Source organism: Giraffa tippelskirchi, chromosome 3 (assembly GCF_054371585.1).
Source record: "Giraffa tippelskirchi isolate mGirTip1 chromosome 3, T2T-mGirTip1v1.2.pri, whole genome shotgun sequence".
In the NCBI taxonomy this organism is placed as follows: Eukaryota; Metazoa; Chordata; class Mammalia; order Artiodactyla; family Giraffidae; genus Giraffa; species Giraffa tippelskirchi.
Window position 1 is genome coordinate 65,882,342 of NC_137277.1, and position 72,089 is coordinate 65,954,430.

The window sequence follows — 72,089 nt, forward strand, 5'->3', positions numbered from 1 at the left end:
GGTAGATGAAAAAGATTTATATATATTCAAGATTACCAGCAAGGGGGGAAAGAACAGTAGAAAAAGCAATCAAAGGAATAAATGTAGAAAAAATAATGATAGGTTTAAAAAATTAAAAGAGAGAGATAGAGAGAAAAAAGAAAAACTCCACAGACTGCAAAAGCCCAACACAGATGCAGAGGTTTATAACAACAATAAAAAATATGAAAAAAAAACCTCAAAAGCTTAATTAAATTTCATAGGACTAGTGAAATTGACAACTACAACTAGGGGGAGTGAGGGGAGGGGAAAAAAAAGAAAAAAGAATCTACAGAACAGGTCAAAACGTAAATATAATAAATGTTTTTATTGAATCCCTGTTGTCAGAGTCCTTTCCCTCACTGGGAGTCTCAGCCCACCTCACCTCGCTATGATGCTCTCCAACACTGTGCTGATTTCTGGACCTTCTGTGGGGGCAGCTTAGATTCTAATCTGATCCTAGTCCTGTGTGTTCTTGCCTCCCATGTCCACAGCTATCAGAACTAGTGTGATTTCTTTTGTGGGAGCTCTCAATGACCTTTTATATATTACAAAGACATAGAATCTGCTTAGTTGATCATGTGGGTTTAATCTACAGCTTGTACAGCTTGTAGAAAGATTTTGGTCTTCTTCCTTAGCCACACTGCCCCTGGGTTTCAATTGTGGTTTTATTTTCACCTCTGCATGTGGGTCATCCACTGGGGTTTGCTCCTGAGGCTGTCCTGGAGGACTTGGCCTGTCCCTGTGAGGGCCAGGTGTGGAGGTGGGGCAGCTGCTTGGGTCACAGGGGTTCTGGCAGCACCCGGCACTCAGGGGAGTTGGTGGCTAGGGCAGCAGGAAATACAGTGCTCTAGAAGGGTATGGTCATCTGAGTTAAATTCACCCATTCCAGTCCGTCTTAGGTCACTGGTTCCTAGAATGTTGACGTTCACTCTTGCCATTTTCTGTTTGACCACTTCCAATTTGCCTTGATTCATGGACGTAACATTCCAGGTTCCTATGCAATATTGCTCTTTACAGCATCAGACCTTGCTTCTATCACCAGTCCCATTCACAACTGGGTATTGTTTTTGCTATGGTTCCATCTCTTCATTCTTTCTGGAGTTATTTCTCCACTGATCTCCAGTAGCATATTGGGCACTTTACCTACCTGGGGAGTTCCTCTTTCAGTATCCTATCATTTTGCCTTTTCATACTGTTCATTAGGTTCTTAAGGCAAGAATACTGAAGTGGTTTGCCATTCCCTTCTCCAGCGGACCACATTCTGTCAGACCTCTCCACCATGACCCGTCTGTCTTGGGTGGCCCCATACGCCATGGCTTAGTTTCATTCAGTTAGACAAGATTGTGGTCCATGTGATCAGATTGGCTAGTTTTCTGTGATTATGTCTACCCTCTGATGCCCTCTCACAACACTTATTGTCTTACTTGGGTCTCTCTTACCTTGGACATGGGGTATCTCTTCATGGCTGCTCCAGCAAAGTGCAGCTGACACTCCTTACCTTGGACGAGGGGTAGGCTGCCCCTCCTGACCTTAAACGTGGAGTAGCTCCTCTCGGCCGCCACCCCTGACCTCGGACGTGCAAGAGAGTTCCAGAAAAACATCCATTTCTGCTTTATTGACTATGCCAAAGAGTTTGACTGTGTGGATCACAATAAACTGTGGAAAATTCTGAAAGAAATTGGAATACCAGACCACCTGACCTGTCTCTTGAGAAACCTGTATGCAGGTCAGGAAGCAACAGTTAGAACTGGACATGGAAAAACAGACTGGGTCCAAATAGGAAAAGGAGTATGTCAAAGCTGTATAACCGTCACCTCGCTTATTTAACTTATATGTAGAGTACATCATGAGAACAGCTGGGCTGGAAGAAGCACAAGCTGGAATCAAGATTGCTGGGAGAAATATCAATAACCTCAGGTATGCAGATGATACCACCCTTATGGCAGAAAGTGAAGAGGAACTAAAAAGCCTCTTGATGAAAGTGAAAGAGGAGATTAAAAAGTTTGCTTAAAGCTCAACATTCAGAAAACTAAGATCATGGGATCTGGTCCCATCACTCTTCATGGGAAACAGATGGAGAAACAGTAGAAATAGTGTCAGACTTTATTTTGGGGGGCTCCAAAATCACTGCAGATGGTGACTGCAGCCATGAAATTAAAAGACGCTTACTCCTTGGAAGGAAAGTTATGACCAAACTAGATAGCATATTTAAAAGCAGAGACATTACTTTGCCAACAAAAGTCCATCTAGTCAAGGCTATGGTTTTTCCAGTAGTCATGTAAGGATGTGAGAGTTGGACTGTGAAGAAATCTGAGAGCTGAAGAATTGATGCTTTTGAACTGTGGTGTTGGAGGAGACTCTTGAGAGTCCCTTGGACTGCAAGGAGATCCAACCAGTCCATCCTGAAGGAGATCAGTCCTGGATGTTCACTGGAAGGACTGATGCTGAAGCTGAAGCTCCAATACTTTGGCCACCTCATGCAAAGAGTTGACTCATTGGAAAAGACCCTGATGCTGGGAAGGATTGGGGGCAGGAGGAGAAGGGGACGACAGAGGATGAGACGGCTGTATGGCATCACTGACTCGATGGATATGAGTTTGTGTAAACTCCAGGAGTTGGTGGTGGACAGGGAGGCCTGGTGTGCTGCAATTCATGGGGTCGTAGAGTCGGGCACGACTGATTGACTGAACTGAACTGAGAAGGATATGGCAACTAGTATTGTCCAATGCACTCCAGTCTTCTTGCCTGGAGAACACCTCTGGCAGAGAAGCTTGGCAGGCCACATTCTACAGGGTCTCAAAGAGTCGGACATGACTGAAGCAACCCTGTGCACACAGATGCAAGACTTTTTTGCCTGTGGAAGCTCTGCCCCAGCGAGAGTTGAGCATGAAGGTGGCACAGATGCTTGGCTTGTGAGGACTCTGGCAGCACCAAGTGTGCAGGGACAGGGACTGCCTCTGCTGCAGGAATTATGGCCCCGTCAGGGTCTTTTTTTGAACCTCTTGTAGCTGACAATCAGAAGGCCTCTTTGGCCAGTCTTTCTCCACAGCTCTGCCTTTTCAGACACTTAGAGGGCTCTCTTGCCTGGGGTCTTTCTCTGTTGTTCAGTGCATCAGGAACATAGAGGGGTTCCTCTGGTTGAGTTTTTACTCTCTAGATTGGTGCATCAGGCACTTAAAGGGGCACTCTGGGTGGGGTCCTACTCTGTAGTTCAGTGTGTCTGGCTTTTAACGGGCCAGCCTCTTTATTGTTCAGCTGCCAATGGGATGCTGGCTGTAAGGGGAGAGAGAGGCTTTGGTGATGGCCCCACCCCCTATGTGTGACTATGTGTGACTCAGCTGTATCACCTTGCTTCCATGGCTGCCTGGCTTTCCTCCACAGGCCTTTCCCACCACAATCTCCTCCCTAACATCCCCTCGATCCCTCTCTCCTCAGTCAACAGCAGCCCTTGCCCTGGGATTGCTCCTCAATCCCTAAACTCTAGCTCCCAGCCACTGTGCCTTCCAGGGGACCTGTGTCCCTACCCGGGGTATGTATGGCTGCGGCAAGGACTGTCTGCTTTCTCATTCCATTCAGGCTGGCACAGATCAGCTCTATCACTGTCAGCCTTAAATGTTTCTCCTCTGACTCAGACAATTGCCCTGATGTGGGGATTGGACTCCTGTTTCTGTTCCCCCACCAGCCAAGGGCAGGTCCAGTCCTACTAACACTCCTGTTTTTCCCCTTAGTTCCTTCATCCTACCCAGTTTTGTGTGGTTCTATATATTCTTTTCCGCTGGTTGGATACTCCTGTCTGCTCTCAGCTGGTGTTCCGCCTGCACTTCTGTGTCTGGATGTGTATTCCTGATGTATCCATGGAGAGAGATGTTCTCCATGTTCACCTACTCCTTTGCTATCTTGTTCTTTCAAGAACCGTAGTACTTTTTAAAAAAGTCTTTCTATAGAAGCTGATGTGACACTTCAGATAAGAGCCTTTTGTTTCCCTCATGACAGCTCTTAACATTCTCTGGGTGACAGAAAGCCAGTAGTCCCTGCCCCAGAGCACACAAACTTGAATAGACAGGGCAAAGTGGGGACAAGAGTTGGTTTGTTTAACAAGTCTAAATGAGCCTGCAGAAAGGTGCATCAGGGTGTAGGGCCTGAAAATGTTAAAAACTGGTCCTCTTTAGACAGAACTACTGAGGCCCAGAGTGGGGCAGGGTTTGGGCTTCAGTGGCACAGCTGCTTATTCAGTGTCTCTGCATGGCTCTTTCCATGAGGACTGAGAAGTGGACCCAGTGTTTTTCTAAGGTGATCGCAGAGTGATTCTACAAAATTCAGTATTTGCTGTTCACTTACATCATATTGGAATACCCTTTACCTTGTCTTAGAAATAAACCAATGTATAAATGGCAGGAAAAAAAGTTGGCTGTGTAGGGTGTAGTGCTCTTAATGACCCAGACAACCTTGATGGTGTCCTCACTCGCCTAGAGCCAGACATCCTAGAATGTGAAGTCAAGTGGACCTTAGGAAGTATTATTATGAACAAAGCTAGTGGAGCTGATGGAATTGCAGCTGAGCTATTTTAAATCCTAAAGAAAGTTAGAAAGTTTAATCGCTCAGTCGTGTCTGACTCTTTGCGACCCCATGGATTGTAGACTACCAGGCTCCTCAGTCCATGGGATTTTCCAGGCAAGAGTACTGGAGTGGGTTGCCATTTCCTTCCGCAGAGGATCTTCCCCACCCAGGGATCAAACCCGGGTCTCCCATATTGTAGGCAGACAATTTACCATCTGAGCCACCAGGGAAGTCTAAAAGATGATGCTATTAAACTGCTGCACTCAATATGCCAGAAAATTTGGAAAACTCAGCAGTGGCCACAGGACTAGAAAAGATCAGTTTTCATTCCAATCCCAAAGAAGGGCAATGCCAAAGAATGTTGAAACTATCACACAATCAGACTCAATTCACATGCTAAGAAGATAATGCTCAAAATCCTTCAAGCTAGGCTTCAACAGTACATGAACTGAGACCTTTCAGATTACAAGCTGGATTTAGAAAAGGCAGAAGAACCAGAGATCAAGTTGCCAACATTCATTGGATCATAGAAAAAGCAAGAGGATTCAAAAAAAAAAAACTTCTGCTTCATTGACTATGCCTTTGACTGTGTAGATCACAACAAACTGTGAAAATTCTTAAAGAGATGAAATTACCAGACTAGCTTACCTGCCTCCTGAGAAACCTGTATGCAGGTCAGGAAGCAACAGTTAGAACCAGACATGGAACAGTGAACTGGTTCCAAATTGGGAAAGGAGTATATGTCAAGGTTATATATTGTAACCCTGCTTATCCAACTTATATTCAGAGTTCATCATGTGAAATGCCAGGCTGGATGAATCCAGCTGGAATCAAGATTTCTGGGAGAAATATCAATAACCTCAAATATGCAGATGACACTGAGAGTGTTAACGGCCTTTGTAGGGAGGACTGATATCCCCAAGTGGCAGGAGGAAATAAACTGTAAGTGACAGACTTTTTCCCTTTTCTGTTGGTGACACCTGGTTCTGCATTAACTCAACTTTTCTCAAACTTTGAACTAACCAATGCGTTTTTCTTATGGAAATGCTTTTCTTAAGATATGTTAATGAAACTATTTATTTGCTTTGGAATCTGCCTTTCTTCAAGTTGGTTCCAGTTCTGCCTAAGACTAATTTTTTTTTCTTTTCTCAAACCTTGAGCTGATAATGGCTCAACAAACCAGAATTCATGTCCATTGTTTTATGACCTGGGATGACACACCTTTTGTCATTCTATCTCAGAAATGCATATTGTGGGAGAAAGGACTGGTGAAACTCCCTCAGACTAGAGGTTTCTCTCTTATCTGATTAGCAGCTTGCTAACAGACATAAAGGGGCTTCCCTGATAGCTCAGTTAAAACGCTTTGCTAAAAACTAGTAAGCAGGCACTTTTTCTGCCCCCTTCTGATGTCTATGTCAGAAGCTTTCCCTATCTCTATTATACTTTAATAAAACTTTGCTACACAGAAAGCTCCAAGTAGTCTAACCAGTCTGGCCCCAGATAGAAAGCCTCTCCTCTGGAGGTCACAAATCCCAGCATAGCACATACCTCACAACCACAACATTTCAACACCATCCTTATGGAAGAAAGCAAAAAAGCATTAAAGAGCCTCTTGAAGAAAGTGAAAGAGGAGAGTGAAAACGCTGGTTTAAAACTCAACATTCAAAAAAAAACTAAGATCATGGCATATGGTCCCATCAGTTCATGACAAATATATGGGGAAACAATGGAAACAGTGACAGACTTCATTTTCTTGGGCTCCAATGTCACTCTGGATGGTGACTGCAACCATGAAACTAGGAGAGGCTTGCTCCTAGGAAGAAAAGCTATGACAAATCTAAACAGTGTATTAAAAAGCAGAGACATCATTTTGCTAACAAAGGTCCATATAGTCAAAGATATGGTTTTTCCAGTAGTCATGTATGGATGTGAGAGTTGGACCATAAAGAACTGATGTTTTTGAACTGTGGTCCTGGAGAAGACTCTTGAGTCCTTTGGACTGCAAGGAGATCAAACCAGTCAATTCTTAAAGAAATCAACCCTGAATATTCAGTGGAAGGACTGATGCTGAAGCTAAAGCTCCAATATTTTGACCACCTAATATGAAGACCAGACTCATTGGAAAAGATCCTGATGCTGGGAAAGATTGAGGGCATGAGAAGGAATAAACAGAGGATGAGATGGTTGTATGATGTCATCAGCTCAATGGACATGAGTTTGAGCAAACTCCGGTAGATAGGAAAGGATAGGGATACCTGGTGTGCTACAGTCCATAGGGTTGCAGAGTCAGACACGACTGAGTGACTGAACAACAACATGTGTGCTTTTGTAAATTCTATCTTAGAGATTTCAGCTGAAGAACAATACAAAGAAAAACTCACTGAAATATCCCAAGATGTGGCAATGAGTAAACAGAAAGAATACATTTACTATATTTAATAAAAAACATTTTAGTACTTTAATTCAAGGCAATAAAGTAAAATTAGACATTCAAAATAAGCTGATAATTTAAATAATTCACAAGAGCTTACCAAGTTCTAAATTTTGTATAATAATGGAATTTTAGAAGCCTTTTGATATATACTTTATCAGACAAGAATGAGAGTTCTTAGAATGACTTTCCTGCTAACAAAAAAAAAAACAAGAATACTTTACATTGCAAACTAGGGATATAAGACTTACATGTCTTGATTTAAAAATCAAATCTACAAATACCTATAGCTGATTCATACTTAATGATGAGAAGCTGTATGATTTTCACCTAAAATTGAGAATAATGTAAGACTGCTTCTTCTCACCTTACCCATTCAGCATTGTACTGAAAGTGCTAGTGGATGCAAAACAAACAAAACTAGAAAGAAAGAAAAGGTATACAGACTGAGGAGAAACAAAACTGTACTTGTTCTCAGATTATTATTCATATAAATAATCCCAAAGAATCAACAAAAAAACTTCTGGAATTAATAAGTTATTATCCTAGGTTACAGCATATAAGCCTAACATAGTAGTGTGAGTTGCTCAGTTTTGTCTGACTCTCTGCAACCCCATGAACTGTAGCTACCAGGCTTCTCTGTCCATTGGATTCTCCAGGCAAGAATACTGGAGTGGGTTGTCATTCCCTTCTCCACGGGATCTTCCTAACCCAGGGATCGAATCCAGGACTCCTGCATTTCAGGCAGATTCTTTACTGTCTGAGCCACCAGAGAAGCCCACAAGCATAACATACATTAAGTCAATTGCTTTCTTATATACCAGCAATGAATAATACAAATTTGAAATTACTATTTAATTTCATTTACATTATACTTAGGTATAACTAACAATTTGTGTGCAAAATCTATATGAAGAAAACTACCAAGTCTGATGAAAGTAAACAAATATTTGAATAAATGGAGATACGCTCCATGTCCAGGATAAAAAGGCTCAATATTGTCAAGATGTCCTTTTTTTTTCCCACCATGATGTAAAGATCAATGTGATTCTAATAAAAAGTCCAAAAAGTTATTTTCTAGATATTGGCAAGCTTTTTCTGAACTTCATATGAAAAGGCAAAACACCCAGTATAGCCAACAAAATATTGAATAAAAAGGATTAAGTCAGAGGACTGACACTACTCAACAACAATTCAGACAGTGTGATACTGGCCAAAGAGTAAACAAAAGATAAATGAACCAGAATGAGAGCCCTGAAATAGAGCCATATGAAAATAGTCAACTAACCTGTGATAAAGGAATAAAGGTAATTCACTAGAGAAAGGCTTGTCTTCAAAAAATGATGCTAGAGCAACTGGATATCCCCATGCTAAAGAAAAAAAAAAAATCCAGACACAGACTTCATACTTTTTACAAAAATGAACTCAGAATGGATCATAGACAAATGTAAAACATACATCTATGAAACTCATAGCATACAAGATAAAACCTATGTGACTTTGGGTAGGTGATGGCTTTTTAGATACAACACCAAAGGCAGAAACCTTGAATGAAAAAATTGATAGCTTGGACTCAATTAAATTTAAAAACTCCTGAACTGTGAAAGAGATAAGGAAGTGAAAAGACAAACCATTGACAGAGAGAATAAGTTTGTAAAACATACATAAGACAAAGGACTGTTACCTAGCATATGCAAAGAAGTTTTGAAACTCAATAAGAAAGCAAATCACCCAATTACAAAATGGGCAAATGATGTGGACAGATATTTCACTAAAGAAGATATCCATATGACAGATAAGCACATGGAAAGATGCTCCACAACATATGTTATCAGAGAATCAAAAATGAAAATAATAATGTCACACAACTACATATCTAATTTTAGAATGCCTAACATCCAAAATACTGACAACCACAAATGCTTTTATTCATTACTGATAAGAATTCAAAATAGCACAGCCACCATCGAAGACAGTTTGCTAGGTTCTAACAAAACTAAGCATATTCTCACCCTATGATCCAGAAATTGTCCTTCTTTGTATTTACACAAATAAGTTAAAAAAGAAAAACTTGTGTCAATACTGCAAAGTTACCATGACCAAAACACTATGTATTGGCACAAAAACAGACATATGTATCAATGGAAGAGAATAGAGAGTCCAGAAATAAAGCCATACATCTATGGTCTATTAATCTTCAACAAAAGAGTCAAGAATATACAAAGCCAGTCTCTTTAGCAAGTGCTGTTGGGAAAGCTGGAGAGCTGCATGTAAATCAATGAAGTTAGAACACAACCTTACACCATATACAAAAATAAACTTAAAATAGCTTAAAGACTTAAGTATAAGACATAGCACCATAAAACTCTTGGAAGATAACATAAGCAAAGCATTTTCTGACATAAATTCCAACTGTGTTTTCATAGGTCAGTCTCCCAAGGGAAAATAAATAAAAGCAAAAGTAAACAAATGGAACCTAATTAAACATAAGCTTTTGCATAACAAAGGAAACCATAAACAAAATAAAGAGATACTCTATGGACTGGGAGAAGATATTTGCAAACAATGTGAACAAAAAGGGTTTAATATCCAAAACACAAACATCTCATACAGCTCAGGATAAAAAGTTTTTAAAAATCCATTCAAAAAATGGCAGAAGACATACAGACATTCCTCCAGAGGACATCCAAATGACCAAGAGGCACATAAAATGATGTTCAACATTGTGAATTATTAGAGAAATGCAAATCAAACCTTACAATGAGCTATCACCTCACACTAGTCAGAATGGCCATCATCAAAATGTCAATGAATAATAAATACCGGAGAGGGTCTGGAGAAAAGGGAACCCTCCTATGCTTTTGGTGGGAACATAAATTGGTATAGCCACTGTGTAGACCAGTATGGAAGTTCCCTAAAATATTAAAAATAGAGTTACAATATGATTCATCAATCCTGCTCCTGTGCTTATATCCAGGAAAGATACAAACTCTAATTTGAAAAGATACATACATCCCAATATTAATATCATGCCTATTTACAATAGCCAAGACATAGAAGCAATTTAAGTTTTCATGAACAGATGAATGACTAAAGAAGATGTGATACATATATACAATGGAGTAACACTCAACCATAAAAGAGTATGAAATAATGCCGTTTGCAGAAACATGGATGGAACTGAAAATTATTTTACTAAGTGAAGTAAGTGAGACAAAGACAAATATTATATGATATCACTTACATGAAATCTAAAAAACAACAATACAAATAACTTATTTACAACACAGAAAAAAACTCACAGATAGAAAACAAACTTATGTTTGCAAAACTGGAAAGGATGAAGGGATAAATCAGGAGTTTGGGATTAACAAATACATACTACTATATATAAAATAGATTAATAAGGTCCTATTATATATTACAGGGAAATATATTAAGTATCTTGTAATAATCTATAATGGAAAAATGGAAAAAGAATATATAAAAATCAAATTTATATATTATATATCCACATATACATGTATATCCACATATTTTATACAAGTTTGCCTTTGTATAAAATATATACACAAATATAAAAATATATGTATAAATATATATTTTATACGCAGTTAAATTCCATCAGTCGTGTCCAACTCTTTGTAACCCCATGGACTATACAGTCCGTGAAATTCTCCAGGCCAGAATACTGGATTGGGTAGCTGTTTCCTTCTCCAGGGAATCTTCCCAACCCAGAGATCAAACCCAGGTCTCCCCATTACAGGCAGATTCTTTACCAGCTGAGCTACCAGGGATGCCTGCATATATAAAATATATATTTATATATGTGCTGTGTGCTCTAATAGGTTGCTGAAGTCATGTCTGACTCTTTGTGACCCTATGGACTATAGCCCATCAGGATCTCTCATTCATAGGATTCTCCAGGCAAGAATACTGGAGTGGGTTACCAAGCCCTCCTACAGGGGATCTTCCTGACAGGGATCAAACCTGTGTCTCTTAAATCTCTTGCATTGATCGGCAGTTGGGTTCGTTATCACTAGCACCACTTGGGAACCCTATCGATCTACCTATCTATCTATCTATCTATCTATCTATTAGATAGATATACACATCACCAGATGGTCAATACTGAAATCAGATTGATTGTGTTCTTTAGGCCAAAGATGGAGAAGATCTATACAGGTAGCGAAAACAAGACCGGGAGCTGACTGTGGCTCAGATCATGAATTCTTTATTGCCAAATTCAGACTTAAATTGAAGAAAGTAGGGAAAACCACTAGACCATTCAGGTATGACCTAAATTAAATCCCTTACAATTATACAATGGAAATGAGAAATAGATTCAGGGGATTAGATCTGATAGATACAGTGCCTAAAGAACTATGGACGAAGGTTCATGACATAATACAGGAGGTAGGGATCAAGACCATCCCAAAGAAAAAGAAATGCAAAAAGCAAATTGGTTGTCTGAGGAGGCCTTACAAATAGCTGGGGAAAGAAGAGAAACAAAAGGCAAAGGAGAAAATGAAAGAGATACCCATTTGAATGGAGATTTCCAAAGAATAGCAAGGAGAAATAAGAAAGCCTTCCTCAGCGATCAATGAAAATAAATAGAGGAAAACAATAGAATGGAAAAAACTAGAGATCTCTTCAAGAAAATTAGAGATACCAAGGAAACATTTCATGCAAAGATGGGCACAATAAAGGACAGAAAAGTATGGACCTAACAGAAGCAGAAGATGTTAAGAAGAGATGGCAAGAATACACAGAAGAACTGTACAAGAAAGAGCTTCATGACCCAGATAATCATGATGATGTGACCAACCACTCACCTAGAGCCAGACATCCTGGAATGTGAAGTCAAGTGGGCCTTAGGAAGTATCTCTACAAACAAAGCTCGTGGAAGTAATGGAATTCCAGTTGAGCTATTTCAAATCCTAAAAGATAATGTTGTGAAAATGTTGCACTCAATATGCCAGCAAATTTGAAAATCTCAGCAGTGGTCACAGAACTGGAAGTCAGTTTTCATTCCAATTCCAAAGAAAAGCAATGCCAAAGATTGCTCAAACTACTGCACAATTGCACAATTTCAAATGCTAGTAAAGAAATGCTCAAAATTCTCCATGACAGGCTTCAACAGTACATGAACTGTGAACTTCCGAATGTTCAAGCTGGATTTAGAAGAGTCAGAGGAACCAGAGATCAAATTACCAACATCCACTGGATCAGCAAAAAAGCAAGAGAGTTCCAGAGACACATCTATTTCTGATTTATTGACTATGCCAAAGCCTTTGACTGTGTGGATCACAATAAACTATGGAAAATTCTGAAAGAGATGGGATTACCAGACCACCAGACCTGCCTCCTGAGAAACCTGTATGCAGATCAGGAAGTAACAATTAGAAGTGGACATGGAACAACAGACTGTATCCAAATAGGTAAAAGAGTACGTCAAGGCTGTATATCGTCACCCTGCTTATTTAACTTATATGCAGAGTGCATTAGGAGAAACACTAGGCTGGATGAAGCACGAGCGTGAATCAAGATTGCTGGGAGAAATATCAATAACCTCAGATATGTAGATGACATCACCTCTATGACAGATAGCAAAGAACTAAGGCACTTCCTGATGAAAGTGAAAGAGAGTGAAAAAGCTGGCTTAAACTTCAACATTCAAAAACAAAGATCATGGCATTCAGTCCCATCACTTTATGGCAAATAGATGGGGAAACAATGGAAATAGTGACAGCCTTTAATTTGGGGGGCTCCAAAATCACTGCAGATGGTGACTGCAGCCATGAATTTAAAAGACACATTCTCCTTGGAAGAAAAGTTATGGCCAACCTAGACAGCATATTTCTCCCAGCAGTCTTGATTCCAGCTTGTACTTCTTCCAGCCCAGTGTTTCTCATGATGTACTCTGTATATAAGTTAAATAAGCAGGGTGACAATATGCAGCCTTGACGTACTCCTTTTCCTATTTGGAACCAGTCTGTTGTTCCATGTCCAGTTCTAACTGTTGCTTCCTGACCTGCATACAGGTTTCTCAAGAGACAGGTCAGATGGTCTGGTATTCCCATCTCCTTCAGAATTTTCCACAGTTTATTGTGATCCACACAGTCAAAGGATTTGGCATGGTCAATAAAGCAGAAATGGATGTTTTTCTGGAACTCTCTTGCTTTTTCGATGATCCAGCGGATGTTGGCAATTTGATTTCTGGTTCCTCTGCCTTTTCTAAAACCAGCTTGAACATCTGGAAGTTCACGGTTCACGAATTGCTGAAGCCTGGTTTGGAGAATTTTGAGCATTACTTTACTAGCGTGTGAGATGAGTGCAATTGTGTGGTAGTTTGAGCATTCTTTGGCATTGCCTTTCTTTGGGATTGGAATGAAAACTGACCTTTTCCAGTCCTGTGGCCACTGCTGAGTTTTCCAGATTTGCTGGCATATCAAGTGCGGCACTTTCACAGCATCATCTTTGAGGATTTGAAATAGCTCAACTGGAATTCCTTCAAAGTGAGGAAGAACTAAAGAGCCTCTTGATGAAAGTGAAAGAGGAGAGTGAAAAAGTTGGCTTAAAGCTCAATGTTCAGAAAACTAAGATCATGGCATCTGGTCCCATCACTTCATGGGAAATAGATGGGGAAACAGTGGAAACAGTGTCAGACTTTATTTTGGGGGGCTCAAAAATCACTGCTGATGGTGATTGCAGCCATGAAATTAAAAGACGCTTACTCCTTGGTAGGAAGGTTATGACCAACCTAGACAGCATATTGAAAAGCAGTGACATTACTTTGCCAACAAAAGTCCGTCTAGTCAAGGCTATGGTTTTTGCAGTGGTCATGTATTGATGTGAGAGTTGGACAGTGAAGAAAGCTGAGTGCTGAAGAACTGATGCTTTTGAACTGTGGTGTTGGAGAAGACTCTTGAGAGTCCCTTGGACTGCAAGGAGATCCAACCAGTCCATCCTAAAGGAGATCAGTCCTGAGTGTTCATTAGAAAGACTGATGTTGAAGCTGAAACTCCAATACTTTGGCCTCCTGATGCGAAGAACTGATTCATTTGAAAAGACCCCGATGCTGTGAAGGATTGGGGGCAGGAGGAGAAAGGGACGACAGAGGATGAGATGGTTGGATGGCATCACTGACTTGATGGGCATGGGTTTGGGTAAACTCTGGGAGTTGGTGATGGACAGGGAGGCCGGGCATGCTTCGATTCATGGGGTCGCAAAGAGTTGGACACGACTGAGTGACTGAACTGAACTGAACTGAACTGAGACAGCGTATTAAAAAGCAAAGACACTACTTTGCCAGCAAAGGTCCTTCTAGTCAAAGCTATGGCTTTTCCGCTAGTTATGTAAGGATGTGAGAGTTGGACTATAAAGAGAGCTGAGTGCCGAAGAATTCATGGTTTTGAACTGTGGTGTTGGAGGATACTCTTGAGAGTCCCTTGGACTGCAAGGAGATCCGACCAGTCCATTCTAAAGGAAATCAGTCCTTAATATTCATTGGAAGGACATATGCTGAAGCTGAAACTCCAATACTTTGGCCACCTGATGTGAAGAATTGACTCATTTGAAAAGACTCTGATGCTTGGAGAGATTGAAGGCAGGAGGTGAAGGGGAGTACTGAGGATTAGATGGTTGGATGGCATAACAGACTCAATAGACATGAGTTTGGGTGGACTCTGGGAGTTGGTGATGGACAGGGAGGTCTGATGTGCTGCAGTCCATGGGGTGGCAATGAGTTGGACACGACTGAGTGACTGAACTGAACTGATACACATATGTATATGTACATATATATAAATACACATATGTAAATATATACATATAAAGATACATGTAAATTTATAGCTACTGAACTGAACTGATACCAATGTATATATATGTAACTGAATCATCTTGCTTTACACTAGAAACAGACACAACATTGTAAATCAAGTATACTTCAATAAAATCAGCAAAAATCTTGTATCTACAGAAAAACTTGCACACAAATGTTAATAGAGGCTCTGCTTAAAATTGCCCCAAATTTGGAAGTAACCAGGATATCCTTCAAAAAGTAAGGTGATAAATTATAGTGTATCCCGAAATGGAGTATTATTCAGTAATTAAACAGAAATACTATCAAGCCACACACACACATACAAAACATGGAGGAAACTTAAATGCATCAAGTGACTGAAATCAATATGAAAATGTTACATACTGCATAATTCCAAATATATGACATTCTGAAAAAGGCAAAATGTCTTTTTTGAGCTAATGACTGTTAGTTCTTTAAGATGTGCTTTACTAGGTTGAGAAAATTTTCTTTTATTAAATCTATTGCTTTGTTTTTATCATGAAAAGATTTTGGATGTTGTCGTTATTTTTCTGCATCTAGTGTGATAATCATGTTGTTTTCTATTTTGCTCAGTTTATGTGAGGTATTACATTAATTGACGTTGGGGTGATAAATCAACCTTGCTTTCCTGGGAAAAATTCCACTTGAACATGTCATATAAAAATGTTTATATGTTGCTGGTTTTCTAAACTTTTAAAATGGGAGTATTGCATTGGTATTCATAAGAAATATTGGTCTATAAGAGCTCTTTTTGTTAAAACTTAAAAATTTGATTTAAACTGAATTGTCATATAAAAATAGGAGGTGAAAAGTTTCAAACATTACCAGTAACACTGTGAAAAAAATCAGCTGGTTCACAAGGGCTCTGTTTGTATAAATTAAGATAATTGTAGATTCACATACAGTGTTAAGGCATAATACAGAGAGATTCCTTATAAACTGTGTCCTGTTTGTCCCAAAGGCAAAATCATTGCAATGTTATAATACAATATGACAACCAGGCTATTTACCTTCATGTAATCCACTGATCTTATTCAGATTTCCCAGTGTGTGTGTGCATGTGTGTGTGTGCATGTGTGTTAAATTCTATATTTTTATCATCTGTGTATGTTTGCATAGCCATTACCACAATCAAGATATTGAAGAGTTCCAACACCATAATGATTCCTCTTCTTGCCTTCTATAACCATACCTACTTCTATCTCCATGATTAAGCCAAGTCAAATATCTTCCCTTCTAAGATTTTTATATTTCAAAAGAATGTCATTTTGTTACATAACTTTTGTTTTTTTCACTTAACATAATTTATTGGCTCTTCATCCATGTTATCAATATATAGTTATTTTTTAATTGATGAGTACTAGTCCATGCAGTGTATATATCACAATTTATTTGACTATTCAGACATCTGAGTTAATTCTAGTTTTTGGTTAATAAAAGTAAAGTCAGTATGAACATTTATGTACAGTTTTTTAGGTTTTTTTGTGGAAACATAAATTTTAATTTCTCTGGGATAAATGTCCAGCTGTATAATTTTTGTGAGACCCAATTTATCTTTTTACAAATCTGTTTTATGAAGCATACTTTTGTTGTCATATCTGAGAACTCTTTGTCAGGGCCAAATTTCAAAGATTTTCTGCTTTTGTTTTCCTAAATGTTTTATGTTTACATTTATATTTTTGTTCTTTTTGAGGTATTTTTGTATAAGAAAAGAGGTTTATTTTGAGGGTTTTTGTTGGTGGTGTTTTTTGTTGTTTTTCATCCCCTGTGGATGTCCAAATATTCCTCTATCTGTTGGAAAAGCTATATCTCCTTCATTGAATCAGTTCTACATATTTGTCAAAGATAAGCTGAACTCATATTTATGTGAATTTTTTCTAGGTTTTTAATTCTATTGATCAGTGTCAATATTGTGATACCAATATTGCAAGTCTTAATATTGGGTAGAATAATTTCTATCACTTTATTGTTCATAAAGATTGTTTAACTATTCTAAATGTCTCTTCATTTAATATTTAGAATAAACTTGAGTATACCTGCAAATATTTTGAGATATTCATATGAATTGAACTCTTCAATCAGTTTAGGAAGAGCTGACATATTTACTATTTTGAGTCTACCAATCCATGAACACCATATTTGCATTTATTTAGATATTTTATTTCATTCACCAATATTTTGCTATTTTAGCAAGCAGATGTAGGGTTTTTTTATTAGTTTATTTTCTATTTTTTAACTTTACAATATTGTATTTGTTTTGCCATACATTGACATGAATCCACCATGGGTGTACATGTTTTCCCCTTCCAGATCCCCCCTTCCACCTCCCTCCCCATCCCATCCCTCTGGGTCATCCCGGTGCAACAGCCCCGAGCACCCTGTATCATGCATTGAACCTGGACTGGCGATTCGTTTCACATATGATAATTTACATGTTTCCATGCCATTCTCCCATATCATGCTGCCCTCGCCCTCTCGCATAGAGTCCATAATACTGTTCTATTTATCTGTGTCTCTTCCGATGTCTCGCATACAGGGTTATCTTCACCGATTGACTAAATACCATATATATGTGTTAGTATACTGTATAGGTGTTTTTCTTTCTGGCTTACTTCACTCTGTATAATAGGCTCCAGTTTCATCCACCTCATTAGAACTGATTTGAATGTATTCTTTTTAATGGCTGAGTAATATTCCATTGTGTATATGTACCACAGCTTCCTTATCCAGTCATCTGCTGATGGGCATCTAGGTTGCTTCCATGTCCTGGCTATTATAAACAGTGCTGCGATGAACATTAGGGTACACGTGTCTCTTTCAAGTCTGGTTTCCTCAGTGTGTATGCCCAGCAGTGTGATTGCTGGGTCATATGGCAGTTCTATTTCCAGTTTTTTGAGGAGTCTCCACACTGTTCTCCATACACTTTCTAACACCATACACAAAAATAAACTCAAAATGGATTAAAGATCTAAACCTAACACCAGAAACTATAAAACTCCTAGAGGAAAACATAGGCAAAACACTCTCCAACATAAACCGCAGCAGGATCCTCTATGACCCACCTCCCAGAATATTGGAAATAAAAGCAAAAATAAACAAATGGGACCTAACTAAACTTAAAAGCTTTTGCACAACGAAGGAAACTATAAGCAAGATGAAAAGACAGCCCTCGGAATGGGAGAAAATAATAGCAAATGAACCTACAGACAAACCATTAATCTCAAAAATACACAAGCAACTCCTGCAGCTCAATTCCAGAAAAATAAACGACCCAATCAAAAAGTGGGCCAAAGAACTAAACAGACACTTCTCCAAAGAAGACATACAGATGGCTAACTAACACATGAAAAGTTGCTCAACATCACTCATTAAGAGAGAAATGCAAATCAAAACCACAATGAGGTACCATTTCATGCCTGTCAGAATGGCTGCTATCCAAAAGACTACAAGCAATAAATGCTGGAGAGGGTGTGGAGAAAAGGGAACCCTCTTACACTGTTGGTGGGAATGCAAGTTAGTACAGATGTATGATTTGTTAAGTGTATACATAAGTATCTCATTTTATTTGGATCAATTTTAAAATGTATCATTTCACACCAGTCAGAATGGCTGCTATCCAAAAGTCTACAAGCAATAAATGCTGGAGAGGGTGTGGAGAAAAGGGAACCCTCTTACACTGTTGGTGGGAATGCAAACTAGTACAGCCACTATGGAGAACAGTGTGGAGATTCCTTAAAAAACTGGGAATAGAACTGCCATATGACCCAGCAATCCCACTGCTGGGCATATACACCGAGGAAACCAGAATTGAAAGAGACGCGTGTACCCCAATGTTCATCGCAGCACTGTTTACAATAGCCAGGACATGGAAGCAACCTAGATGTCCATCAGCAGACGAATGGATAAGGAAGCTGTGGTACATATACACAATGGAATATTACTCAGCCATTAAAAAAAATACATTTGAACCGGTTCTACTGAGATGGATGAAACTGGAGCCCATTATACAGAGTGAAGTAAGCCAGAAAGAAAAACAACAATACAGTATACTAATGCATATATATGGAATCTGAAAGATGGTAACGATAACCCTATATGCGAGACAGAATAAGAGACACAGATGCATGGAACAATTTTATGGACTCTGAGGGAGAAGGTGAGGGTGGGACGTTCTGGGAGAATGGCATTGAGACATGTGTATTGTCATATGTGAAACAGAGCACCATTCCATGTTCGATGCATGTGACAAGGGCTCAGGGCCGGGGCAATGGGATGATCCAGAAGGAAGAGAGGGGGAGGGAGGTGGGTGGGGGGTTCGGGAAGGGGAACACATGTAAACCCATGGCTGATTCTTGTCAATGTATGGCAAAAACTATTACAATATTGTAAAGTAATTAGCCCCCAACTAAAATAAATAAATTTATTAAAAAAAAAAATAAAAAAAAAAAATGTATTATGCTTTAAATTTCTATTTGCAAATGTTCACTGTTATAATATAGAAATGTGATTGGGGTATGTGTGTGTGTGTGTGTGTGTATTTTATATCCTGTCAATCTTGCTGGACTCACTTATTAGTTCTAGGAGACTTTTGCTGATTTATTGAAATTTCTATGTAGACAATGATGCCATTTTCAAATAGAGATAATTTTATACTTGTGTTCCATTTGCTGTTATTATTATTGGATTTATGTCTGCCATTTTGTTGTTTATTTTCTACATGACTCATGCCTCTTTTAGATTTCTCTCCCTCTTTTTTGGCCTTCTTTCCTTTAAGTGAATATTTTCTTGTGTAATATTTGAATCTAATGAATTTTTACTTTATAATTTTAAGTACTTTTTTAGTGGCTGTCCTAAGACTTACAAGATATATATTATCAGGATCTATCACTTATTTTCATTATTTTAATTTCAGTGATTTTGAAAAAAACTAACAGTTTATTACTCTCTAGCTGTATTCACTTTTCCTTTTTTTCTGTGCCTCTTCTTGCTTAACCACTTTGTTTAATGTATGTTACAGATTATTTAATATGTAGCTATAATTATTGTTGTATTTACATGTGTGTTTGTTATAGCAATACAAAGAAAGAATATATATGTATAAAGGTATATAGATAGATAGATAGATAATAGAAAATATGTAATATTCTCTTCATTTCTTAACTAAGACTTGTGTTACCTTTGGTTATCTTTTCTTCACTACAGTATAACTTTGGCTCCATTTTTTCTCCTTTTGTGCTGTTATTGTCTCATATGTTGCATTTCTACATGACATAGGTGCACAATGCAATGATATATACATTATTTTATGAAATTAAATCTGTTAAGAAAAGAGAAGAAATATGAAATTATACTATCTTTTATGATTTTCTATTAATATATAATTACCTTAATAGCACTTTTTTATTTTTTGTGTGGATGCAAATTCCTCTTTTGTGTCACTTGTTTCAGTTTGAAGAATTTCCTCTATATTTCCTTTAAGGCAAGAAATCTCTTGAATTTTGTTTATGTCATATATTAGTTAACTCAGGCTGCCCTAACAAAATACCATAGGCTGGGAGGCTAAAGCAACAGAAATTTTCTCATAGTTCTGGAGCTTAGAAGTCTTAGATCGAGATCTAACTGGGTTGGCTTCTAGAGAGAGCTTCCTCTCTACTTTGCATTTGGTCATCTTGCTGTATCCTCATATGGCACATTTCAGGTGACTTTGATCTTTGGAAAGCCTGTAATTGGTCTACATGGTACAATCAACTCACTGAATCATTATTTTAGGTGACAAACTTTATTCATTTTTTTCTCTCTCTTTAATTTAATTATCATAAAGCTTTTGACAGAAAATGCATTAATATTTTGGGGATAATAATGCAGAAATTCCCTAGTTACTGGAGAAGGTTTAAAAAAAAAAAAGAAATGCAGAATGGAAGTATGGCAGGCATTGTTAGGATGGCAGCATGGTTGGATGACATTTGTCAGCTGAGAATGAAGAATTTGCCTTCTCTCCAGTCTGGTCCATCATACTCTGAGACCTGGAAATGCCATTCTGATCCCTGTGCTGACTATATACCCTCAGTGTATCCAAGCAAAATCTTGTACAATAATGGGATTACGTGAGATTCAGAGTTAAGACAGTTGGAATTCTCCAAGAAGTAGACATAAGGATGATAAAATATATGGTTAGAATCACAAGGTCTGAAAAACAGAAGCAAGAATGGCCACTTATCACATTAGATTTCTAAATTTTTCATCCAAATTAACATTTTTAAAGAAAAGACTTAAATGGAGCCCCAATATAGAAATATAAATGCTCTGGTAGAAGTGGAGTTGAAGAAAGTCCTGCTACTCTGACCTGTCAGTACCTCCCACAGTGGTCACCAAGACGACATTGCCAATCCTTGATCTGTTGTGAACCCAGTGTGAAAATCTGATCTGATTCAGCATTTTGCTGTGTAAGTAAAACTCAGGGGGTGGCCCCAATGAGGAACATGTGGTAGAAGATACTCTCTCCTTTATTGAGTTTTCCTGACTAAGGGATCAGCTACTGGACAAAACCGTATATGTAATATATCAGATCCACCATTGTCAACTACAAGAGTTTTATGTAGGTCATTTCATCTGCATGTATAGAAAGTAGAAACTGAACATTTTATTTGCCATAACATAGGTTGCATTCATACCTCCTCTCCTGATCCAGCAAGCCAATTAGTGGCTGGAGAGAATGAGATACATTAGAAAGTAGGAATAACACTGAGGGTAGAAAAGGGTCTTTGGCTGCATCCTCAACCTCTAGACCCTGAAGAAATTCCTTTTTGGCTGCTCTTTGTAGTGCCGGTATTCAGTCACAGAAAGAGAGTGCCGTTGTCTTCCCACTTCTCTCTGGGATTTGATGTAACCCTCTCTTTGAGATGCAATCTATGGCCTGCCATGGGATCCACTGAGGCTTGGGAATTGACATTACAGCAAAGATGAGAAAGTAGTTTACTGGGCCAGTGGCTTCGCTGGAGGAACTGGTGAGAAGTTTGTGTCTATAGCTAGTGAACTCCCAGATGAGGCCAAGTCAGCTGAAGTGAGCCTCTAAGAATGCCATCTTGGCAGATAAATGGCCCACAAGCCCAACCAGCTATACCTGGCATCATCAAAGTTCATCAGGTCATACCAGATACAGGAGGACAAGGCATATCACCTGGAGACCAGAAGATATCAAGGAAAGCTCATCAGAATTCCTTTCCTCTCCATCCATCCTCACATCACCATGATGGTGTGGAAGGTCCTCTGCCTCATAAAACTAGACACTTTCTTAGGAAAGCATTCAGGAAGAAGAGATGAGACCTGGGACACTGAACATTTGTGTTTCAAGAAAAATTGAACAGAGGGATTGTACACTATATTTCACTAAACTTTAAATTGTGAAAAACTAAAAGTAAATATTTGCCATTTTATTAACCATCAGGTGGAGGTTTGTACTTTGGCTAGAAGGAAAACAGTCCCTTTTCAGATTAGCTACACCTGGTCTGACAGAACAGTAATGTCAAAGGCCCTCTGAAGCCCGATGATCACTGGAGAGATATAGACCAGGTAGAAAGGGCATCTTCACAAGAGTATTGCTGCCATCTTCATGAATAAGCCTACCAGATGGAGGAAACAGTCAAGTTTCATACCTATTCTTCTCAATCCCACCCCACTTCGGTTCAGAAGCTTTCATGGTGGAAATGCTGTGAAATGAATCTAAAGGGGCTCGATGGCTGACACTCAATGAAACAGTTATATCTGTAGCCTCTTCCTTCTTGTTCAGTGGTTAGTCTCTAGTTTATAGAAGAGTTCTCCGGAGTTAAAAGACAGAGACCAACATGTATAAAGAATGCTGCAGTTTCTGACACAGTAATCTAATAAGTCATGTTTGTTCTTTCCTTTCTGTCCTTTTTGTAGGCTCTTGTTCAATTATGTATTTGATACACTTTGGTCCCATTCAGTTTTATTTGTTTGTGCAGCTGTCACCAGTGGGCTAGGTATCATGCCTCTTTCTCATCACCATAGGATGTGGCATTAACTACGCTTCTGCAAATACCTCACCCAGTCAGAAATTGTCATGTCATTATTTCACGCTTCTATAGGGAACATCAGCTGAGGTTTCACAATCACCCCAAATACTTCAAGTGTTGGCAGTAAAAAAAAAAAAAAAAAAAGGCAAATATGTAGTCCTTCCCATCATGACAAGCTCAGCCCAGGAGGAGATGCAGACGTATTAAGAGATCACCATGAACAAAATGTGGAAGCTCCTGCAGTAGAGGTGCCTCCACTGGGACTGGTCTCCCCTCCATGGAGAATTCCATGGACTGTATAGTCCATGGGGTCACAAAGAGTCAAACACAATTGAGCGACTTTCACTTCACCACTTCACCATGAGCATGAGGGATAGTGGGAGATGTTTTGACAAATATTTTCCACCTCAGGAACCCAGAGCCAAACCTAAATACAAATGTTTGCTGAAAGGATGTGTGGGTGGCTCTTCAGACTGCTAGATGAACTAGGAAAGATGGGAGTTCAAAAGGAATCTTCAGCAACCTAAATGTTTATTAACAGAGCAAAGGATAAAGAAGATGTAGTACATATACACAACGGAATATTACTCAGCCATAAAAATGAATGAAATTGGAAAATTTGTACAGACATACATGGACCTAGAGACTGTCATACAGAGTGAAGTAAATCAGAAAGAGAAAATAAAATATTATATATTAATGCATATATGTGGACTCTAGAAAAATGGTACCAATGAAACCTATTTGCAGTACAGGAATAGAAACATAGATGTAGAGATAAAACATGAACACCAAGTGGGAAGAGAGGAGTGTGGGATGAATTGGGAGACTGGGATTGACATATGTACACTATTGATACTATGTATAAAATAGATAACTAATGATAACTTACTGTATAGCACAGGAAACTCTACTCAATACTCTGTGGTGACCTATATGGGAAGATAATCGAAAAAAGAGAGCATATATGTATATGTGTAGCTGACTCATTTTACTGTACAGTAAAAACTAATGTAACATTGTAAAGCAACTATACTTCAATAAAAATTAATTTTAAAAAAGAGGAAATTTCAGGAATATTTCTTTAAGCCAGATCATGACCAATCTGAAAAAGGAAACAATGGTGCTGCCATCAAGCATTAGAAGCTTCGTTAATTCATTTCCTCACTGATTCATACATTCAAGAAGACATACTTGGACACCCACTGTGGGCAGGCAATATTTCAGGCTCTGAAGATTAAGCAGGGTGTGCAACCGCAGTTTGACCACTAATTGTCATAAGCCAACAGTCCTGTTTGACTGTGATTGCTACCACTGCCAGTTCTCTGTACATTCTCTTTGGACTCACAGTCTTATGAAGCTATGGATGTGGCTGCCAAAGTCTTCAAGGGAAACTTAGAGACCAAATAGCTAGCGTTTTTCTTCTTCTTTAAAGAGAGGTATGTCTGCAATTCACTTGGACTCAACAACTGGACGATCACCCAACTACAAAGTAAGGTTTGGCTCCTGTTTCTACAAAATGAAAGGCAAACAACCACTAGAAAATGTGTCATAACGTGATAGATAAAGGGACTAAGTCTTGCAGGATGAGTGGTGGTGTCAGGTAGTGAAGGAGGCAGTAGTGCAAGTTTCTGTGCTGAGGAAAATACCTGAGTCAGGGAGAGACAGCGCTGGACCTTCAGATGGTTCAACTTATCTGCAACGTCATCAACATCATCATTTTAAAACAATTACAAGTAAAACAAAGGATTTAATTGTGCCTTTATTTACTGCTTTTCTGTCATTCTTTCTGCATGCATGTCCAGAATTTCTGACCCTTATAATTATCTTTCTGCTTGAAGAACTTCTTTCAGCATTTCTTGTGATGATATCCCTTAGTGTTTAATTATCTGTTAAAACCTCTATTTTTACTCCACATTTAGTTGCCATTTTTTTTCTTTCATCAGTAAATATTTTATTCTGTTCTTCTTGCTTGTCTGTTTTCTTATAAAAAGTCCACTGCAATTTTTGTCTTTGTTTCTCTATAGGTGAAACTTTATTCTCTGGCTTCTTTTAAGATTTTTCTCTTTGTCTTTGGTTTTCTACAGTTCAAATATAATTTATGCCTAAGTATGATTTTATTTTTTAAATTTATCTTGCTCAGTGTTCTCTGAGCTTAAGCATCTGATTAAACCTCAGTCTTTTGATATCTATCATTAACTTCTGAAAGTTCTCAGCCATTAATATGTCAAATGTTTTTGACATATTAATGTTCTCTTTCTTGCATTACCATTATGATATGTTACACCATCTTGAAATTGTCACACAATTCTTGGACGTTCTGTTCTGTGGTTTTCATTTTTTTTAACTCTTGGATTCTTCAGTTTAGGAAGTTTCTATTTTCCTGTCTTTAATTTCATTGATTCTTCTCTTGCTGTGTTAAGTTTACTAATGAGCCCATCAAACACATTTTTCATTTGTCTTACAGTGAGTGTGATACCTAACATTCTCTTTTGATTTATTTTCCTGGAATTTCCATCTCTCTGCAAATATCGCCCATCTATTTGTTCTTTTACGTGGCTATTTTTTTTTATTAGAGCCATTAACAAACTTATCATAATAATTTAAAATTCTCTGTCTGATAATTTCAACATCTGTATCATATATGAGCCTGGTTCTGATGATAGCTTGCATCTCTTCACTCTGTCTTGTTTCTTGTTGCCTTTTAAAAGATTTTTACAATTTTTAATTGAAATCTGGATATGATGTATCAGGTTACAGGAATTTTTATAACAGGGTGAGAACCTAAGTTATAGGAATCGGGCCATGTTTAATGTTTGCTGTAGCTACAGTGTCAGAGACTTCAAATGCCTCTGCTATCTCTGTTTATATCTCTCCTCTCGGTTTAGGACTTTTCTTTGTGCTATTCCTCTGAGTAAGTTTGTGTTTTACAGTATTTTCATTCTGTAATGCACTGTTATTATGCTGGAAGCTTGTTGGTTTGGCCATAAGGTGTGGGGTGGGGGAGTATTCTAATCGTCACATGAAGTCTCTGTTACTCCATGAGCCTGTTGCTCATTAGTGTTGCCTTTAAAAGTGTCTCTGATGCTCCATTTCCAATTTATGTCCTTAAATTCTGGTCCCCTATTGAGTACGTTTAAAAAAAATTTTTTTTTCCTAGGTGAGACAGAAAACCTAGAAGGGGCTGGTTTGGGTTAGAATTCCACACCCTGGTCCACTGGATTAAGCTTTTGGTGTTGTCCTCTGGTCATTCCTGTTCACACATCCCCGGCCACCGGAGCCATAAGGGGATCTTCTGGGGTTCTCCCTGGAAGGACCTAGTGAGGTTTCTGGAGGGATATCTGGGACAATGTTACCCCACAGCTGAACTGTAAGGGCCACCCTCAGAATTTTCTCACTATATTATTAGTGTGCACTCAGACTTCAGCACTGTCATGATTACTAGTTAGGTAAGCATTTTGTCAGTTTCGTAAGTGACTTCTTGTCCAGGTAAATGGTCTTGGGTGCTATATCTTTCTGGGTGCTGTTGACCCTACAGATCTCAGGGTAGCTTGTCTTGTACATTTGGGTCTCTAATGGACCCAAGAAAAATTGTTGATTTCCAATTGGTCCACATTTTTCCTGTTGTAAGGACTAAAGTAATGGCTTCCAAGTTCTTTCCTTGTTGAGGTCACTATGAAAAGTCCAGTCACCATCATTTTAACCAGAGATATTTCATTGTGGAGGGCTGAGGGATGTGTCTTCTAGTGGGGTTGGCTGGAGTGAAGATAATCTGCTTTTTCTGCTTTTCCCTTCAAGACTAGGGAAAGTCTCACCAGGACCATCATAGCTGACTTAGAGCAATCATACTAGTAGTCAGAAAAAACTGCACATCTCAATTAATCCAAAATTAGGATTAGGAAGGAAACAGAACATTAGGAAGCAAACAGAACAGAGACAGGAATTTTCCCTCAGCAACTGATGAATTGTCTCAAGATTTCCAGGGCAGTGATGGAAAGTGAGAGGTTCTAGGTTTTGAAATCAGACAAGCTTAGATTATTAATAATAGCTCTTCCTTTCACTCTGTAGTTTTCCTTCATAGTCATAATTTCCTCATTTTTAACCAGAGGGTAACAATACAGAATTTATAAGTTACTGCAGGGATTAAATGAGGTGATTTAGTTAATGCCCTCAACCATATCCTGCCACCTTGTCAAGACTTGTTGACCTGAAGCCACGAGCATCTGACTGTGCCTTCTCTCCACTGGAGCCTCCCCAGCCTAAGCATTTTAACCACCAGAGAATGGGGACACAGACACTTGACCCTGACTTGGCCAATGCCTTCTGCTCTGCTCCTTGTGCTTTCTGAGTCTGTGACACAAAACTGGCACACGGCGGGTTAGCTCCAAGTTCAGGCAAGTGCTTTGCTTCCTGATAAGTAAAGGCAGAGCTCTTGTTAAATTACTGCCAGATCAAATGTCTCATTGCTTTTTATTCATTACTGGCTTCTAATTATTCTAAATTGTTTCTTAATTAGATTCTGTCCAGTGGAAATTGAATGTGAAAGAGCAGGACACAGGGTGCACCTCCAGGGTAAAGCGTCCCTCAGGGATGGTGTTTGTCAGTAGAAACAAATGCTGTATCTCAAGGTCTTAGTTTCTTGCCAGGCCCACCTTTCCAAGCTCTGAAGAAAACACCATCTCTCCAGGGCTCTCAGTAAGGATAGTCTGCAGTCTATGCTGCTGCTGCTAAGTCGCTTCAGTAGTGTCCGACTCTGTGCGACCCCATAGATGGCAGCCCACCAGGCTCCACCATCCCTGGGATTCTCCAGGCAAGAACACTGGAGTGGGTTGCCATTTCCTTCTCCAATGCATGAAAGTGAAAAGTGAAAGTGAAGTCGCTCAGTCGTGTCCGACTCTCTGCAGTCTATAAAGAGAAAATATTCCCAGGAGACTACCAGTCTTGAGCAGGAGTTCTCTGTTGGGGAAGGGTTAATAGAACCAGACAGTGTCTGCCCTGATAATTTTGTCTTCTTGGTGGTCCTCTTGTTTAGAAGATTCTTTCCCCAACCCCTTTGCAACATAAAGCCTTCATCTTCCTCCCTCCCCTAGTGGAATGTGACCCAGACAAGGCATTGCTTTTGGTCTCTTATCCTTCCCTTTGCATTATGGATCCTATTCTTGCCAGGGGACTAAGGATGCTTCTTACAAGTCTCTTCTTTTATTATAAATGAAAGGTATTTCTCTTACAGAAATGCAAGCTATCACTTTGATAGCATGCAACAAAGACCTAAAAAATTATAGTCATTATCTCTATTTCTGAGAATTTGATCTAAGAAAATAATGCAGACAAAGCTTAAGCTGAAAAATAGTATTATGAGTTGCATGTGTCCTGCCAAAACTCATTTGAAGTTCTAAATCTCAGTACCCCAGTAAGTGATCTTATTTGGGGACAGATTCTTTAAAGAGATAATTTTAATGAGGACACTAGGGGCTCTAACATTATAACTGGTGTCCTTACAACAAGGAGAAATTTAGATACAAAAATAAGCACACAAAGATGATGTGAAGAGACACAGGGAGAAGATGGGCAGCATCTGTTAGTCAAGAAGAGAGAACTAAAGTAAAAGATTCTGTGTGGTGCTGCAGCAAATACCGAAGAGTCCATGTGCTGTAAATAAAACCTGGTGCAGCCGAACAAACAAATAAACAAATACAAATAAATACATCTAAAAAACAACAAAGACATACACATTTTCCCAGCTAAATTATATTGAAAGATCAAGCTACTTTATTCTGAGGAAATCCAATGATACGAGTTTTCTTATTTGCTACTGATAGAGTGTGGGTTAGGATAAGTTTTCTGAAATTAATTTGGCTAAAAATTAAAGAACTTTAACTTTTCTGTGCTTTATGGGCTAATATATCAATTTCTAGTTTATTCTTAGGAAACAATTGTGGTTTCTAATGAAGGTTTTTGGTATATGATTTTTTGGTATAGATTGTTCATAATAGAAAAAAAATAGAAGCAACACAAATGCCCATAGTAAGAAAAATATTATATAACTTCTGATATGCTGGTAAAATTATGTATTATTAAACAATTGGAAATGTTTTTAAGACTACATTTCATACTATGAGAATGCATTGGCTATTTTATAAAATTAAAGCCACTAAATGTATTTTTAAAGAAATTAAGAGAGATTTTATACAAGTTATCTTTAGTTATAATAATGTGTTATTTTTGTTATTCGGTATATAATTTGAAATTAAAATACATAATTAATTATATGCTGTGAATAATTTAATACTTTTTGAAAAAAGAACTGTAAAGCATCATTAAGAAGATGTAATAATGTGTGGGATATGCAGGTGGATGTGAGCTTTTCCAATATTCCTAAAATAAATTATGAATGTGGTTGACTGCCTTTAATTCACCTTTCTGGACCCCAAATAAAACCATGGTTGTTTCACTGGGGAACAAGATTAATGGGTAGGAGAGGCAGTAATAGAGTGTAAATCAGAGAAGAGCAAAGCTTTAGTTTACCCACTCTAGAGAGGCAGTAGGCAGGCTATGTCAATCAAGGCAGGAAAGCTTATAGGACATGCAGACAGGACTCAGTGAGTGAGCATCAGCTGACACATTTTCAGCTGAAAATGTGAAATAAAAAATGAAACAAAAAATTGTAAGAGGCTGGACCTAAACTAGATAGATGATAACTCCTTGACACTTAGAATCAAATGCTTTCCTAGCTCACTTTTAAAGAAGAATTAAAACATTGTCCTACAGAGAAGTTCTCAAATCTTTTAGTCTTGTATTACTTTTATTCCCCCAAAATTACCTTACACACCCAAGACCTTGTCTTTTGGTATTTTCTATATTAGACATGAAAAAGGACATATACTAATATCTTTATTATTCATTTAAAATAATAATGAACCCATTTGATAGTAAAATTAATTTTGCTTTATAAATATTAACCAAAATTTCCTTAAAAAGAAAAAATAGTTAGAAAACTGGCATTGTTTTACTTTTTCACAAATCTCTTTACTGTCTGGCTTAATAGAAGATGGCTTTATCCATTCCTCTGCTGATGGACATTTAGGTTGCTTTCATATGTTGCCTATTGTAAATACTGCTGCAAAGAATATTGGGGTGCATGTATCTTTTCAAATTATGTTTTTTTCCCAGATATATGCCCAGGAGTGGGATTGCTGGATTATATGGCATTAATACCTCTATTTCTAGTCTATTTATTTTACTTTTTTAATGGATAAATATGTGGTATATACTGTGTTCTGTGTTCAGACTCTTCAGTCCTGTCTCTTTGCAACCCTATGGACTGTAGCCTGTCAGGCTCTTCTGTTCTTGGGATTCTTCAGGCAATAATACTAGACTGGGTTGCCATGCCCTCCTCCAGGGAATCTTCCCAACCCAGGGATTGAACCCACATCTCCTGCAATGCAGGTGGCTTCTTTACCTGCTGAGCCACCTGGAAAGCCCACAATGGAATATTACTCAACCATTAAAAATGAAATAATGCCATTTGCAGCAACATGGATGGACCCAGAGATTGTCATACTGACTAAGTCAGACGAAGACAAATATCATTATGATACTGCTTTTATGTGGAATCTAAAATAAAAAGAGTGCAAGTAAACTTATCTACAAAACAGAAATAGAGTGACAGATGTAGGAAATAAACTTAGGGTTACTAGGGGGAATGAGGGAGGGATAAATTGTGTGATAGAGATTAACATATATTAATATACACAACTACGTATACAATAGATAACTAATAAGGATCTATTGTATAGCACAGAGAACCGTACTCAATACTTTGTAATGGCCTATACGGGAAAGAATCTTAAAAGGAATGAATATGTGTATATGTATAAATGATTCCCTTTTGCTGTACAGCAGAAACTAACACAACATGGTAAATCAATTATACTCCAAAAGAAAAAAAAACCGAAGATGGCTGAACTCTACTTGTCTATATGTAATCTATGTGATATATGACATATTGCCTCTAGAAAATCCAACTAAGTTCAGTTCAGTCGCTCAGTCATGTCCAACTCTTTGTGACCCCATGGACTGCAGCAAGCCAGGCTTCCCTGTCCATCACCAACTCCACGAGCTTGCTCAAACTCATGTCCATTGAGTCAGTGATGCCATCCTACCATCTCATCCTCTGTGCTCCCCTTCTCCTTCTGCCTTCAATCTTTACTACATTCAGAGTCTTTTCCAGTGAGTCAGTTCTTCACATCAGGTGGCCAAAGTATTAGAGTTTCAGCTTCAGCTCGATCCTTCCAATGAATACTCAGGACCGATTTCCTTTAAGATTGACTGGTTTGATATCATTGTAGTCCAAGAGACTCTCAAGAGTCTTCTACAACACCACAGTTCAAAAGCATCACTTCTTTGGCACTCAGCTTTCTTTATAGTCCAACTCTCACATTCATACATGACTGCTGGAAAAATCATATCTTTCACTATACGGACTTTTGTCTGCAAAGTAATGTCTCTGCTTTTTAGTATGCTGTCTAGGTTGTTCATACCTTTTCTTCCAAAGAGCAAGCATCTTTTAATTTCATGGCTGTAGTCACCACCTGCAGTGATTTTGGAGCCCCCCAAAATAACATCCATCACTGTTTCCATTGTTTCACCATCTGCCATGAAATAATGGGACTGAATGCCATGATCTTAGTTTTTTGAATGTTGAGTTTTAAGCCAGTTTTTTCACTCTCTTCTTTTATCTTCATCAAGAGGCTTTTTAGTTCCTCTTCACCTTCTGACATAAGGGTGATGTCATTTGCAAATCTGAAGTTAGGATATTTCTCCCAGCAATCTTGATTGCAGCTTGTGCTTCATCCAGCCTGGCATTAGGATGATGTACTCTGCATATAAGTTAAATAAGCAGGGTGACAATATACAGCCTTGACTTACTCCTTTTCCTATTTGGAGCCAGTGTGTTCCATGTCCAGTTCTAACTGTTGCTTCCTGACCTACATACAGATTTCGCAGGAGGCAGGTAAGGTGGTCTGGTAGTTCCATTTCTTAAGAATTTTCCACAGTTTCTTGTGATTCACACAGTCCAAGGCTTTGGCATAGTCAGTAAAGCATAGGTAGATGTTTTTCTGGAATTTGCTTGCTTTCTCGATGATCCAGCAGATGTTGGCAATTTGGTCTCTGGTTCTTTGGCCTTTTCTAAATCCAGTTGGAACATCTGGAAGTTCACAATTCACATACTGTTGAAGCTTGACTTGGAGAATTTTGAGCATTACTTCACTAGCGTGTGAGATGAGTGCAATTGTGCAGTAGTTTTAGTATTCTTTGGCATTGCTTTTCTTTGCGATTAGAATGAAGATTGACCTTTTTCAGTCCTGTGGCCACTGCTGAGTTTTCCAAATTTGCTGGCATATTGAGTGCAGCACTTTCACGGCATCATCTTTTAGGAATTGAAATAACTCAACTGGAATTCCATCATCTCCACGAGTTTTGTTTGTAGTGATGCTACTTAAGGCCCACTTGACTTCACATTCCAGGATGTCTGGCTCTAGATGAGTGATCACACCATTGTGGTTGTCTGGATCTTGAAGATCTTTTTTGTATAGATCTTCTGTGTACTTTTGCTGCTTCTTCTTAATGTCTTCTGCTTCTGTTACATCCATACCACTTCTATACTTTATTGTGCCCATAATAACATAAAATATTTCCTTGGTATCTTTAATTTTCTTGGAAAGATCTCTAGCCTTTCCCATTCTATTGTTTTCCTCTATTTCTTTGCACTGATCCCTGAGGAAGGCTTTCTTATCTCTCCTTGCTATTCTTTGGAACTCTGCATTCAAATGGGTATATCTTTCCTTTTCTCCTTTGCTTTTCACTTCCTGTCTTTTCACCGCTATTTGTAAGCCCTCCTCAGACAACCAATTTGCTTTTTGCATTTCTTTTTCTTGGAAATGGTCTTGATCACTGCCTCCAGTACTATGTCACAAACCTCCATCCATAGATCTTCAGACGCTCTGTCCATCAGATCTAATCCCTTGAATCTATTTCTCACTTCCACTGTATAAACATAAGGGATGTGATTTAGGTCACACCTAAACAGTCTAGTGGTTTTCCCTACTTTCTTCAATTTAAGTCTGAATTTGGCAATAAGGAATATACGATCTGAGCCATAGTCATATCTCCCCATTTTGTTTTTGCTGACTGTGTAGAGCTTGTCCATCTTTGGCTGCAAAGAATATAATCAATCTGATTTCAGTGTTGATCATCTGGTGATGTCCATGTGTAGAGTCTTCTCTTGTATTGTTGGAAGAGGGTGTTTGCTATGACCAGTGTGTTCTCTTGGCAGAACTCTATTAGCCTTTGTCTTGCTCCATTCTGTACTCCAAGGCCAAATTTGCCTGTTACTCCAGGTATCTCTTGACTTCCTACTTTTGCATTCCAGTCCCCTATGATGAAGAGGACATTTTTTTTCTGTTTTTTTGGCTGTTAGTTCTAGAAGGTCTTGTAGGTCTTCATAGAACTGTCAGGCGAGTGTATGCTCCTGGTTCTGTCTCGTCACAACAAAGATTTGGAGTGACGGACATTTAGAGCCCTCAGTGGCTCACAGCTCTCGGGTCTCGGACAGACCATGTTACAGCTCTCAGGTCTCAAGCAGACCGTGTCACAGCTCTTAGATGAATCAGTGTTATAGCTCAGTGTTACAGCTCTTTTATTTAGATAATAGCAGGAAAATCCATCCTCGAAGTGTGAGTGCATGCCGACCCAAAGACGTGAAAAGAAGAAGGCCTCAGCACGCGGGAGAGAGAGAGAGAGCGCTTTGGGTCCTCTTTTTATATGTTTTTTTCTTCCCCCTGGGTCTACCCTAAGCAAATTGGGCTTAGCCAGGAGTGCTGTTCTACCTGAAGTTCTCACTCCGGTCCTCGCACCTTCCTTTGACCTTACTTTGTTCTATTTTTGCAGGCTTTTCCCTTCCTTCTCTTTCAGCCACCGCCATTTTGGACTCCTGTTTCCTATTCTAACTACCTAACATTCCCCCTCAAGAGATGGGAGGCCCAATTCTTTGGGAATAGGGGCATCGAGGTCTTTTTGGCTACTTCCTGCTGAACTGGGACGGTGAGGGGTATTGGGCCTCCGCCTCTTGCTAGTCTCAGGCCTCAGAGTCCTTATAGCGAGGTGCATCTAAGGAGTGAGTGATATTTTCCGTGGTCGGCTGTAGTTTTATATCTTTGTTGAACTGGCACTGCCATGTTGTAGCTTGTTGACCTTGGCAGAGACAAAACAGGTTAGACAATTGATAATGCATGGAACAATCATAAGCAGCATCACTATGGTGTAACAAGGACTAGTAGGGGCATTAGCCAATTTCAAATTCACATCACCAGGATGGCTCAAGTCCCTTCTTGTTCAGGGATCAGAAGATCTATCTCCTGTCTGTTTTGGAGTACAATCTCTGTCAAGCTGTGTTGGCTCTTTAGAGCTATCCTGAGAAATCTTATCCCCAGAAACCAGATTTTGGGGGTGTTCATTAGAATGGCACTCCTTTGTAGTTCTGAATAGCTATCTGAGATCTCCCAGGGGCTCACAGGTGTATTGAGTGTCCTCTTCTGTTTTCGTCCACAGCTTCACTCATGAGTAGTGAATCCAAGAGTCATGTCCTGGTACCTTGACTGCTGTGGGGGTAGAAAGTATTACAGGGTAGGGGCCCTTCCATGTGGGCTGGAGGTGAGCCTTTGGGGACCCATCTTTCCAGACTTTAATTAGGACTTGGATCTGTGGAGCATATAGTGGTGACTCCTTAGAATCTTTTGGGTCTTGGTTCATATTCCACAAGTATATATCCTGTTGGAATTGCCCAATGGCCATGGTATAAGACTGGAGGTTCTGAACCTCTGGATCTAGGAAGAGGTCATCCACATAAACAAAAGGTCTCCCATATAGCATCTCATAAGGACAAAGACCAACCTGTTCCTTAGAGGCAATACAGGTGCGGAGGAGGACTATTGGTAAAGCCTCCTTCCAGCCCAGGGAGGTCTCCTGGGTTATCTTTTTTATCACTGATTTTAAGAATTGGTTGGCTCTTTCTACTTTTCCTGAAGACTGAGGCCTCCAGGCACAATGGAGATAATAAGTAATGTCTAATGCTTCAGAGACCCCTTGGGTGACCTTAGAAGTAAATGATGTCCCATTGTCACTTTGTAATGACCTGAGCAGACCAAATCTTGGAATGATTTCATGGGGCAGTTTTTTTTTTTTTTTTACTACCTCCTCAGCCTTCTCAGTCTGGATGGGAAAGCCTTCAATCCATCCTGTGAATGTCTCTATCATGACTAATAGGTATTTATACCCTTGAGAAACTGGCATCTGGGTGAAGTCCATCTGCCAGGCCTCTCCTGGATAGTTCCCACGTCATTGGACAGGCTGGGCCAGCTGGAGTCTTCGAGCTCCTTGGGGATTGTTTAATTGGCAAGTGGGACAAGAGGAGACCACTTGCCTTATAGTTGTTTGGAAGCCTGTTCCTCTGAAGGACCTTTCTAGTAATCTTTGGAGGGCCTTTTCTCCTAAATGAGTGGTTGTATGTAAGGAGTTAACCAACTTCCACTGGAGGTTTCCAGGCAGAAAAAGGAGTCCCTCCTTTTGCAACCACCCTGTATGATCTTCTTGAAAGCCCTCACTCTTAGCTTTAAGAGTCTCACCTTCAGTATATGAAGAAGTTTCTGGCAAATTAGTCTGTGGAATTAAGGTGGCAATCCCTATTAGGTCATTGTTCTGTAATGCTGCTCTCTTTGCTTCCTGATCAGTTGCTTGGTTCCCTCGTGCCACTTCTGTCCTCCCTTTTTGGTGTCCTTTACAGTGGGAGACTGAAACCTAAGTGAGCAGATGGACTGCCCCCAAGAGTCTAAGAATTTGATCACCATATTTGATTGGGGATTCTCGAGTGGTTAAATGGCCCCTTTCTTTCCAAATAGCTGCATGTGGATGTAGCACCAGAAAGGCATACTTAGAGTCAGTGTAAATGGATATTCATTTTCATTTTCCCAGTTCTAAAGCTCAAGTCAGGGCTATGAGCTCAGCTAACTGGGCTGAAGTACCTGGTGGCAGAGGCTTAGCCTCTACCATCTCAAAACTGGAAACTACTGCATATCCGGTTCTTCTTTTTCTGTCTAAGACAAAGCTGCTTCCATCAGTGTACCAGATTTCCAAAGGACTGGTCAGAGGATCTTCCAACAATCCCTCTCGGGGTTTTGTCCAGTGGTCCAAGGTTTCTAGACAAGAGTGAAAGGGGAGAGAGCCCTCGGGGGTAGGCAGGAGGGTGGCTGGGTTAAGAACCTCACAAGGGGATATAGTGAGGCCTGGATTTTCTATCAGCATTACTTGATATCTGAGGATTCTTTGATCAGACATCCATAAATGGCTTCTCCCATTTAGAAGTTGTTTTACTTGGTAGCTGGGAAAAGTAGTTTGTTTGTCCCCAAAGGAGAGTTTTAAAGCATCTTCTATCATGATTGCAAAAGCTGCAAGATTTTGAAGGCAGGGGAGCCAGCCTTGGGCTGTTGGATCAAGCCTCTTAGATAAGTAAGCTACAGGCTGGGGCTCAGACCCCAACCTTTCAGTTAACACTCCCAAGGCTATTCCCTCTCTTTCATGGACATAAAGTTGAAATGCTTTTTCTGGGTCTGGCAACCTCAAGGCAGGTGTCTGAGCTAAGGCTTGTTTTAATGTAGCCTCTGCCTTCTTTAGAGGAGTTCCCCACATCAGTGGGGTTGAATCATCCCCTCCCTTTAAACTTTCATATAAGGGCTGGGCAATTAGACCATAGTTGGGTATCCAGATTTTACAATATCCAGTTAGCCCCAGGAAAGCTCGCAATTGTTTTCGAGTCGTGGGGGAGGGCAACTGGAGGATTCCTTGTACCCGATCAGAGGACAGCCTCCTACACCTGTGTGTAATCTGAACTCCCAGGTAAGTGACCTTTGTCTTGACCATCTGTGCCTTAGCACTGGAGACTTTATATCCCCTTTCTGCCAAAAAGTTTAGAATCTGAATTGCATGTCGTTGGGCATTTTTCTCACCTGGAGAGCAGATTAGTAGGTCATCTACGTATTGTAATATTTTCCCATTAGGTCCCAGGTCCAGATCTAAGAGATCCCCACTGTCCAAACAAGTGGGGGCTAGCTCTGAACCCCTGAGGTAATATTGTCCAAGTCATCTGTTGGTGTTTTTCTCATGGGGCCTCCCACTCAAAGGCAAAAAGATATTGGGATTCTTTAGCCAGTGGTATGCAAAAAAAAATGCATCTTTGAGTTCCAAGACTGTAAACCACTTGGCACTGGGTGGTATTTCACCCAAGATTACATAGGGATTGGGTACTGTGGGATGGAGGGGGACTACAGCTTCATTTATGATCTGGAGATCTTGAACCATTCGCCAGGTTCCGTCCTTTTCCTTTACTGAGAGGATTAGGGTGTTACATGGCGGACTGGTGGGGACCAATAGCCCACAAGCAAGGAATTTATTTATTAAATGCTGTAGTCCCTCCTGAGCCTCTCTTTTGAGGGGATATTGTTTTCGGTTAGGAAACCTAGTGGGATCTCAGAGGACAATGATGATCTGTCCAGCTTGGTGGGCTCGTCCAGGAATTCCCTGATCCCACACCTGGGGGTTAATTTTGTCCTCCCATAGTTTTTGGTCCCTCTCTATTGGAGAAGGTGTAATGGGTTCTTCAGTAGTAATCAGAAGCTGTAGGGCCCTAGGGGCTGAAAAGCTTCCCATCACAAGTGTGGTCCTCAGTTTAGTGAGTATATCTCTTCCAGTAAGGGAGTAGGACACTCAAGAACCACCAGAAACTGTTGGGAAAATATTTGTCCATCCCAGCAACAAAATGTTTGGGTTAATCTTTTAGTAGTTGCTTTTTCTGTAGCACCCAAAATGGTACAGGTTTGGGAGGAGAAGTCTCCAGAGTAGGAGATCAAGACAGAATAGGTAGCCCCTGTGTCAACCAAGAAATTCTCGGACCTACCTGCCACATCCAGTTGCACCCTTGGCTCCAGCCGCATGATGGTTATCTGTGACAGGTGGGCTGGGTGGAGCGGGCCGCTTCAGTCCTGTTGAACCATCATGAGGGAAGGTTTGGCGCTTGACCTTGAGGCTTTTGGGTCCTGAAGGCAGAGTGCTGCCCAATGTCCCAGTTGATGGCATTTGTGGCAAGCTGTTGTAGGAGACTTGTCACGGTTTGGACACTCTTTGGCCCAATGACCGCCTGTCTACAGATTAGGCATTTGCCTCGTGCCTTGTCCTTCAAGGACTCGGGGTTTGCCGTAGGGCTTCCCTGAAGGGCGGCCAGTATCTGGGCATGCTTTGTCTCTTTCCTTCTCTCCCTCTCCTGGGCCTTGGCCTCCTTCTCCTGTTCTCTGTTATAAAAGGTATTGGTGGCTGTCTGGACCATCTCGTCTAAAGAGGCAGCAAGGTCCTGCTGCTGTAGCTGTTGTAACTTAATTCTGATGTCTGATGCACATTGAGACAGGAATTTGTCCTTTAAAATCACCTGTCCCTCGTAAGAGTCTAAGTCCAGATTGGTAAAGTTTTGGAGGGCCTCTTTTAGCCTTTCCAGAAAGGAAATGGGGTTCTTGTTGGGCTCCTGAGTTATTGCCGAGACCCGGGCATAGCTGAATACTTTTTGTTGGGCTGCTTTCAGTCCTGCCTTCACACAGATTAGAAAATGATCTCTTTCCCAGATGTGCTCAGGGTCGTTATAATTCCAATTAGGATCGGAGGAGGGGACTGCAGTTTCCCCTACTGGGTATATATCACTTGACATGTGAAGCCCTGTTGCATACCTTCGGGCTTCCTTTAAGACCCTAGTATGTTCAGGGTCAGATAAAGTTTGACTAAATATGACCATGATGTCCTTCCACATAAAGTCAAAGGCCAAGGTAATGTGTTGGAACGTATCTATATATTTGTCTGGGTCATCTGTATAGCTTCCCAGGTCTTGTTTGATCTGTCTTAGTTCTAAGAGGGAGAAGGGCTTATGGACCCAGGTTGGTCCAAATTCTCCTCCAGTTTCAACTAAGGGACATACTCAAGCTGGCTTTTGTGGAGGGGGTGCTCCCTGAGATGGGGGCACGTTTGGATACAAGGAAGAAGCACCAGACAACTCGGGAGCTGTGGGAGGATCTAGTCTCTTTGGGGGCATGGGAGATGAGCCTTTACGGGGGGTTTCCTTCTCTTGGTTGCCGTGCCTAACACCATCTGCCTAGTAGGATCACTTTTAGGGCATACAACAATCCCATTCTTAAGACAGAGTTCCTTCATATCTCTTAGTCAAAAGAAAATTTGGACATAGGGGATCTCTGTCCATTTTCCTTGTCTTTTGCAGAATAATTCTAGCTGCAGGATGGTATTATAATTTAAACTCCCATCCTCAGGCCAGTGTTCCTCGTCCCCCAGTGGATACTGTGGCCATGCAGTGGCACAAATGAATTTTAAGTGACTCCTCCTCAGAGTTAGAGGATTGAACAGCTTCCAGTTATCAAGGATGCATCTCAAGGGTGTCTGCCGGGGGTGGATTGGTTATTTCTCATCTGAAAGACAGTCATGACAGGGAGAAAAAGAAGAAAACTAATAGAGCCTCCTTCAATTTTCATGGGTGGACTTCCTTAGGGGTGAGTCTTTCTGAAGCTTATCCTACCCAGAACTGTTCCAACCTGAGAGCCAGGTGTCCCCAGGTCAGGGTGTAGATCTCCAGGCAGGCTGAGGCATGACAGCCTCCTAGGAGATCAAATCCCTGGGCAGGTCGAGGCGTGACGGCCTCCTGAGAATTGGGCCCCTGGGCAGGTCGAGGCGTGACGACGACCTCCTGGGACCCCCGGACTGGAGTTGGGTGTCCCAAAGATCTCCAGTAAGGCCAGTTCTAGGTAGGATTAAGGGGTTGGATATTATACAGTATTTCCCTCCCAAGGCCAGCTATTTTCTGGTTGTCCCTCTAGAAGGTTGTAGAGGCAACATTTTGGGCCCGGATGGGGCTGAGGAAAGGAGCATGAAACAGGAAGGAAAGAGGCAGAGCACAACCTTTGAAAGAATGACATAGCACAAGGGCATAATGTAAACCAATTAAAATCAGTTGGGTCCAAGATGACAAATCAAATTCAAGTAAACCTTAATCCCCAATCTATAAGCCAACAGACACACACAGAGGTGGCAGGACAGCTCTAAGGCACTGTCAAAAGAGGGAGGAGTAGGTGGTTCCCCAATGGTTGGGATGATCCGCCCACTCATTAGCATATGAATTCACCCCTCTCGCAAAACCTAATCAGACCACATTCCATGGCCTGAGCCCTTGCCCTTGACAATGGCCCACACCCTCAAGTGTGGGCTTCTCTCTGAATCCTAACAAATCCCATCTCTTACTTATCGCTTTGTCTCTTACTGAATTTTTGCAATAAGACATCAGAGCCTGAACTTCATGGATTTTGGCTGGGCTTGAGTCCTGGGAGAGAGTTGAAGGACAGGAGGAAAAAGCAGTGGGAAAAACGTGCCAAGAGATCCCCTTCATAGCCTGCCGGAAAATCTGCTAAATATCTGACCAGTGCTCATAGTTTTCATTGGCCTGATCCTTGGCACAGAGAAGAGTAAGGACAGAGGAACCCCCACCAGCTTGGGTAACAGCTACTGGGGCCCAGCAGATAGTACCTTAGGGACATACTGAGGAGTAATCTCTCCAGAGTCCCTCAAATGCACCCACTGCCGCCCGCCTGTTCACAGGGGATTCAAGGAAACAAGAAACAAGAGATTGTAAAGGACTTAAGATTTTGTTAGGCATGTGTCCCTCCAGCCATAGGAGCGAGGGCCTCCTACCTTAACTGGAGTCCTTCTGGAATCTGAGACTGAGCCACTTGAGCTTTCTGCTGAGTTCATTTTTTGGTGTCCCGGTTTCCAGCACAATGGGCTTCTTGTCACTTCCCTTGCGCTGGGTTTTCTTCAAGTTCCGCTTTAACCACAGGAGCTTTCACTGAGTTGGGCTCCTGCTGTGCTTGGCCTCCTCCTTGCGGGGGGCCACGTCAAGCTTGTTTCAGTCAGGTTAAATCCGAGACACGGCACCATAGCTGTCAGGCGAGTGTATGCTCCTCAGTTCTGTCTCGTCACAACAAAGATTTGGAGTGACGGACATTAGAGCCCTCGGCAGGTCACAGCTCTCGTGTCTTGGACAGACTGTGTTATAGCTCTCAGGTCTCAAACAGACCGTGTTTTAGCTCTTAGACAAATCAGTGTTACAGCTCTTAGCAGGAAAATCCATCCTGGAAGCGTGAGGGCATGCGGACCCAAAGACGTGAAGAGAAGAACGCCCCAGCCTGCAGGAGAGAGAGAGAGAGAGAGAGCTTTGGCTCCTCTTTTTTGTTTTTGTCTTCCCTCTGGGCCTACCCTATGCAAATTGGGCTTAGCCAGGAGTGCTTTTCTACCTGAAGTTCTCACTCCAGTCCTCGGACCTTCTTTTGTTCTATTTTCGCAGGCTTTTCCCTTCCTTGTCTTTTAGCCACCGCTATTTTGGACTCCTGTTTCCTATTCTAACTACCTAACATTACCACTCAATTTCAGCTTCTTTAGCATTACTGGTTGGGGCATAGACTTGTATTACTGTGATATTGAATGGTTTGCCTTGGAAACGAACAGAGATCATTCTGTCATTTTTAAGATTGCAAACAAGTACTGCATTTGAGACTCTTTTATTGACTATGATGGCTACTCCTTTTCTTCTAAGGGATTCTTGCCCACAGTAGTAGATAAAATGGTCATCTGAATTAAATTTTCCATTCCACTCCACTTTAGTTCACTGATTCCTAAAATGTCGATGTTCACTCTTGCCATCTCCTCTTTGGCCACTTCTAATTTACCTTGATTCATTGACCTAACATAGGTTCCTATGCAATATTCCTCTCTATAACATCGAACTTTACTTCCATCCCCAGTCAGGTCCACAACTGGGCATTGTTTTTGCTTTAGCTCCATCTCTTTATTCTTTTTGGCATTATTTCTCCACTGATCTCCAGTAGCATATTGGGCACCTACCAACCTGGAGAGTTAATCTTTCAGTGTCCTATCTTTTTGCCTTTTCATAATGTTCATGGGGTTCTCAAAGCAAGAATACTGAATTAGTTTGCCATTCCCTTCTCCAGTGGACCACGTTTTGTCACAAGTCTCCACCATGACCCATCTGTCTTAGGTTGCCCTACATGGCAAGGCTCATAATTTCATTGAGTTAGACAAGTCTGTGGTCCATATGATCAATTTGATTAGTTTCCTGTGACTGCTTTTCATTCTATCCACCTTCTGAAGGAAAACGATAAGAAGCTTGTGGAAGCTTCCTGATAGAAAACCCTGCTGAAATAGTCCTAAAGTTTCCTGGACCAAATTTTGATAACCAATAGCTATTGCCAAAGCTAAAATAATTGATTTTAGGCTGCTAATAACCCAATCTACATTCTATGCAGTGTGTTCAGCCATCCCTATGGAATTCTTCCTTTATTTTTCCCCAGCACATGAAATCAGTGAATCACTGATAACTCTTGGAAGCAAAAGGCATGCTCCAGATGAAAGACATATTAAAAATAGGAAACAAATCATATTCTCTATACAGTAAAACAAGCATCAGAATGTACATCTCAACATGTGAAAATGGAGCATCTGCTGCATCAAGGATAGAGATTCTGGCTCAGAGTCAGTGCTATCACAAGCAGGGGGCCTGAACTAAAACACCCTACAGTTGTGTAACTGGTAACATCCAGCCTCTGCAAAAGATCCAGAACGACAACAATCACCCACCGAGCACTGGAGTATGGTTGTGTGGGCTTGGAGCATTGGAATTGTGACTCCAGTAGCTGGCATCACCCCTGAGGTTGAGGTGTCTTCACCCCCAGAAAACAGGCTCTGGCAAATGCCCTGGTGCAGTCTGCCAAGTGCCTCCACAGCAATCATGAAGGTGGGTAGGTTGGGAGGGGCTGCCTGTGGCAGAGGGAGCAGCAAGAAAGCATGGATGCTCTAATACAAAGACAAGCAGATGTTCAGGAATCTTCCAGCTTTTGTTGAAAATTGCACTATGAAACCTCATCTCCATAGTCAATCAGAAGTAATCATTTGCTCAAAAATACATAATGATCAACAGTCATATGCCAATGTTGATAAAGTATGATTCATTAAACTATTCTCCTATGATGAACATTTAGATAGACCTTATTTTTGCTAATTCCTATAATCCTCACTAAAATTAACATCTTTGCAAAAATTAAAAAAAAAATGTTGACATTGGCTATTTACAAAGCATGAATGCACTCTTTCAAAATTTTACATACATTTTAAAAATCTAAGACTCACAGCTTTCTTTGGGTTGATATTATCATTTGTGCACATTTGTGTAAACATATTCACCAGGATTCTTGGTGTAAGGGAACTGCTTAATGTATGAAGAATGCACATTTTAAGTTTTGTTAAATTTGGCAAATTGTCTTCAAGATATTTGTATAAATTTACTTTTGTACAAAGTATATCACTTAATTTACACACATCTACACTTCTGCCAATAGTAGGTGATACCTCCAATTTTCCTGCTAATACTGGGTTGATATAAGTATTCTTTTTAGTTTTTGTCTATCCAGTCAGAAAAATCTTGTTATTGTTACTGTTCAGTCACTCAGTCATGTCTAACTCTTTGCAACCCCATGGACTGCAGCATTCCAGGCTTCCCTGTCCTTCACCATATCCTGGAGCTTGCTCAAACTCAAGTCCATTGAGTTGGTGATGCATCTCGTCCTCTGTCATCCCCTTCCTCCTGTCTTTAATCTTTCCCAGCATCAGGGTCTTTTCTAATGAGTCTACCCTTGGCATCAGGTGGCCAAAATATTGCAGCTTCAGATTTAGCATCAGTCCTTCCAACAAATATTCAGGTTTGATTTTACTTAGCATTGATTGGTTTGATTTTCTTAGAGTCCAAGGGAGTCTCAAGAGAATAATAGTACTCTTGTTTAAAATTTTATTTAAATATTTATTTTACCTAAAATTTTATTTGACTATTAGTAAAGTTGTATCATTTCAGATGTTTATTGGACATATGTGTTTATTTATATGTAAATTATGTGTTCATAACCACTATCAGATCTTTTTCTTTTTTCAGTGTTGTGTAGGTACTCCCTACATATCATAAATACTAATTCTTTGTTCATAACATGTATTTCCAGTATTTTCCCCATGTTGTCTCTAAACCATTTATATAATGCCTTTCAAAGTACCAAGTGTTTTAATATTTATGAAATCAAATCTTGTAGCCTTTTTCCTTAGTGGCATCTGACCGGGATCTGTTTCATGCTTAGAGTTTTGAGATAATTTTCAATTTATATTTTACTTTTCTAAAAAAAAGTTTAATTTATATTTGGGGAAATCCATATTTTAAATATTCACATTTCCACATTAGTGGAACCAAAATCACAGGTCTCCTTATGCCATAAAGCCTAATTCTTTTCTTGGTTCGAGATGATATGCCAGCTGATCATGAAACTAGTGACTTCGTGAATCCATCCACAGCTCTTAATAACCCTCTTGGTTGAATATTGCCAGTCAGAGAGATTGATGTCACAGTCAGTGTCATATACTAAAAAGTGTTGGCTATACACCTACTTTTCTTCCACACAGCTCCTAGGAGAGAGGGGGAGTTCCCTCCCTGCTCCCCCAGGTAAGCACCACTATGATCCTTATTTCCAAGGAGGTTTATCTAGGAGTGGAGAAAAATGCCCTTGTTAAGCAACCATTTGCTAGGGCAGAGGCGTGTAAAGTATCCCATGAACACATCGTTCAAACCTTCTGGTTGGCCAGGCATAATGGAAAGGAATTTCACTTAAGGTGTCACAGACTCCCAGTATAGTCCAGCCCAAGTATTAGAGGAGACCAGCAAAGAAGCCTCCGTGGACATAGTTCTTTAGGAACCGAACAGAGGCTTTGGAATCAGGATTAATGTTTTTTCCCGTTAAAATAGGCAACAGTATGATGTCCCCCTTGCCCTTGCTGCACTTCTTCACCCCTACCTGGCTGTGGTGACATTTTTGCACATTTTACAGTTCACCTACTTCTCCAGTTAGAAGAACTTAATGCCCCTCATGATTTAGGATTTAGGAGCTCTCACTGTACAGCTTATCCATGAATATATCAGTTGAGGAGAAAACTCAAAGCAACATAAGCCTTTCCACCAAATGAGACTCCATTCACAGAGAACCTGCAGCATCAGATAGGCATTCAGAAAGACAAGGGGACAGATGGAAGTAATTTACTTCCAGGAGCTTTTCATCAGATAAAGGTGAGTTACAAGAAACTTTGCTCAAGCTATTTCTTTCAAACTGAGGCCTGTAAATTTTATATCTTGCTTATGTAGTGATGAGGTTCTTGTGGAACTGGAGTGAAATGGATAACCCAGAATTCACCACAAGTAGTCTGAGTTATGAATTTGGACTGAGGATGGGTAGTGGAAATGTGGGGTCAGGGAAAGCTACAGAGACCAGAAGCCTGTCTGTGTAGAGGAAGATTGATGGTGTTCTCCATCCTCATTTGTGTCTAGTGCTCACTACCTTGTTTTTTTCATTGTTTAACTTTATTTTTAAATAACTTTAGATCCATAGGGGAGTTGTGATAATACTGATGTTTCCTGTATACCCTCCTTCCTTACATTAGCATCTTACAGAACCATGATACATTTACCAAAACCAAAATAATTACATCAGTACAACACTATAAGCTGAACTACAGACTTTATATTTCACCATTTTTTGCACTAATGTTTATTTCTCTGTTACATCATTCAATCCACACACCATGCTGCATTTAATGAATATGTCTCCTTAGTTTTCTCCTATCTGTGATTCCCCCACCCCCAATTGTTCCTTGTTTTTCATGACCTTGCCACTTCAGAAGAATACTTGTCAGATACAGTTGTAGAATCTACCTTAATTTGTGATTGTTGGATACCTTCTTGTAATGAGACCTGTACCTTCCCATCTCATCACATCAGGGAGTACATGTGAACATGATTTACCACTGGTGATGTTCATGTTGATCTCTGGGTTAGGGTAGTTTCTTCCAGGTTTTCCACTGTAAACCTGTCAAGTTATTTTTCCCTTTCCACATTATACCTCAGGGGTTCTCAACTAGGAATGATTTTATTACCTAGGACATACTCAGTAACATCTGAAGACTTGTTGTCACAGATGAATGAGGGAGCTATGGGCACCTAGAGATGCTAGCATAGTAATTAAATATTTTGCAGGAGATACTGAGGCTGTGAAAAAAATCCCTATTTCTCCTTAAAGTACTACCCAATAATTTTAGCATTCATCAAATTGCCTGGAGCAATGATTACTGTGCTGTAATAGTGATTTCTATTTCCCTCATTTCTTCTGCATTTATTATTCCTAACTCGCTCTTTAATTAGCTTTTCATGAAGTCATAATTCGAGTTAAAAAGTGAATACATTTCTTGTGTCACTAGTAGATTTGGCTTAAAGTATATCTTCTTGCCTTTTTCATTTATACCTTATATATTTATCCATTCATTTATTTTTAATTGAAGTATATTGATTTACAATATAATTGTAAGTTGATTTACAATATTATATTAGTTTTAGATGTACAACATAATGATTCAATATTTTTATAGATTATACTTAATTTAAAGTTATTACAAACTAATAGCAATGTTTCCCCTTGCTGGACAATAGATCCTTGTTGCTTATATATTTCACACATAGTCATTTGTATCTCTGAATCCTCTAGCCCTATTTTGACCCACCCCTCTTCCCTCTATCAATGTTGTTGTTCAGTCGCTCAGTCATGTCCAACTCTTTTCAACCCCATGGACTGCAGCAAGCCAGGCCTCCCTGTCTTTCATCATCTCCCAGAGCTTGCCCAAACTCATGTTCGTTGAGTTGGTGATGCCATCCAACCATCTCATCCTCTGTTGTCCCCTTCTCCTCCTGCCGTCAATCTTTTCAAGCATCAGGGTATTTTCTAATGAGTCAGTTCTTCCCTTCAGGTGGCCATAGTATTGGAGTGTCAGCTTAAGCAGCAGTCCAGCCAATGAATATTCATGGTTGATTTCCTTTAGGATTTGACCTCCTTGCAGTCCAAAGGACTCTCAAGACTATTCTCCAACACAGTTCAAAAGCATAAATTCTTTGGCACTCAGTCTTCTTTATGATCCAGCCCTCACATCCGTACGTGACCACTGGAAAAAAACAAAGTTTTAACTTTGTCAGCTAAGTAATATCTCTGCTTTTTAACATGTTGTCCAGGTTGGTCATAGGTTTTCTCCAAGGAGAAAGTGTCTTTTAATTTCATAGCTGCAGTTATCATCTGCAGTGATTTTGGAGCCCCCCAAAATAAAGTCTGCCACTGTTTCCACTGTTTCTGCATTATTTGCAGTGAAGTGATGGGAATGGATGTCATGATTTTAGTTTTTGAATGCTGAAATTTCAGTTCAGTTCAGTCACTCAGTAGTGTCCGACTCTTTGCTACCACATGGACTGCAGCACGCCAGGACTCCCTGTCCATCACCAACTCCAGGAGTTTACTCAAGCTCATGTCCGTTGAGTCAGTGAGGCTATCCAACCATCTCATCCTCTGTCGTCCCCTTCTCCTTCTGCCTTCAATTTTTCCAGCATCAGGGTCTTTTCAAATGAATCAGCTCTTCGCATCAGGAGGCCAAAGTATTGGAGTTTCACCTTCAACATCAGTCCTTCCAATGGACATTCAGGACTGATTTCCTTTACGATGGACTGATTGGATCTCCTTGCAGTCCAAGGGACTCACAAGTGTCTTCTCCAACACCACAGTTCAAAAACATCAATTCTTGGATACTCAGCTTTCTTTATAGTTCAACTCTCACATCCATACATGACTACTGGAAAAACCATAGCCTTGACTAGATGGACCTTTGTTGGCTAAGTACTGTCTCTGCTTTTTAATATGCTGTCTAGGTTGATCATAACTTTTCTTCCAAGAAGTAGGTGTTTTTTTATTTCATGGCTGCAGTCGCCATCTTCAGTGATTTTGGAGCCCCCCCAAAATAAATTCAGCCACTATTTCCACAGTTTTTCCATCTATTTTCAATGAAGTGATGGAACCGGATGCCATGATATTACTTTTCTGGTTGTTGAGCTTTAAGCCAAATTTTTGACTCTCCTCTTTCACTTTCATCAAGAGGCTCTTTAGTTCTTCTTTGCTTTCTGCCATAAGTGTGGTGTCATCTGCATCTCTGAGGTTATTGATATTTCTCCCAGCAATCTTGATTCCAGCCTGTGCTTCCTCCAGCCCAGGGTTTCTCATGATGCACTCTTCACATAAATTAAATAAGCGTGGTGACGATATACAGCCTTGACGTACTGCTTTTCCTATTCAGAACCAGTGTGTTGCCTCATTTCCAGTTCTAACTGTTGCTTCTTGATCTGCATACAGGTTTCTCAAGAGGCAGGTCAGGTAGTCTGGTATTGCCATCTCTTTCAGAATTTTCCACAGTTTGTTGTGATCCACACAGCCAAAGACTTTGGCATAGGCAATAAAGCAGAAGTAGATGTTTTTCTGGAACTTTCTTGTTTTTTTGATGATCCAGTGGATGTTGGCAATTTGATCTCTGGTTCCTCTGCCTTTTCTAAAACCAGCTTGAACATCTGGAAGTTCACAGTTCATGTATTGTTGAAGCCTGGCTTGGAGAATTTTGAGCATTACTTTACTAGCGTTTGAGATGAGTGCAATTGTGCAGTGGTTTGAGCATTCTTTGTCATTGCCTTTCTTTGGGATTGGAATGAAATCTGACCTTTTCCACTGCTGAGTTTTCCAAATTTGCTGGCATATTGATGCCAACTTTTTAATAGTATCTTTTAGGATTTGAAATAGCTCAACTGGAATTTCATCACCTCCACGAGCTTTGTTTGTAGTGATGCTTCCTAAGGCTCACTTGACTTCACATTCCAGGATGTTTGGCTCTAGGTGAGTGATCACACCATCATGATTATCTGGGTCATGAAGATCTTTTTGTACAGTTCTTCTGTGTATTCTTGCCATCTCTTCTTAATATCTTCTGCTTCTGTTAGGTCCATACCTTTTCTGTCCTTTATTGAGCCCATTTTGCGTGAAATGTTCCCTTGGTATCTCTAATTTTCTTGACGAGATGTCTAGTCTTTCCCATTCTATTGTTTTCCTCTATTTTTTTGCACTGATTACTGAGGAAGGCTTTCTATCTCTCCTTGCTATTCTTTTGGAACTCTGCATTCAAATGGGTAAATCTTCCCTTTTCTCCTTTGCTTTTCACCTCTTCTTCTTTTCACAGCTATTTGTAAGGCCTCATCATACAGCCATTTTGCTTTTTTGCATTTCTTTTTCTTGGGCATGGTCTTGATCCCTGTCTTCTGTACAGTTTCAGAAACCTCCATCTGTAGTTCATCAGGCACTCTGTCTATCAGATCTAGTTCCTTAAATCTATTTCCCACTTCCACTGTATAATTGTTAGGGATTTGATTTTGGTCATACCTGAACGGGCTAGTAGTTTTCCCTACTTTCTTCAATTTAAGTCTGAATTTGGCAATAAGGAGTTCATGATCTGAGCCAAAGTCAGCTCCTGGTCTTGTTTTTTCTGACTGTATAGAGCTTCTCCATCTTTGGCTGCAAAGAATACGATCAATCTGATTTCAGTGTTGACCATCTGGTGATGTCCATGTATATGAGGCTTCTCTTGTGTTGTTGGAAGAGCGTGTCTGCTTTGATCAGTTCGTTCTCTTGGCAAAACTCTATTAGCCTTTGCCCTGCTTCATTCTGTACTCCAAGGCCAAATTTGCCTGTTACTCCAGGTGTTTCTTGAGTTCCTACTTTTGCATTCCAGTCCCTGATAATGAAAAGGATATCTTTTTTGAGTGTTAGTTCTAAAAGTTCTTGTGGGTCTTCATAGAACCATTCAACATCAGCTTCTTCAGCATTACTGTTTGGGGCATAGACTTGGCTTACCGTGATATTAAATGGTTTACCTTGGAAACAAACAGAGATCATTCTGTCATTTTTGAGACTGCATCCAAGTACTGCATTTCGGACTCTTTTGTTGTCTCTGATGGTTACTCCCTTTCTTCTAAGGAATTCTTGCCCACAGTAGTAGATAATGGTCATCTGAGTTCAATTCACCCTTTTCAGTCCATTTTAGTTAGCTGATTCGAAAATGTCAGTGTTCACTCTTGCCATCTCCTGTTGGCCACTTCTAATTTGCCTTGACTCATGGACTTAACATTCCAGATTCCTATGCAGTATTGCTCTTTTCAGCATCGGATCTTGCTTCCATCACCAGTCACATCCACATCTAGGTGTTGTTTTTGCTTTGGCTCCGTCTCTTCATTCTTTTTGGAATTATTTCTCCACTCATCTCCAGTAGTATATTGGGCACCTACCAACCTGGGGAGTTCATCTTTCAGTGCCCTATCTTTTTTCTTTTTCATACTGTTCATGGGGTTTTCAAGGCAGGAATACTGAAGTGGTTTGCCATTCCCTTCTCCAGTGGACCACATTTTTTCAGAACTCTCCGCCATGACCTGTCCATCTTGGGTGGTCCTACATGGCATGGCTCATATTTTCATTGAGTTAGACAAGGCTGTGGTCCATGTGGTTAGATCGGTTAGTTTTCTGTTATTGTGGTTTCAGTCTGTCTGCCCTCTGATGCCCTCTCTCAGTGCCTACCGTGTTACTGGAGTTTCTCTGACCTTGGATGTGGGATATCTCCTCACGGCTGGTCCAGCGAAGCACAGTTGCTGCTACTGTCCTTCACCGTGGGGTATCTCCTCTTGGCGGCTAACTGCTCCAGTGCCATGCAGCTGCTGGGCAGTGCTCCAATGCTGCGTGGCAGCCACTTCATTGTTAATACTGCTAATGGGCTTGACTGAGCCCAAATCCCTGAAACTTGCATTCCTAGAAAACTGATGTAACCTGGCTCTCTGCTTCCTTGCCTCCCATTCAAGGGAGTGGACTGTTTCTTGTGTATTAGTGTGTCTACTAAGGAACTCAGAAATAATACTCTCTGGATCTGCTTTGTAAATTGCCACTTCCATCTCCTTTTCCACCGTCTACCCCAGTTTTACTCATGATGTATATTATACAGAAACATTAAGTAACATTAGGCACTGGTGAGATGATGCAGCTATTCAAGCTCTAGATTCTGTTTGCTCAGAGGCTGTAACATTAGCACATAAGATAATGTGTCCCTGGGCTTATGCTGGCCAGACCTGGAAGCTATGGATTATCCAGTACCTGCCAGATAGATTATATAAAGCATCCTTCAGATGAATTTTTCTTGTCAGCATTTTAACAAAATTGTATGGAAAACCCAAGACTATGTTAAAGAATGCCTATCCCCCTGTATAGTTTTTGTTTTATCTTATAGTTTTTCCATATATATAATATGCAGAGTAAAATACATGCATTTCCAGCACACCTTGGAAGAAAAGCTATGACTATCTTTGTGTATTAAAAAACAGACCTTTGCCAACAAATGTCCTTATAATTAAAGCTATGATTTTTCCAGTAGTCATGTACAGATGTGAGAGTTGGAACATAAAGAAGGCTGAGCACCAAAGAATTGACATTTTTCAACTGTAGTGCTAGAGAAGACTCTTGAGAGTCCCTTGGATAGCCAGTAGATCAAAACAGTCAATGCTAAAGGAAATAAACCCTGGAGATTCATTGGAAGGGCTGATACTGAAGTTGAAGCTCCAATATTTTGGCCACCTGCTACAAGGAGCCAACTTATTGGAAAAGACATTGATGCTGGGAAAAATTGAGAGCAAGGGGAGAAGAGGCCAACAGAGGATGAGATGGTTGGATGGCATCACTGACTCAATGGACATGAGTTAGAGGAAACTCCTGGAAATAGTGAAGGATGGGAAGCCTGGCATGCTGCAGTCCATGGGGTTGCAGAGTCGGACACGACTGAGTGACTGAACAATTAACATCTTGTTAATTTTGCCTTTACTCCTGACTGAGCAGTACCCAAATGAAGTCACAGAACTTTTTATTTCCCTAGATGTTTTTTTCATGGCTTTTCTCTCTCAACTCTCACTTCCCAACCCCCACCTACATGTCATCTCTTTTTAGTTTCCATCACTGTGTCTGTTGATAAAAAAGTTTAGAGTTTATAAATACTTTATGTAAAAGGAATCAGTATGTATGCATCTTATTTCTGGCTTATTTTATTCTATATAATGTTTCTGAGAGTCATTCACACTGTGTAGCAATCATTTCTTTTTGTTCTATGATGTTTTCCTTGTCATTTGATATGCCATTGTGTAAATATATGGCATTTTGTTAATCTACTGTCTTTGTTGGACATTTGATTTTCATTTTTGACAATTATGAATTAAACTGCTGAATACATTATTGTATTTTGGTGGAGATATGAATTCATTTCTGTTGGAAATTATTATGGTTTGAATTGTGCCTCCCCTAATTCATTTTGTTGAAGCCCTGACACTCAGTATCTAAGAATGAGATCTTATTTGGAAATAGGGTCACACAAACATTAGTTTAGATGAGGTTATACTGGAATAGGGTAGTCCTAATCCCATATGGCCAGTATCCTTGTATAAAGGGGGCATTTTAGATACACATACACACACAGGGGGAATGCCATGAGAAGACTGCAGTACTTCTACCAAGCAGTGTTGAAAATGTTAGTCACTCAGTCATGTTCAACTCTTTATGACCTTTGTCCATGGGATTCTCAAGGCAAGAATACTGGAATGAGTAGCAATTTTCTTCTCCAGGGGATCTTCCTGTCCCAGGGATCGAACCTGGGTCTCCTGCATTGCAGGCAGATTCTTTACCATCTGAGCCACCAGGGAATCCTAACCACCCTGAACACAACTGATCTTGTCTACCAGACAAGGAACTACCTAAAAGCTAGGACAGAGATCTGAAACATCTTTCTTTAGTACCTTCAGAGGGAGCAATGGTCCTGCTAATACCTTGGTCTCCAACTTTTAGCATCCAGCATGGTGAAATAATACATGTCTGTTATTTCTGTCATCCAATTTGTCTATTTCGTTATGACAGCTCTAGAATACTAATATAGGTATACACTTAGAAGTGGAATTGCTGAGACACAGGGTAAGAATCAGTTAAACTTTATTGTAAACTACCAGTTTCCTAAATTGTTACACATTTTACAGTCCCAAAAGCAGTGTACATTTGCTCTATTCTTAGCATTTGGATTATCTGTATTTTTCATTGTGGCCATCCCAGTGAGTGTGTAATGATTTTTCATAATGGACTTCCTTTTTGCATTTCTCTGGTTAATTAATTAATGTGAGCATCTAATCATATGTTTACTGGCCTTATGAATATTTTCTTCGTGAAGTTTCTGTTCAAGTCTTTTGTTAATTTTTGAACTCAGTTATGTTTTCATTGATGTTTGTACATGTTTGTCTCTTCTGTATAAAAGTTTTATTATATCTATCTATCTATCTAATATATTTTTTTCTCAGTCTATGACTGTTTTTTCCCATGTTTTAGGTGATATATTTGACAAGCAAAATATTAAATTTTGATGAAAAGTGAAAGTAAAGTCACTCAGTCGTGTCTGACTCTTTGCAATCCCATGGACTGTAGCCTACAAGTCTCCTCTGTCCATGAGATTTTCCAGGCAAGAGTACTGGAGTGGGTTGCCATTTCCTTCTCTAGAGAATCTTCCTGACCCAGGGATCGAACCTGGGTCTCCAGCATTGCAGACAGATATTTTTCTGTCTGAGCCACCAGGGAAGCCCAAAATTTTAATGAAGACAGTTTTATTTTTTTATTATTCTTTGGTTAACGCTGTTTGTATTTTTTTCTAAGAAACTTTTGTTTACTCCAGGACCAGAAAGATATTTTCTCATGTTTTTAAGCAGAAATTTATGGTTTTAACTCTTTTCACATGTAGCTTTATAACTTATTTCAAATTAACTTTTGAGCATAGCCAAAATCTCAAGGTTTGCTTTCTTCACTTTTATGTCCAGAAACTGTCCTTTTGGTCAGGTTGGGAGACCCAAAGTTCAGTTCAATTTAGTCACTCATTCATGCCCGACTCTTTGTGACTCCAAGGAGAGCAGCACACCAGGTTTCCCTGTCCATCACCAACTCCTGGGGCTTGCTCAAACTCATGTCCATCTAGTCAGTGATGCCATCCAACCATTTCATCCTCTATCGTCCCCTTCTGCTCCTGCCTTCAATCTTTCCCAGCATCAGGGTCTTTTCCAATGAATCAGTCCTCGCATGAGGTGGCCAAAGTATTGGAGTTTCAGCTTCAGCATCAGTCCTTCCAATGAATATTCAGGGCTAATTTCTCGTAGGATTGATTGGTTTGATCTCCTTGCAGTTCAAGGGACTTCAGTTCAAAAGTATCAATTCTTCAGTGCTCAGCTTTCTTTATAGTCCAATTCTCACATCCATACGTGACTACTGGAAAAATCATAGCTTTGATTAGATGGACATTTGCTGGCCAAGTAATGTCTCTGCTTTTTAATATGCTGTCTTGGTTGGTCATAGCTTTTCTTCCAAGGAGAAAGCGTCATTTAATTTCATGGCTGAAGTCACCATCTGCAGTGATTTTGGAGCCCCCCAAAATAAAAAAAAAAAACACCCTAGACTTGGCCAAATGTAAAGGAACTTAAGGAGAGGGTGGAGATGCATTAGGAATACTGTATTTCAGATTCAATCAGAAGATTCAATTAAATTTAGCCACATAGTGGCTGCCAAAATTAAGTTTATTTTTAAATCAGTGGCAAAGTATTTGTGAGAGAGTGGGAACCATGTGAAGCACAAGCCTGTAGCTAGACCCTCACTCTGTCTCCATTCCTAAACCAAGGTGCACATGTTACTGCAGCACACAATCTGCCACATCCATTTCTACAAATCACTTGGTGACCTTGTTAGGTTGGATTTGAGATCATGCAAGTAGTGGGGATCTTGTGTCCAACAGTGGGGATAGAAGAAAATAGATAATCTGGGGTGTTAGCAATGCAGCTGCAGGTGACTGTGTGCAAGTGTGTGTGCATACACATGTATATGTGCATTCATGTGCATGTACATATGTGTGTATGCATGTGTGTGTGAGTGCATGTGTGCTATGTATTCACGTGCACGTGTACTCTCCAGAGTATGGGTCAGACCATGTTGTCGGATACACTCCCTTACAACTCTAGAACCCCTCCAGAAGACATGGACTATGTGCTCACTGTGCATCTTCAAAATTTACCTTTTCTTATGTATTTTTATCTCCTCATCAGTTGTCATTTATTCAATATTTTGTTTACTTGCTTTTGTTTTAACTTTCAATGTTTTTGGAGGAGGGGTGGAAGGTTGTATTTTCTTTTGTAAATTTGAAGAGCTTCCTTCTTCCTTCCTTGCTTTCTTTTTTCTGTTCTTCCTCCTTCCTTTCTGCCTTTTCTTATTTTTCTATCTCTCTTCTTTAAATAGCCTATTGCTGTTTTATGGAAAGAATATAATTTCAAACTTCACTAAGGGTTCTAGACTTTAAAAATGTTAAAGTACCTTCCATTTCTCCAATTACCTGTTTGTTCCACTGTCAGATTTTGTTACTTTTCCCTTGGCCAGTCATTCATTCAGCAAATATTCATTGAACATCTTCAATGTGCATCAACAGTTGTAACCCTTGGGGTACATCAGTGATCTTTCTTTAAATGTCTGGTTTTCTTGGTTGTCATTTTTAATTTCATATCTAAGAATGAAGCAATAAGAAATCTGACTGGGAGCCTGTGCACATGGGTAGGGATTGTCTACTGGAGCCTTTTACCTTAAAATGAGCAGATTAAGCCTCAGCCAGCCTTACTGAATGGAGAAAAGGGCAGGGCCATAAGGTTGCATGCTTCTCTCAAGTCTTCTAATGACCACATCAGACACTCTAAATCTTGAGAAGCTTGTTCATACCTCTCTGCCTGGAGAAAACCAGTCTGGCTACTAAGATTCCTTTGTGTCTGTTGTTTGTGGGTGATGACATGGTAATAGGAATCTACTACTCCATATAAAAACTGAATTCTTGACTTACCCAACAACCAATCTGGCAAATGCTCCATAGAGCCAAAACCATTCAGAGTTGAGGACAGTTGGCACTTTTCAGTAATTCTGAATTTTCTCAAGCATCCATGTTGCATCTTCTGAACTCTAATTTTTTGTGAACGTTCTTTTATCTTCTTTATGTCTTCTTGAACTCAATTTAGTTCTTTCTTCTGCAAATGTCATCTTCTTGAGTCTTCTCATTGCCTTGCTTTCATTTAAATGAAATCCTGAGAGGGAGAGAATATAAATGCATGAGGTCAGTCTACTACTTGGGACAAAAAGCCTGATTGGAAATTTTTGAATGTGTAGATCAAGTAGAGAAGAGCCAGTGTTTTTACAATATAGAGCTTTCCCAGTCAGAAGCATAGTATGCCTTTCTGTCTGTTCAGATATATTTCATATTTCACATTTTTGGATTATATTGATATATTTCTGAGATTTATTTTTCACATAACTTGTCTTTCTTTTTGCTAGTGTGACTGATGATTGTTCCCCCTGTAAGCAATTTTGTTGTTGGTTCCTGATGCTACATAAGAAATTTCATTCATATTTATATTAATTTTGATTTGACTGTTTAAATTGAGCTCATATTAATTCAATTAATTTTTCAATTGGTTATCTTATATTTACAAGGTAAACTATCTTGAAAAGTGAAAAGTGAAATTGACATCTCTCAGTCATGTCCAACTCTTTGCGACCCCATGGACTGTAGTCTACCAGTCTCCTCCATCCATGGGATTTTCCAGGCAAGAATACAGGAGTGGGTTGCCATTTCCTTCTCCAGGAGATCTTTGTGAGCCAGGGATTGAACCCGGGTCTCCTGCATTGTAGGCAGACTCTTTACCATCTGAGCCACCAGGGAAGTCCTCAAACTATCTTACTGTCTACAAAAAAATGACAGTTTTGATTTTTCCTATCTAATATTAAATCTTATTTGGTTGATAATAGCAATGATTGAAGCCATTCTTATCTTTAAACTGTTTCATATGGATGCCTTCACGTTTTGCCACTAATTTGATGTTTCCTTAGATTTCTTGGAGAAAGTGCCTAAAAGATATTTCCTTCTATTTTTGGTTTACCTGCACTTTTGAGTTTGTTTTTCTTTTCACGAATGCAGGGTGAATTTTGGAAGATATTTTTCACCTTCTATCATGTGCTGTGCTGTTCTTAGTTTCTCAGTTGTGTCCAACTCTTTGAGACTCTATGGACTGTAGCCCACCAGGCTCCTCTGTCCATGGGGATTCTACAGCCAAGAATACTAAAGTGGGTTGCCATGCCCTCCTCCAAATGGTCTTCCCAACCCAGGGATCAAACCCAAGTTTGATTTGTCGTGTGATCATATGCTTTTTTCCCCTCTTTAATTTGCTAAAATGCACTAATGGCTTAACTATCTTTACTATATCTCAATTTAATTGATATAGTCAAGTTTTATATTTCTCTTTGAGTTGGTTCTAATAATTTATTTTTTTCTAAATAGAACATTTATTTTGCATAAGTTTTCAAATTTACATATAAACTAAGCATAGTATTTTATGCTCTTCTATATTTTATTGCCTCTATTTATGTTCTTGTGGTTCTTCCCCTTCCAGATCACAGCCTTATCATGGTGAAGGGGCTTGCTTAACTCAGTGAAGCTATGAGCCATGCTGTGCAGGCCATCCAAGACAGACAGATCACAGTGAAGAGTACTGACAAAACATGGTCCATTGGAGGAGGAAATGACAACCCACTCCAGTATTCTTGCCTGAATGAACTGTGAAAATGAACCGCAATGAACTGTGAAAAAAGGCAAAAAGATATGACACCAGAAGATGAGCCCCTGAGGTTAGAAGGTGTCCAATATGCTACTGGGCTATTACTAATAGCTGTAGAAAGAATAAAGTGGCTGGGCCAAAACAGAAACAACACTCAGTTGTGGATATGTCTGGTGGTGAAAGTAAAGTCTGATGGTGTAAAGAACAATATTGCATAGGAAACTGGAATGCTAGGTCTATGAATCAAGGTAAATTGGATGTGGTCAAGCAGGAAATAGCAAGAGTGAGCATTGACATTTTAGGAATCAGTGAATTAAAATGGACAGGAATGGACAAATTTAATTCTGTTGACCATTATATCTACTACTGTGGAGAAGAAGCCTTTAGAGGAAATGGAATAGTCCTCATAGTCAACAAAAGAGCCCAAAATTCAGTACTTGGGTGCAATTTAAAAAATGACAGAGTGATCCCAGTTCCTTTCCAAGGCAAACAATTCAACATCACAGTACTCCAAGTCAGTACCCCAAATACTGATGCCAAGGAAGCTGAAGTTGACTGGTTCTATGAAGACCTACAGCATCTTCTAGAATTAATACTAAAAAACGATGTCATTTTCTTCATAAAGGGATGGAATGCAAAAGTAGTAAGTCAAAAGATTCCTGGAATAAAAAGTAAGTTTGGCTTTGGAGTACAAAATGAAGCAGAGGAAAGGCTAATAGAGTTTTGTCAAGAGAACACACTGTTCATAGCAAACACCTTCTTCTAACAATACAACAGACAACTCTACATATGGACATCACCAGATGATCATTACTGAAATCAGATTGATTACATTCTTTGCAGCTGAAGATGGAGAAACTATACAATCAGCAAAACTAAGACATGGAATTGACTGTAGCTCAGAACATAGCCCGTTATTGCAAAATTCAGACTTAAATTGAAGCAAGTAGAGAAAGACCTAAGCCTTTCAGGTATGACCTAAATCAAATCCCTATGATTATACGGTGGAAGTGAAAAATGGATTCAAGGGAGTAGATCTAGAAGACAGAGTGCCTGAAGAACTATGGATGGATGTTTGTAACATTGTATAGGAGACAGTGACCAAAACCATTCCAAAGAAAAAGAAATGCAAGAAGGCAAATTGGTTGTCTGAGGAGGCTTTACAAATAGCTGAGGAAAGAAGAGACATGAAAGGCAAAGGAGAAAGGAAGAGATATACCTAACTGAATGTAGAGTTCCAGAAAAAAAGTAAGGAGAGGTAAGAAGGTTTTATTAAATGAACAATGCAAAGAAATAGAGAAAAACGATAGAATGGGAGCTAGTGGAGGTGATTGAATTCCAGTTGAACTTTTCAAAATCCTAAAAGATTATGCTGTGAAAGTACTGCACTCAATATGTCAGCAAATTTGGAAAACTCAGCAATGGTCACAGGACTGGAAAAGGTCAGTTTTCATTCCAATCCCCAAAAAAGGCAATGACAAAGAATGTTCAAAGTACAATACAGTTGTGTTCATTTCACATGCTACAAGTTAATGCTCAAAATCTTCCAAGTTATGCTTAAGCAGTGAATGAACTGAGAAATTCCATATTTATAAGCTCAATTTTGAAGAGACAGAGGAAACAGAGATTAAATTGGCAACATTTGTTACATCATGGAGAAAGCAAGGGAGTCCCAGAAAAACATCTACTTCTGCTTATTTGACTATATTAAAGCCTTTGACTGTGTGCATCACAACAAACTGTGGAAAATTCTTAAAGTTATGGTAGTACCAGGCTACCTTACCTGTCTCCTGAGTAACCTGTATGCAGGTCAAGAAGTAATAGTTAGAACTGGACATGCAACACAGATTGGTTCAAAATTGGGAAAGGAGTACTTTAAGGCTGTCTATTGTCACCCTGCTTATTCAACTTATATGCAGAGTAAATCGTATGAATTGATGGGCTAGATAAATCCCAAGCTGAAATCAAGATTGCTGGAAGGAATATCAGCAACCTCAGATATGAAGATGATACCACTCTAATGACAGAAACTGAAGAGAAACTAAAGAACTTCTTAAAGAGGGTGAAACAGGAGAGTGAAAAAGCTAGTTTGAAACTCAACATTCAAAAACGTAACATCAGGCATTCAGTCACATCACTTCATGGCAAATAGATGGGAAAAAGTGGAAACTAACAGATTTTCTTTTCTTGGTCTCCCAAATCACTGCAGATAGTGACTGAAGCCATGAAATTTAAAGACACTTGCTCCTTGGAAGGAAGGCTATGACAAACCTAGACAGCGTAATAAAAAGCAGAGACATCACTTTGCAGACAAAGTTCTGTATAGTCAAAACTGTAGTGTTTCCAGTAGTTATATATGGATGTGAGAGTTGGACTATAAAGAAGGCTGAATGCCAATGAACTGATGCTTTCAAATTGTGCTGCTGGAGAAGATTCTAGAGGTCCCTTGGATTGCAAAGAAGTCAAAGCAGTTAATCTTAAGGGAAATCAACCCTGAATATTCATTGGAAGTTCTGATGCTGAAGCTGAAACTCTTATACTTTGGCCACATAAGGTGAAGAAGGGACTCTGAAAAAGACCCTAACACTGGGAAAGATTGACAGAGAAAGATGGGGGTGACAGAGGATGAGCTGTTTAGATAGCACCATTGATTCAATGAACATGAATTTGAGCAAACTCTGGAACATATTGGAGGACACAGGAGCCTGGCGTGCTGCAGTCTATGGGGCTGCAAAAAGTTGAACATGACTTAGGACTGAACAATGACAACAACAACAATTTATGTTGTCTCCTTATTCAATTCGAAGTTTTAAATTTAGTCCTTCTTTTCAAGTTTTTTTGTGTTACATTTGCTAATTTTATTATATTGGTTTCACAGAATCAGATTTTTGCTTTTTTGATCAAAAATATTATTTTTCTATTATTCATTTTTATTAAATTATGCTTTTTAAAAATTAATTTCTAGTGTGTCTTACTTATTTTACTCTTCTTATGTTTCTGTGTACTCCTTTTCCACAGCTTACAGGTTTAGAACCTCCTGCCAGGACCAAAGGAAGAAGTACTCAGGTTTTCTTATTAATTTAACCAGATGTTGGGAAGAAATTGAAGGGGGGCAATAGTATTTTAAAGTTGTTATCAGACAAACATTAAACATAGAGTCACCCTCTTTAGTAAACATGCATAGATTTTTGTATCTCTAAGATAAATGCCCAGGAGTGAATAGTATGTTTAGTTTCATTTTTTAAAAGATGTTGTCAATCTACAAACTCCTTTTCAGAGTAGCTGTAACATTTCACATAGCAATATACAAGAAATACAATTTCTTTGCAGACTCACCAGTATTTTTAATTGTCACCATTTTTAAAGTTGCTCTAATAGTCATATATTTTTATGTTAGTGTGATCGCAATTTCTATCTCCCTAATGATTATTGATGTTAAACATACTTCCATGTGCTTATTTGTCATCTGAATATGCCTTTTGGTGAAATGTCTCTACATATTTTTTTTATTTTTAAAATGGACTGGTTGTTTCTTTAATGTTTAGTTTCTTTCTTATATTTTAGATTTTGTCAGAAATGCAGTTTGAAATATTTTCACATAGCCTGTCGCTGATCTTTTTCTTTCTTAGGAGGGCAGTTTGTGAGAGAAATTTTTAATTTTTATGAAGTTTAATTGATTGATATGAATACAGACATCTCTTTATTTTGATCCTGCTTGATTTCTTTCATAAGTATTTTATACTTTTCGGGATACAAATTCCATATATGTTTTGATAGATTTACACCCAAATGTTTCCTTCTTCTTTTTTTTGACCAACTAAGTTGTGTATTTTATTTATGAGTTTAAAAACTACAGTTGAATTGTCAATGTCAATGTTGTGCTCTATAAGCTTGCTGAACTCACTGATTAGTTCCAGGAGTTTTTGTTTGTTTGTAGAATCATGGTCATGTCATTTCATCCACAAATAAAAACATTTTTTTTTTCTCTTTCTAAACTGTATGTCTTTTATTTTCTTTACCTGTGTTATTATACTGACTGGAACTCCCAGTACAATATTAAACTACAGTGTTAATAAAAGAGATCCTTGTCTATTTCTCAATTTAAAAGGAGTAGAACATTGAATCTTTCATCATTGAGTGTGATGTCAGTGGTAGTTCTTTTATAGATGGTCTTCATTAAATTTAGGATCATCCTCTAGATGTTCCACTCTATTTATAGTTTGCTAACAGTTTTTGAAATCATAAATGGATGTTAGATTTTGCAAGGTGCTTTTGTGTATCAACTGATAAGATCACATAGTTTCTCTTTAATTTGTTGACATAATGAGTTACATTTTCTGATTTTGGAATGCTGAAAAACATTTATATCTCTGGAATAAAGCCCACTTGGCCATGATGTATGTTGTTTATACATTGTTGGATTCAGTTTTCTAGTATTTTGTTAAGAATTTTTCCACATCAGTTCAAGAGGAATATTGCATATTTTTATCCTTTCTCTTTATACTACTGTGTCTGGTTTTGATACCACTGTACTCAGTTCAGTTCAGTCGCTCAGTCATGTCCGACTCTTTGCAACCCCATGAATCACAGCACGCCAGGCCTCCTTGTCCATCACCAACTCCCGGAGTCTACCCAAACCCATGTTCATCGAGTCGGTGATGCCCTCTAGCCATCGAACCCTCTGTCGTCCCCTTCTCCTCCTGCCCCCAATCTTTCCCAGCATTAGGGTCTTTTCCAATGAGTCAACTCTTCGCATGAGGTGGCCAAAGTATTGGAGTTTCAGCTTCAACATCAGTCCTTCCAATGAACACCCAGGATTGATCTCCTTTAGGATGGACTGGTTGGATATCCTTGCAGGCCAAGAGACTCTCAAGAGTCTTCTCCAACACCACAGTTCAAAAGCGTCAATTCTTTGGCACTCAGTTTTCTTCACTGTTCAACTCTCACATCCATACATGACTACTGGAAAAATCATAGCCTTGATTAGACGGACCTTTGTTGGCAAACTAATGTCTCTGCTTTTAAATATGCTATCTAGGTTGGTCATAACCTTCCTTCCAAGGAGTAAGCGTCTTTTAATTTCATGGCTGCAATCATCATCAGCAGTGATTTTGGAGCCCAAAAAAATAAAGTCTGACACTGTTTCCACTGTTTCCCCATCTATTCCCCATGAAGTGATGGGACCAGTTGCCATGATCTTAGTTTTCTGAATATTGAGCTTTAAGCCAACTTTTTCACTCTCCTCTTTCACTTTCATCAAGAGGCTCTTTAGTTCTTTGCTTTCTGCCATAAGGGTGGTGTCATCTGCATATCTGAGGTTATTGATATTTCTCCCGGCAATCTTGATTCCAGCTTGTGTTTCTTCCAGCCCAGTGTTTCTCATGATGTGCTCTGCATATAAGTTAAATAAGCAGAGTGACAATATACAGCCTTGATGTACTTCTTTTCCTATTTGGAACCAGTCTGTTGTTCCATGTCCAGTTCTAACTGTTGCTTCTTGACCTGCATACAGGTTTCTCAAGAGACAGGTCAGATGCTCTTGTATTCCCATCTCTTTCAGAATTTTCCACAGTTTATTGTGATCCACACAGTCAAAGGCTTTGGCATAGTCAATAAAGCAGAAATACATGTTTTTCTGGAACTCTCTTGCTTTCTCGATGATCCAGTGGATGATGGCCATTTGATCTCTGGTTCCTCTGCCTTTTCTAAAACCAGCTTGTACATCTGGAAGTTCACGGTTCACATATTGTTGAAGCCTGGCTTGGAGAATTTTGAGCATTACCTTACTAGCATGTGAGATGAGTGCAATTGTGCGGTTGTTTGAGCATTCTTTAGCATTGCCTTTCTTTGGGATTGGAATGAAAACTGACTTTCCCACTGTACTACTGGCTCATAAAATAAGTTCGGAAATTATACATCTTATTCTATTTTCTTTATGAGATTTATGTAAAATTAGTTTTAATTGTTTAAATATTTGATATAATTTGCCTCATGAAACTCATGTGTGAAGATTTTTTTTTCTAGAAATGTATTTTATTATAAATTCAATTTTATTGATAGCATTCAAGTTATTTATTTCTTATTGGGTGAATAGTGATAGTTTAAGGTAGATTTTGAGGAATTAGCCCATTTTATCTAAGTATTCAAATTTATGATTAGAGTTGTTTATAGTATTCTATTATTATCATTTTGAAGTCTATCGGATCTGTTGAGGTATTGTCTGTTTCATTCTTAATATTAGTGGTTTGTGTCTTTTCTCTTTATACATTGTCACTCTTGCTTGAAGTTTGTCAATGTTATTGATCCTTTCAATGAACTGACACTTTAATTCATTGACATCCCTGTTGTTTGCTTTAGTTTTAACTGATCTGCTCTTATCTTCATCATTTCTTTCCTTCTCCTTGTTTTTGGTTTATATTGCTCTTCTTTTTCCAGCATCTAAGGAGTCCAAGTCCCTGTTATTAATGTTTATATATAATTTCCCAGCCTCAATCACAGGCATAAAAAGGCTTCCCTGCTCTCCCCGCATAGGCTTGGTGCTCAGCTACTGCAATGCAACCTCTGAAGGGAGTTGCAGTCACGACTCTTTCTCTAACTCATGTTCTTTCCTAGCCCAGACACCACCATTCAGAGACCTGTTGATCTGGCTCTTCAACCAACATCTTCCCCAAATCTTCCCTCTCAATATTCTTCAGGCCCTTGGGTCTACAAAACACAGGAGCCTTTTGTTTAGGGCTTCCTTTGGTGGTGAGACAATCTGTGTGTGTCATCTATCTGATCTAACGTGGATAACATCCCCTCGAGAAATGTAACAGGAGATGGAGATGGCCAGCACTTTCTCCAGTGCAACCTCCTGCTTATACTATTGCAGTTCATGATTTAAAATTACTATTATTTTCATTTTGTTGTTGTCTAACTTGCTGCTCCTACATCTGGCCCCTCTGCTCTCTCTCTCTCCAGCTGAGCTGAGTCCTTGACAAACATCAAACAGGATAAGTAATTAAGCACAATATCATTATGGAAGAGTAAAAAGCTGAAGATATCAAGCTTTGGATAGCCCCTTTGGAGGGGGCTAACAGAGAGTGTGGGGTATTCTGGAGGGGTACTAGTAAATCATTTAAAGAGTATGAAAGTTCTACAAGGCATTTTGCCAACAGATCTTGGGAAGTACTAGAGCATCCCATGGGGCACTTTATTAGCCAAGCCAGTGAGTCTTGGGGAGTGTTAATAGAAGTCACAGAGCATTGTTGGAGGATGCTAAGGAATTGTTTATGTAAGTTATTTGGTTCCAAGGGGGAACTTTTGGTCCTTCGGTTTAGCCTGCAGTTCCTTGGTTGAGTTCCTCTTGTTAAGTTAACTTAGACATACAACAGAGGAGTTCAAAAAAGTAGAGACGAACTGCCCCAGCACTGACTGCAGCAATCTGACAGTGGAAACTGAGAGTGGGGAGCCTTCATGAGTTGAGTAGCTCCAAGCAGTTATCAAACACAGATAATTGCCCTGCAACACAGCAAGTTGTTGAAATTTCAGAAGGGATAAAAGAATGTAGAGCCGTTTGAGATCACTTTGCCCAGTGACCCTGAAGAGACTTTAGAGACTTAATTAGATGCTCTTCAGAGATAATTTTGCTAAATTTAGTAAGGGAAAGTGGGATGATGTGGAGTGCACTACTAAAATCCCCTACTTCGGAGTGCCCTGACAGTGGCTGATGCCAGGAAAACAGAAGTCAAACAGCAGCTGCAAGAGCCTTCTGAGTGCAGAAGTCTGGGCTCTGCTGGAAAGAGACTATGCTATGCTATCCCTTGAGTCCTGTCTGGGAAACAACTGTCTACCCCAGCTTGGTTCTCCACCTGGCTCTCTACACTTTCTCTTAACCCCAGAAAACTTGTGACCAAAGCTGACAAATGACCTTATAGAGATTTGTACTTGGGCAAATTCTGTGATTGATAAACGGCTGTGTTTTCTGCATTTTCCTATGGACCTTTGGATAGGTTGGAGGGACCAATTTCTTTTGTTCAGATCTCTCAATTGTTCAGAAAAAAGCAATATTAGTGGTTTGCTAAGACAATGTCTCTCTGTCCCTACAAGAGATCAGAGGCCCTACGCCAAGGTTGAAAGTCCATGGAGAGACAAGGAAACTGCATTGCTCAGGCCCTTTAGAAGCTGCTACACAGATAACACACCATCCCTGCCATCAAGATGAGGTGGAAAATAGCTCTCTGCTTTGGGGTCTGAGGTCACCAACACCAGAACACTTGGCCAAGCCTGATTATAGGTAGGTTCTTTTGGGTATCTACAAAACTCTATTGCTATGGCCCCTACTACTGAATTTATTATAGGAATTGTCTATGTACATCCCTCTTACTCTTCTCCCCCAAGCCTTAGCAGGAATTACTGCAGTTATGACCATTTAGTGTAGCGTGGAGGGGCACTATGTACTTTATAGGCTACTGTTAATGGCCTGGCCATTTGAAAAGACACTGGCAAGCCTCAGGCTGACATAAAAAAAAAGTAAATATTAAGTACTATAAATTTAATGCTGCTCTTAATGCTCCTCTTAATGCTGCTTTACTAGTGTTTTGAAGGAAACATTTTGTACATTGTCTTTTTGTTTTCATATAGATCAATGTAATTTTAATTTCCCTTGGGCCCTCATGAATAATGGATTACCTAGAAGTGTGCTTTTTACCTCCTAACTATTTGGAAATTCTTCTGTTACTGTTATATTATTGATTTCTAGATTTATAGTCAGATAACTCTGCATGATTTGTTGAGGTTTGTTTTATGGCCAAGAATATACAGCTGGGTTCATGAACAATGTAGGGGTTAGGGGTCCTAATTCTTTGTGCAGTTGAAACTCTGCATATAGAGTTGGGCTTCTGTAGCCAGGGTTCCTTACCCATGGATTCAATCAGTCTTGGACTGTGAAGTACTATAGCATTTATTGAAAAAAAAAAAAAAACTGCATATAAGTGGATCTACACAATTCAAATCTGTGTTCTTCAAGAGTAACTGTGGTCTATTTTTGTTATATGTTCAGTGTATTATTGAAAAGACACTTTTGGGGGAGTGTAATGCTCTATAATGTTGATTAGTTCAATTTGGTTGATGGTGTTGAGTTGTCTTATTTACTTGATTTTCTGTCAAGTTTGTCTACCAATTGTTGAGAGAGAGGTGTTGAAGTCTCCAAATGTAACTGTACATTTGTGTAATTCTCCTGTTTCTCCATTTTTGCTTTGCAGAGTCTCTAGATTTGTTGTGTTCTTGGTGCACATAGTTTTAGGATTGCTGTGTCTCTTTGGTATATTGGTTGTCATCATTAGGTCTCTCTCTACATACATTTTTTTTTCAGCTCTGAAGTCAAATTGATATATTAGTCTAGTCACTCCTACTTTTGATTGATGTTTGCACAGTATCTTTCTCCATAATTTTGCTTTTAACCTGTAAATATCATGGTATTTTAAAGTGTGTTTCTTGTAGACAGTATATGAATTGGTTATATTTTTGTCTTCTTGCTAATTTCTGACTTTTAAGTGCTGTATTTAGACTGTTTATATGTAATGGAATCATTTCTTTTTTAGGGTATTGTTTTTGTTGTTCTGTCACTCAGTTGTGTCCAACTCTTTGTGACAACAGCACGCCAGGCTTCCCTGTCCTTCACTATCTCCATGAGTTTGCTAAAACTCAGGCCCATTGAATCAGTGATCTACTGAAACATCTCATTCTCTGTCGCCCCCTTCTCTTCCTTCCTTCAGTTTTTCCCAGCATTAGGGTCTTTTCCAATAAGTTGGCTCTTCATATCAGGTGGTCAAAGTATTGGAGCTTCAGCTTCAGTATCAATCTTTCCAATAAATATTCAGGATTGATTTTCTTTAGGATTGACTGGTTTGATCTCCTTGTAGTCCAAGGGACTCTCAAGAGTCTTCTCCAGCATCATGGTTCAAAAGCTTCAATTCCTCTACACTCAGCCTTCTTTATGGTCCAACTTTCACATTCGTACATGACTACAGGAAAAACCGTACTTCAACTATACAGACATTTGTCAGCAAAATGATGTCTCTGCTTTTATAATTTACTGTCTAGGTCTGTCATAGCTTTACATCCAAATAGAAAGTGTCTTTCAATTTCATGGCTACAGTCACTGACAGCAGTGATTTTGGAGCCCAAGAAAGAAAATCTGTTACTGCTTCTACTTGTCCCCTTCCATTTGCCACGAAGAGATGGAAAAGGATGCCATGATCTTGTTTTTTGAATTTCATTTAATTTTTGAAGTTATTTGAAATTTATTGAGTTTTAAGCAAGCTTCTTCATTTTTTTTTTTCAGCCTCATCAAAGGTTCTTTAGTTCCTCTTCAGTTTCTGTCATTAGAGTGGTATTATTTTCATATCTGAGGTTATTGATTTTCTCCTGGCAATCTTGATTCCAGTTTGTGAGTCATCCAGCCTGGTATTTCACAAGATGTGCTCTGCATATAAGTTAAATAAGAACAGTGACAATATACAGCCTCATTGTACTCCTTTCCCAGTTTTGAATCAGTCCATTGTTCTTTGTCTGGTTCTATTACTTCCTGACCTGCAAACAGGATTCTCATGAGACAGGTAAGTTGGCCTGGTATTCTCATGTCTCTAAGGAATTTCCAGAGTTTGTTGTGATCCACACAGCTAAAGGCTTTAGCATAGTCAGTGAGGTAGATTAGATGATTTCTAGAATTCCCTATCTTTCTCTATGATCCAACAGATATTGGCAATTTGATCTCTGGTTCCTCTGCCTTTTCTTAATCCAGCTTGTACATCTGTAAGTTCTTGGTTCACATACTGCTGAAGCCTAGCTTGAAGGATTTTGAGCATTACCTTGGTAGAATGTGAAATGAGTGCAATTGTACAGTAGTTTGAACATTGTATGGTATTTTGAACACTCGTTGACATTGCTCCTCTTTGGGATTAGAATGAAAACTGACCTTTTCCAATCCTGAGTTTTCCAAATTTGCTGGCACATTAAGTATAGCACTTTAATGGCATCATCTTTTAGGATTTTAAATAGCTCACTTGAAATTCTATTACCTCCAGTAGCTTTGTTTGTAGTAATTCTTCCTAAGGCCCACTTGACTTCTCACTCTAGGATGTATGGCTCTAGGTGAGTTATCACACCATTGTGGTTATCTGGGTCATTAAGACTTTTTTTTTTTATAGTTCTGTGTATTTTTGCCCCCTTTCCTTAATCTCTTCTGCTTCTGTTAGGTCCTTTCCATTTCTGTCCTTTATTGTGCCTATCATTGCATGAAATGTTCCCTTGATATTTCTGATTTTCTTGAAGAGATCTTTAGTCTTTCTAATTCTATTGTTTTCCTCTATTTCTTTGCATTTAAGAAGGCTTTCTTATCCTTGCTTACTATACTTTGGAACTCTGCATTCAGGTATCTTCCTGTTTCTCTTCTTTTTTCAGCTATTTGATAAAACCTCCTCAGGAAAGCATTTTGCCCTCTTGCATTTCCTTTTCTTGGGGATGGTTTTGGTCACTCCCATACAATATTATAATCCTAAGTCTGAATTTTGCAATAAGGAGCTCATGTTCTGAGCCAGAGTGAGCTCCTAGTCTTATTTTTGCTGACTGTATAGAGCTTCTCCATCTTCTGCTGCAAAGAATATAATCAATTTGATTTTGGTGTTGACCTCCTTGTGATGTTCATGTATAGAACTGTCTTGTGTTGTTGGAAGAGGGTATTTGCTATGACCAGTACATTCTCTTGGCAAAATTCTGTTAGCCTTTACCCTGCTTCATTTTGTACTCCAAAGCCAAATTTGCTTGTTACTCTAGGTATCTCTTGACTTCCTCCTTTTGCATTCCAATCCCCTATGATGAGAAGGACATCTTTTTTGTGTGTTAATTCTAGAAGGTCTTGTAGGTCTTCAGAGAACCATTCAACTTCAGCTTCTTTAGCATTAGTGGTTGAGGCATAGACTTGGATTACTGTAATGTTGAATAGTTTTCCTTGGAAATGAACCAAGGTCATACAATAGACTCTGACAAGCTATGTATATGTAATGTGCATATTATTATACATATAAACACAAGCATGTATATGTAATATATACTTATATATTGATACATACACACATATTACATATCATAACTTGTCAGAGTCTATTTTTGTTGACATTTTGCCAATTAAAATGGAGTCTAGAACTTTTGTCCCATTAAGCCCCCCATTATAATATAATGATGTTAAATATTTCCTCCACTTTTATTGATAAACACATAATACTATGTAATTCTTTCATCTAACACAATTTATAAAACTCAAGGGAAAAATTTCATAAGAAAAAGTCTATTGTATTTATTACTCTTTTTACTCTGACTACTTTTCTTTCTTTTTTCTGATATTTTCATATTCCTATTTTTATTGTTTCCTTTTTGTTCAGAGATATTTTCTAAGGCAGTCTTTTGGTGTAGGCCTTACAATAGAAAATTCTCTTAGTTTCTTTTCACCTGACAATATTTTGATTTCCCTTTCATTCTAAAGGGTATTTTTACTAGATATAATATCTGGGTTGAAAGTTTCCTTTTAATTCCTGAAAAATGTGCCACTTCTGATCTCCCTGAATTCTCATGGGAAATGAACTTCATTTGACTTGATTTTTCCTTACAGTTAATATTTATCATTTGCTGTTTTCAAGATTTTTTTGTGCTTAGTTTTCAGAAGTTTTACTAAGATGTGTCATAGGATGATTTCCTTGGATTTATACTGTTCGAAATATGCTCAGGTTGTTGGATATGTAGGTCTATACTTTTGTCAAATTTAGAAATTTTTTGTTTACTGTTTATTCAAATAGTTTTTGGCCCTAGTCTTGTTTTCCTTTCCTTCTAGAATTCCAATGATATATACATATATATCTTCTGTTACAGCCTCATAGGTCCCAGCGGCTTTGTTCATTTTTTTGTCCATGCTATTTGTACATTGTTGTTCAAATTGGATTACCTCTGTTATTATAGCTCCAAGTTTCTCTTACTTTCTCCTTTTTGTTGCTGTGTTTTCCTCGTATGAAGTTTTGTTTTGATTATTATATATTTCAATTATAAAATGTGAATTTGTTTTTTCTTTATATCATTTATTTGCTGAGATTTTCTATTTTATTAGGACTTCCCTGGTGGCTCAGAGGTTAAAGCATCTGCCTCCAATGCAGGAGACCTCGGTTCGATCCCTGGGTCGGGAAGATCCCCTGGAGAAGGAAATGGGAACCCACTCTAGTATTCTTGCCTGGAGAATCCCATGGACGGAGGAGCCTGGTAGGCTACAGTCCATGGGGTCGCAAAGAGTCGGACATGACTGAGCAACTTCACTTTTGCTTTCCATTTATGAGGCTTTCTATTTTTAATTTGTTTCAGGTGTGTTCTCAATTGCTTGTTAGAGCTTTTTCTATTAGGGCCATTTTAATTTTTGTGAGATAACTCTAAATTCTGTGCCCTTTTAATATTGGCATCTGTTTATTCGGTGTGATGTTTGTCTGTTTATTGGGATGATGAGTAATTTTTATTGATAATATGAGCATTTTAGATATTATATTGTAAGACTTTGGATCTTATTTAATATTGTTTTAGCAGTTTTCTTATGACACAGCTTCTTTGGGAGAAGGCAGCTGCTTCCTTATTATTGCCATATGGGAAGTTCCGGTTCACTACTCAGATTGCACTGCCACCATCTGTCATTCTTTGCATCCTGACATCCCTGGCCAGTTGTCCTATCTACCTTTCAGAGTATTCTTACATTTGTTTTAAGTAGATTCTAGGTTTTTATGAATTCTACTATTACATAATAAGGTCAGTGGCTCATGTGTTCTTGGTGGACTTGGCCCTCAGCATACTGTCTGATAGTAATTTAACAACTACTCCTTTTCTGTTCACTTCATTAATAAATCTATGCTACTGTCTTACAAATTTTCTCATATGTTTTTCCTTTGTTTCTCTCTTACTATATTTGCAAAAAAAGAAAAAAAAAATCCAGATGCAGATGCATCTATGTCTTTATTAAAGAAATTTAATTAATATAATTATATTTATAATTAATATGGTTGTTTTGGTTATATTTATAATATGATTAAATTATTAATATGATTAAATATATGTGCCTGTGTGCTCAGTCACCCAGTTATGTCTGACTTGTTGTGACCCCAAGGACTCCTCTGTCCTTGGAATTTTCCAGGCAAGAATTCTTAAGTGGGTTGCCATTTCCTCCTCCAGGGAATCTTTCCAACTTCAGAATCCAACACCTACCTCCTGCATCTCCGACATTGCACATTGCAGGCAGAATCTTTACTGCTGAGCCATGGGAGAAGCCTGGTTATATATATT

At 39.2% G+C, this 72,089-nt stretch overlaps 1 long non-coding RNA gene across 1 annotated transcript; it reads right to left on the reverse strand.

Annotated features, from left to right (window-relative positions):
• Nucleotides 1–35,122: 35,122 nt before the first annotated feature.
• Nucleotides 35,123–40,937, reverse strand: LOC145541756 (uncharacterized). Its single transcript, XR_014079259.1, has 3 exons — nucleotides 40,736–40,937; nucleotides 37,899–39,462; nucleotides 35,123–36,951 (listed from the first exon to the last, which is right to left on the reverse strand). It is a non-coding gene; the product is annotated as an uncharacterized LOC145541756 (long non-coding RNA).
• Nucleotides 40,938–72,089: the final 31,152 nt, after the last annotated feature.